This window comes from Triticum urartu, chromosome 3A (assembly GCF_056163025.1).
Source record: "Triticum urartu cultivar PI428250 chromosome 3A, HENAU_Tu73, whole genome shotgun sequence".
Classification (NCBI taxonomy): Eukaryota; Viridiplantae; Streptophyta; class Magnoliopsida; order Poales; family Poaceae; genus Triticum; species Triticum urartu.
The window spans coordinates 663,413,732-663,485,820 of record NC_141875.1 but is presented as its reverse complement, the minus strand read 5'-3'; the positions used below and the strand labels follow the sequence as shown (position 1 = coordinate 663,485,820).

Here is a 72,089-nt window from a genome sequence, read left to right as displayed (position 1 = left end):
CAAACTTTTTCAATCTTCACGCAATACATGAGCGTGAGCCATGGACATAGCACTATATGTGGAATAGAATGGTGGTTGTGGAGAAGACAAAAAGGAGAAGATAGTCTCACATCAACTAGGCGTATCAATAGGCTATGGAGATGCCCATCAATAATATCAATGTGAGTGAGTAGGGATTGCCTTGCAACGGATGCACTAGAGCTATAAGTGTATGAAAGCTCAAAAAGAAACTAAGTGGGTGTGCATCCAACTTGCTTGCTCACGAAGACCTAGGGCATTTTGAGGAAGCCCATCATTGGAATTTACAAGCCAAGTTCTATAATGAAAGATTCCCACTAGTATATGAAAGTGACAACATAGGAGACTCTCTATCGCGAAGATTATGGTGCTACTTTGAAGCACAAGTGTGGTAAAAGGATAGTAGCATTGTCCCTTCTCTCTTTTTCTCTCATTTTCATTTTTTTTATTTGGGCCTTCTCTTTTTTTATGGCCTCTTTTTTTTGGGCTTCTTTGGCCTCTTTTTTCGTCGGAGTCTCATCCCGACTTGTGGGGGAATCATAGTCTCCATCATCCTTTCCTCACTGGGACAATGCTCTAATAATGATGATCATCACACTTCTATTTTCTTACAACTCAAGAATTACAACTCGATACTTAGTACAAGATATGACTCTATATGAATGCCTCTGACAGTGTACCAGGATGTGCAATGACTCATGAGTGACATGTATGAAAGAATTATGAATGGTGGCTTTGCCACAAATACGGTGTCAACTACATGATCATGCAAAGCAACATGACAATGATGGAGCGTGTCATAGTAAATGGAATGGTGGAAAGTTGCATGGCAATATATCTCGAAATGGCTATGGAAATGCCATAATAGGTAGGTATGGTGGCTGTTTTGAGGAAGATATATGGTGGGTTTAAGGTACCGGCGAAAGTTGTGCGGTACTAGAGAGGCTAGCAATGGTGGAAGGGTGAGAGTGCGTATAATCCATGGACTCAACATTAGTCATAAAGAACTCACATACTTATTGCAAAAATTTATTAGTTATCGAAACAAAGTATTGCGCGCATGCTCCTAGGGGGATAGATTGGTAGGAAAATACCATCGCTCGTCCCCGACCGCCACTCATAAGGAAGACAATCAATAAATAAATCATGCTCCGACTTCATCACATAACTGTTCGCCATACGTGCATGCTACGGGAATCACAAACTTTAACACAAGTATCTCTCAAATTCACAACTACTCACTAACATGACTCTAATATTACCATCCTCATATCTCAAAACAATCATCAAGTATCAAACTTGTCATAGTATTCAATGCACTTTATATGAAAGTTTTTATTATATCCCTCTTGGATGCCCATCATATTAGGACTAAATTCATAACCAAAGCACATTACCATGATGTTCTAAAAGACTCTCAAAATAATATAAGTGAAGCATGAGAGATCATATATTTCTTCAAAATAAAACCACCGCCGTGCTCTAAAAAGATATAAGTGAAGCACTAGAGCAAATGACAAACTACTCCGAAAGATATAAGCGAAGATCAATGAGTAGTCGAATAATTATGCAACTATATGAAGACCCTATAACATTTAATAATTTAAGATCTTGGTATTTTATTCAAACAGCAAGCAAAACAAAAGAAAATAAAATGACGCTCCAAGCAAAACACATATCATGTGGTGAATAAAAATATAGCTCCAAGTAAAGTTACCGATGAACGAAGACGAAGGAGAGGATGCCTTCCCAGGCATCCCCAAGCTTAGGCTCTTGGTTGTCCTTGAATATTTCCTTGGGGTGCCTTGGGCATCCCCAAGCTTAGGCTCTTGCCACTCCTTATTCCATAATCCATCGAATCTTTACCCAAAACTTGAAAACTTCACAACACAAAACTTAACAGAAAACTCGTAAGCTCCGTTAGTATAAGAAAATAAATCACCACTTAGGTACTATTGTGAACTCATTATAAATTCATATTGGTGTAATATCTACTTCATTCCAACTTATCTATGGTTCATACCCTCCGATACTACTCATAGATTCATCAAAATAAGCAAACAACACATAGAAAACAGAATCTGTCAAAAACAGAACAGTCTGTAGTAATCTGGATCAAACGTATACTTATGAACTCATAAAATTCTCAAATAAACTGGTGGACCTGAGGAATTTATCTATTAATCATATGAAAAAATAATTAACTAAATATCACTCTCCAATAAAAAATGGTATCAAATCTCGTGAGCGCTAAAGTTTCTGTTTTTTACAGCATGATCGCAAAGACTTCACCCAAGTCTTCCCAAAGGTTCTACTTGGCACAAACACTAATTAAAACATAAAACCACATCTAAACAGAGGCTAGATGAATTATTTATTACTAAACAAGAGCAAAAAGTAAATAAAAAGAATATGATTGGGTTGCCTCCCAACAAGCGCTATCGTTTAACGCCCCTAGCTAGGCATGATGATTTCAATGATGCTCACATAAAGGATAAGAATTGAAACATAAAGAGAGCATCATGAAGAATATGACTAGCACATTTAAGTCTAACCCACTTCCTATGCATAGGGATTTTGTGAGCAAACAACTTATGGAAACAAGAATCAACTTGCATAGGAAGGTAAAACAAGCATAACTTCAAAACTTTAAGCACATAGAGAGGAAACTTGATATTATTGCAATTCCTACAAGCATATATTAATCCCTCATAATAATTTTCAGTAGCATCATGAATGAATTCAACAATATAAACAGCACCTAAAGCATTCTTTTCATGATCTACAAGCATAGAATTTTTATTACTCTCCACATAAGCAAAATTCTTCTCATTCGGAATAGTGGGAGTATCATAAGAGACTCGAATACTATAAATTGTTTCCACATTAAAAGAGTAATGTTCAAAAAAGGGGTAATCATAATCATGACAAGTTTTATAAATATAATCACTAAATTTTATAGCATAAGTATCATCACAATAATCATCATAGGTAGGAGGCATGCTATCATCATTATAAATTTGCATATCAAAACTTGGGAGACTAAAAATATCATCTTCATTAAACGTAGCATCCCCAAGCTTGGGACAAACATTAATTGCAGTAAATATATTCTCAAAAACATCATCTTCATCAAACATAGCATCGCCAAGCTTGGGCCTTTTATATCATAAGCATAATCACCCTCATCATTAATAGTATAGATAGCACCAATAGTATAGAAATTATCATATTCTTTCAAGCAAGTGCTAAAAAGATTTTCAGGATCATAAGAAGTATCATTATCTTCCCAATCATAATCATCACAACAAGCAATAGACATAATGAGATCATCATCAAGTGCATCATCTTCCACAATTATATTTTCATGAGGCACAACAATAATAGGAGCAGCATTATTTGGGAGAGATATATTTTTACCTCTCTTCCTTTTTTTTCTTTTCTTCTTCTTCACCACATCATGTGTGGGTTCAATCCTCTTTTTGGAGCTCCTTATTAATGAGATTGGTTGAATAGGAGGCTCCTCCTTGTTACCTGATTCATCATAAGAAATAATAGGAGGGTATTGGGAAGTCTCTTCCCTTTCATTAGTATTCTCTTCATCTTCTATTTGTTTTCTTTTCTTTATGTAGTTGGCAATATAAGGATTTTCAATACAATTCACCGCACAATACATATAAATTTCCTCTAGATCAAAGCCAAGAAGTTTATCACGGGAAAATACTGGAAGCTAGTTAGTTATACGTTTCATTTCTTCGTAACCCATAAGCAACCTAAGTTCATTATGATGTGCAAGAGAAATCAAGTCATCACAATTTTTGGAAACGATTAGATCATGAAACAATTTGCATCGGATGGTTAAATGACCACGTTCATTGCAAAGCTCACAAGTATGGCCAAGAAAATTTAAATTTTCAGCACAAACATCTAGCCTTTCTTGCAACAATTTAGTTTCTAAGTACTTATGCCTCTTGCAAAATCTATCTTCCCTAATTGGTGTGTGCTTGCAAACCCAATGCACTCCACAAAAATTGACATGTTTATAGGAGACAGTTTCATCATAACTAGTGCAATCATCATTAGTACTATGGATATTCAAGGAGTTCGTACTAACAACATTGCAATCATGCTCATTATTCAAAGATTTAGTGCCAAACATTTTAATGCATTCTTCTTCTAACACTTTGGCACAATTTTCCTTTCCATCATACTCACAAAAGATATTAAAAAGATGAAGCGTATGAGGCAAACTTAATTCCATTTTTTTGTAATTTTCTTTTATAAACTAAACTAGTGATAAAACAAGAAACTAAAAGACTCGATTGCAAGATCTAAAGATATACCTTCAAGCACTCACCTCCCCGGCAACGGCGCCAGAAAAGAGCTTGATGTCTACTACACAACCTTCTTCTTGTAGACGTTGTTGGGCCTCAAAGTGCAGAGGTTTGTAGGACAGTAGCAAATTTCCCTCAAGTGGATGACCTAAGGTTTATCAATACGTAGGAGGCGTAGGATGAAGATGGTCTCTCTCAAACAACCCTGCAACCAAATAACAAAGAGTCTCTTGTGTCCCCAACACACCCAATACAATGGTAAATTGTATAGGTGCACTAGTTCGGTGAAGAGATGGTGATACAAGTGCAATATGGATGATAGATAAAGGTTTTTGTAATCTAAAAATATAAAAACAGCAAGGTAACTAATGGTAAAAGTGAGCGTAAATGGTATTGCAATGCGTTGAAACAAGGCCTAGGGTTCATACTTTCACCAGTGCAAGTTCTCTCAACAATATAATATAATTGGATCACATAACTATCCATCAACATGCAACAAAAAGTCACTCCAAAGTCACTAATAGCGGAGAACATACGAAGAGATTATGGTAGGGTACGAAACCACCTCAAAGTTATTCTTTCCAATCAATCCATTTGGCTATTCCTATAAGTGTCACAAACAGCCCTAGACTTCGTACTAGAATAACACCTTAGGACACAAATCAACCAAAACCCTAGTGTCACCTAGATACTCCAATGTCACCTCAAGTATCGGTGGGTATGATTATACGATATGCATCACACAATCTCAGATTCATCTATTCAACCAACACATAGGACCTCAAAGAGTGCCCCAAAGATTCTACCGGAGAGTTAAGACGAAAACGTGTGCCAACCCCTATGCATAGGTTCATGGGCGGAACCCGCAAGTTGATCACCGAAACATACATCAAGTGGATCATAGAATACCCCATTGTCACCACAGGTATCCCACGCAAGACATACACCAAGTGTTCTCAAACCCTTAAAGACTCAATCCGATAAGATAACTTAAAAGGGAAAACTCAATCCATTACAAGAGAGTAGAGGGGGGAGAAAACATCATAAGATCCAACTATAATAGCAAAGCTCGCGATACATCAAGATCGTATCACCTCAAGAACACGAGAGAGAGAGAGAGAGATCAAACACATAGCTACTGGTACATACCCTCAGCCCGAGGGTGAACTACTCCCTCCTTGTCATGGAGAGCGCCGGGATGATGAAGATGGCCACCGGAGAGGGATTGCCCCCTCCGGCAGGGTGCCGGAACGGGTCTAGATTAGTTTTCGGTGGCTACGGAGGCTTCTGGCGGCGGAACTCCTGATCTATTGTGTTCCCCGAAGTTTTTAGGGTATATGGGTATATATGGGAGGAACAAGTACGTCGGTGGACCTCCGGGCTGTCCACGAGGCAGGGGGCGCGCCCAGGGGGTGGGCGCGCCCCCCACCCTCATGGGCAGCCCGGGACTCTCCTAGTCCATCTCCGATACTCCGTGGGCTTCTTCTGGTCCAAAAATAAGTTCTGTGAAGTTTCAGGTCAATTGGACTCCGTTTGATTTTCCTTTTCTGCGATACTCTAAAACAAAGAAAAAACAGAAACTGGCACTGGGCTCTAGGTTAATAGGTTAGTCCCAAAAATCATATAAAATAGCATATAAATGCATATAAAACATCCAAGGTTGATAATATAATAGCATGGAACAATCAAAAATTATAGATACGTTGGAGACGTATCAGGGTCCGGCTGGACCGGCTGGCCGGTCAAAGGTTGACCAGTCAACTGTTGCGTCAGCAGTTGACTGGCCCCACCTGTCGGCCACTGGTGCATCTCTGGGTGCACCGCACCGGGTGCACCCAGCCCCTTTCAGTTTTATTGAATTAAAATAATTTCAGAAAAGTGTATAAACTTTAATAATTCATAGAAAATTAACCGTAGCTCGGATCGAAAAACTTTATATATGAAAGTTGCTCAGAACGACGAGACGAATCGAAATACGCGCTCCGTTCGTCCACCACATGCCCCTATCATAGCGAACGTGCAGCATTTCCCCTCCGTTTCATCTGTCCGAAAATGCCTAACTCAGGGAAAACTTTCCCGGATATTTTCCCCCTTCACCGGTATCGCCTAGTACTGTGTTAGGTCACCCCTGGCACCGCGTTTTGCCATGTTATATTTTTGTGAGCTTGTTTGCCCCGTATTTACTGTTTCTCCCCCCTCTTCTTCTCCGGTAGATCCCGAGACCGACGTTGATGCGACTGAGTACGACTACATCCCTGACGACCGCTCCTTGCCAGAGCAACCAGGCAAGCAAACCCCCCTTGAGCATTCCGATATCGCCCATTTCTTTCCCTCTCATGCTTGCATTAGAACTGCTACTGATTTATGTATGATCCTACTCTGATGCATAGCCTGTTTTTGTTACCTGCTTTCATACCTTACCTGCTTATCCTAAACTGCTTAGTATAGGTTGGTTAGAGATCCATCAGTGACCCCCACCTTGTCCCAGTTGCCCCGCTTTATGTTCGATGACTCAATCAACGTGATCGACGTCCAGGCCCCGACACCGCACATCACTTCCCCTTTTGTTTCTCGACTCTGCAGAGTTACCATCGAGTGCCGAGGGTGGAACCTCTTACATCACTCCTGATGAGATCTCCGTAGTGTAGCTATCCGGTCGTGGTCATCGAGGGTGATTTCCTCCTTAACCACTTCCGTTACGGCTCTGTCATGCAACCCCTCAAGTGTGAACCTCGAGGGTGGATCCTCTTACGTTCACCCTTATGATAACATCGAGTGGAATTCATCGGGGGTGATTCCTCGGGTTTTCCCCTTGGTGTTAGACGCACAGTTACTATGGTTACTATGACTTACACTGAACCATGTTACTAAAGACGGGTCGGCCCTGAGGGGTACCCGCGCAAGCTTAATAGCGAGTGATGTGGAGTCGGGTTGACCTGGAAGGTGCCCGCGAGATACTTACGAGGCATGGCCGGGCATTCTTAGCCCTTGCCGCAAGTACTCGAGATGGGGCGACGGGGTCACATCTTTCGTGAGTCTCTGCTTGTTACCGCGTGTTCCTAATCCACTAAGATTTGGATATTTGATCCGAGGGGCCTCTAGCCTGATAGCACTAACCATCACGTGGGCATAGTATGGGCGTTTGATACGTCTCCAACGTATCTATAATTTTTTATTGCTCCATGCTATATTATCTACTGTTTTGGGCATTATTGGGCTTTATTATCCACTTTTATATTACTTTCGGGACTAACCTATTAACCGGAGGCCCAGCCCAGATTTGCTGTTTTATGCCTATTTCAGTGTTTTGAAGAAAAGGAATATCAGACGGAGTCGAAACGGAACGTAATCAACTAGAGAAGTTATTTTTGGAACGAAAGCCACCCGACGGACTTGGACCCCACGTCAAGGAAGGAAGGAGGAGCTCAAGTGGGTAGGGGGCGCGCCCACCCCCCTGGGACGCGCCCCCTGCCTCGTGGGGCCCTCGTGGCTCCCCTGACGTGCTTCTTCTGCCTATATAACTCCACATACCCTAAAACTTCCAGAGCACACAATAGATCGGGAGTTCCGCTGCTAGAAGCCTCCATAGCCACCGAAAGCCAATCTAGACTCGTTCCAGCACCCTGCCGGAGGGGGAAATCCTTCTCCGGTGGCCATCTTCATCATCCTGGTGCTCTCCATGACGAGGAGGGAGTAGTTCTCCCTCGGGGCTGAGGGTATGTACCAGTAGCTATGTGTTTGATCTCTCTCTCTCTCGTGTTCTTGATTTGGCATGATCTTGATGTATCGCGAGCTTTGCTATTATAGTTGGATCTTATGTTTCTCCTCCCCCTCTTCTCTCTTGTAATGAATTGAGTTTTCCCCTTGAAGTAATCTTATCGGATTGAGTCTTTAAAGACTTGAGAACACTTGATGTATGTCTTGCCATGGATATCTATGGTGACAATGGGATATCACGTGATACACTTGATGTATGTTTTGGTGATCAACTTGCGGGTTCCGCCCATGAACCTATGCATAGGGGTTGGCACACGTTTTCGTCGTGATTCTCCGGTAGAAACTTTGGGGCACTCTTTGAGGTCCTTTGTGTTGGTTGAATAGATGAATCTGAGATTGTGTGATGCATACCGTATAATCATACCCACGGATACTTGAGGTGACATTGGAGTATCTAGGTGACATTATGGTTTTGGTTGATTTGTGTCTTAAGGTGTTATTCTAGTACGAACTCTAGGGCTGTTTGTGACACTTATAGGAATAGCCCAACGGATTGATTGGAAAGAATAACTTTGAGGTGGTTTCGTACCCTACCATAATCTCTTCGTTCGTTCTCCGCTATTAGTGACTTTGGAGTGACTCTTTGTTGCATGTTGAGGGATAGTTTTATGATCCAATTATGTTAGTATTGTTGAGGGAACTTACACTGGCGAAAGTATGAACCCTAGGCCTTGTTTGAACACATTGCAATACCGTTTACGCTCACTTTTATCACTTGCTACCTTGCTGTTTTTATTATTTCAGATTACGAATACCTTTATATACTATCCATATACCACTTGTTTCACCATCTCTTCGCCGAACTAGTGCACCTATACAATTTACCATTGTATTGGGTGTGTTGGGGACACAAGAACTCTTTGTTATTTGGTTGCAGGGTTGCTTGAGACAGACCATCTTCATCCTACGCCTCCTACGGATTGATAAACCTTAGGTCATCCACTTGAGGGAAATTTTCTACTGTCCTACAAACCTCTGCACTTGGAGGCCCAACAACGTCTACAAGAAGAAGGTTGTGTAGTAGACATCAAGCTCTTTTCTGGCGCCGTTGCCGGGGAGGTTAGCGCTTGAAGGTATATCTTTAGATCTTGCAATCGAGTCTTTTAGTTTCTTGTTTTATCACTAGTTTAGTTTATAAAAGAAAACTATAAAAATAGAATTGAGTTTTTCTCATACGCTTCACCTTTTTAATATCTTTCGTAAGTATGATGGAAAGGAAAATTGTGCTCAAGTGCTAGAAGAAGAAATCTATAAAGTGTTTGGCACTAAATATTTGAATGATGAGCATGATTGCAATGTTGTTAGTACGAATTCTTTGAATATCCATGATGCTAATGATGATTGCAGTAGTTATGATGAAAATGCCTCCTATAAACATGTCAATTTTTGTGGAGTAGACTGGGTTTGCAAGTACACACCAAATAGGGAAGATAGATATTGCAAGAGGCATAAGTACTTAGAAACCAAATTGTTGCAAGAAGAGCTAGATGAATGTGCTGAAAGATTCAATATTTTTCGTGCCCCTTGTGAACTTTGCGATGAACATGGTCATTTAAAGCTCCAATGCAAATTGTTTCATGACCGAATCGTATCCAAAAATTGTGATAATTTGATTACCCTTGAGCATCATAAAGAGCTTAGTCTTCTTTTGGGGTATGAGGAAATGAAATGTATAACTGAGGGTATTCCAAAGTTTAATCTTGATAAATTTCTTGATTTTGATCTAGAGAAGATTTATATGTATTGTGCGGTGAATTGCATTGAAAATCCTTATATTGCCAATTACATAAAGAAAAGAAAAGAAATAGAAGATGAAGAGAATACTAATGAAAGGGAAGAGACTTCCCAATATCCTCCTATTATTTCTTATGATGAATCAGGTAACGAGGAGGAGCCTCCTATTCAACCAATCTCATTAATAAGGAGCTCCAAAAAGAGGATTGAACCCACGCATGATGTGGTGAAGAAGAAGAAAAGAAAAAGGAAGAGAGGTAAAAAGATATCTCTCCCAAATAATGCTGCTCCTATTGTGCCTCATGAAAATATAATTGAGGAATATAATGATACTTCTTATGATCTTGAAAATCTTTTTGGCACTTGCTTGGAAGAATATAATAATTGCTATACTATCGGTGCTATCCATACTATTAATGATGAGAGTGATTATGCTTATAATACGAAAAAGGCCCAAGCTTGGGGATGCTATGTTTGATGAAGATGATGTTTTTGAGAATATATTTGCTGCAATTAATGTTTGTCCCAATCTTGGGGATGCTACGCTTAATGAAGATGATATTTTTAGTCTCCCAAGTTTTGATATGCAAGTTTATAATGATGATAGCATGCCTCCTACTTATGATGATTATTGTGATGATACTTATGCTATAAAAAGTAGTGATTATATTTATAAAACTTTTCATGATTATGATTACCCCTTCTCTGAACATTACTCTTTTAATATGGAAGCAATTTATAGTATTCGAGTCTCTTATGATACTCCCACTATTATTCATGAGAAGAATCTTGCTTATGTGGAGAGTAGTAAATTTTCTATGCTTGTAGATCATGAAAAGAATGCTTTAGGTGCTGGTTATATTGTTGAATTCATTCATGATGCTACTGAAAATTATTATGAGGGAGGAATATATGCTTGTAGGAGTTGCAATAATATCAAGTTTCCTCTCTATGTGCTTAAAGTTTTGAAGTTGTGCTTGTTTTACCTTCCTATGCAAGTTGATTATTGTTCCCACAAGTTGTTTGCTCACAAAATCCCTATGCATAGGAAGTGGGTTAGACTTAAATTTGCTAGTCATATTCTTCATGATGCTCTCTTTATATTTCAATTCTTATCTTTTATGTGAGCATCATTGAAATCATCATGCCTAGCTAGGGGCATTAAACGATGGCGCTTGTTGGGAGGCAACCCAACTTTATTTCTATTCCTTGATTTTTGTTCCTGTTTAGTAATAAATAATTCATCTAGACTCTGCTTAGATGTGGTCTTATGCTTTTAATTAGTGTTTGTGCCAAGTAGAACCTTTGGGAAGACTTGGGAAAGTCTTTGCGATCATGCTGTAAAAAACAGAAACTTTGGCGCTCACGAGAATTGCTGCCATTTTTATTTGGAGAGTGCTATTTAGTTAATTCTTTTTTAAAATGATTCATAGATAAATTACTCAGGTCCAGCAGTTTATTTGAGAATTTTATGAGTTCCATAAGTATACGTTTGATCCAGATTACTACAGACTGTTCTGTTTTTGACAGATTCTGTTTTTCGTGTGTTGTTTGCTTATTTTGATGAATCTATGGCTAGTAAAATAGTTTATAAACCATAGAGAAGTTGGAATACAGTAGGTTTAACACCAATATAAATAAAGAATAAGTTGATTACAGTACCTTGAAGTAGTGATTTATTTTCTTATACTAACGGAGCTTACGAGTTTTCTGTTAAGTTTTGTGTTGTGAAGTTTTCAAGTTTTGGGTAAGGATTCGAGGGACTATGGAATAAGGAGTGGCAAGAGACTAAGCTTGGGGATGCCCGAGGCACCCCAAGGTAATACTCAACGATATCCAAGAGCCTAAGCTTGGGGATGCCCCGGAAGGCATCCCCACTTTCGTCTTCGTTCATCGGTAAATTTACTTGGAGCTATATTTTTATTCGCCACATGATATGTGTTTTTCTTGGAGCGTCAATTTATTTTGTTAGGATTTTCTTGTTGTTTGAATAAAATACCAAGATCTGAAATTCTTAAATGTTAGAGTCTTCACATAGTTGCATAATTATTCGACTACTCATTGATCTTCATTTATTCTTATGCTAGGTATTCAAGAATAATAAAATTCTCTTATGAGTGTGTTGAATACTATGAGAAGTTTGATACTTGATAATTGTTTTGAGATATGGATATGGTGATATTAGAGTCATGCTAGTTGAGTGGTTATGAATTTGAGAAATACTTGTGTTGAAGTTTGTGATTCCCGTAGCATGCACGTATGGTGAACCGTTATGTGATGAAGTCGGAGCATGACTTATTTATTGATTGTCTTCCTTATGAGTGGCGGTCGGGGAAGAGCGATGGTCTTTTCCTACCAATCTATCCCCTAGGAGCATGCATGTAATACTTTGCTTCGATAACTAATAGATTTTTGCAATAAGTATGTGAGTTCTTTATGACTAATGTTGAGTCCATGGATTATATGCACTCTCACCCTTCCACCATTTTTAGCCTCTCTAGTACCGCGCAACTTTCGCCGGTACCATAAACCCACCACTTACCTTCCTCAAAACAGCCACCATACCTACCTATCATGGCATTTCCATAGCCATTCCGAGATATATTGCCATGCAACTTTCCACCATTCCGTTTATTATGACACGCTTCATCATTGTCATATTGCTTAGCATGATCATGTAGTTGACATTGTATTTGTGGCAAAGCCACCGTTCATAATTATTTCATACATGTCACTCATGCATCATTGCACATCCCGGTACACCGCCGGAGGCATCCATATAGAGTCATACTTTGTTCTAGTATCGAGTTGTAATCATTGAGTTGTAAATAAATAGAAGTGTGATGATCATCATTCAATAGAGCATTGTCCCAAAAAAGAGAAAGGCCAAATAAAAAAAGAAAGGCCAAATAAAAAATAAATAAAAAATAAAAGGGGCAATGTTACTATCCTTTTACCACACTTGTGCTTCAAAGTAGCACCATGATCTTCATAGTAGAGAGTCTCTCATGTTGTCACTTTCATATACTAGTGGGAATCTTCCATTATAAAACTTGGCTTGTATATTCCAATGATGGGCTTCCTCAAAATGCCCTAGGTCTTCATGAGCAAGCGAGTTGGATGCACACCCACTAGTTTCTTTTATTGAGCTTTCATACATTTATAGTTCTAGTGCATCCGTTGCATGGCAATCCCTACTCGCTCACATTGATATCTATTGATGGGCATCTCCATATCCCATTGATACACCTAGTTGATGTGAGACTATCTTCTTCATTTTTGTCTTCTCCACAACCATCATTCTATTCTACCTATAGTGTTATGTCCATGGCTCACGCTCATGTATTGCGTGAAGATTGAAAAAGTTTGAGAACATCAAAAGTATGAAACAATTGCTTGGCTTGTCATCGGGGTTGTGCATGATTTAAATACTTTGTGTGGTGAAGATAGAGCATAGCCAGACCATATGATTTTGTAGGGATAGCTTTCTTTGGCCATGTTATTTTGAGAAGATATAATTGCTTAGTTAGTATGCTTGAAGTATTATTATTTTTATGTCAATATTAAACTTTTGTCTTGAATCTTATGGATCTGAATATTGTTTTTATGTCAATCCTTTCTTCTTCTTTCTGGTTGATGCAACCAGATGTCAATCCTTTCTTCTTCTTTCTGGTTGATGCAACCAGATGTCGGAGCCCAGGAGCCAGATGCCACCGCTGATGCCTACTACTACGTGGAGACCGCCGACGACCAGGAGTAGTTAGGAGGCTCCCAAGCAGGAGGCCTTGCCTTTTCGATCGATGTTGCTTTTGTGCTAGCCTTCTTAAGGCAAACTTGTCTATACCTACTAATAAAGCAAGGTGCGTTTCTCCGATTTTTTCATCTGTTCACCGCCGAAAGATTATTATTTTTCTATCTGAGGTGGTACTAAACTTTTTATGACGTCTATTAGCAAAGAAAAATAATTTGTGCAGAATTTCGTACATGGGCCACGTACACTATGGCCCAGTAAAAGTCAGCCCATTTTTGCTGCCCATGTAGCAATTAAAAAATACTATTTCCCGCACAAGGCGGTATATAGTTTCAGGTACGCACAGGCCGCACAAAACTCAGCGGCCCATTTTTGCTTGTGTTCTATTACAATTTTTCTTTTTCTGTTTCATTCTCTTTTTGTTTCCTTTTTATTTTTTATTTTTCCCATTCTAAGTATATTTTTTAAAAAAATTCCTGAAATTCAAAATTTTGAAAAAATGTTCGCAATTTCATTTTTTATCAAAGATTTATAAAAGTTACGAATTACATAAATGTGTTCATATTCTAAAATATGTTAGGATTTTTTTGTTGTGCCAAAATTTGTTAAAAATTTAAAAATATTACCATTTGTTAAAAAATGACTGTATTTTTCAAAAAAATCAATATTGAGAAAAATGCATTTTAAAAATGTTACAAACTAGAAAAATAGTTTTGTTCTCGCGATTTGTTCAAAAATTGAAAATATTGTTTGCATTAAAGAAACAAGTTACTAAAACTCTTCTGAATCTTCAAAACATGTTCCTATTTTTAATGTTCCAAAAATATTTTTTTTATATCGGAGGAGGTACTAAAATTTTCTGGTCCATCTGCTAGAAAAGAAAAAAAATTGTCCAGAATTTCGCACGTGGCCGGACGCGCTAAGACCCAGACAAGCCGGCCCATTTACATTCTAACTGAGAAACCTTATTTGTCGCACAGAGCGGCAAATAGTTGGATCTTCGCATACGTGGCCCGTTTTCGTTTCACTATGTTATTTTTCTATTATTCTTTTTTTTCTTCCAAGTTTATTTCCTTTTTCCCCTAAATTTTCTTTATTATTTTTTTCAATTTTTTTTACTAATTTTCATTTAATCTTCAGAATTTAAAAAAAATGTTTTTAAGAATATTTGGAACTTTAAATTTTCACTCTCGTTCCAAATTTGTTCAAAATTCAAAAAATGTTCACATGTTTTCAAAATGTTTACCAAAATTGTTCGAGATATTTAAAATAAATTGCATTTTGAAAAATAATAGAAATTCGAAAAGTATTCCTTTTTATTGAATTTTTCACAAATTCAAAATAATGTTCATGATTAAAAACACATATTTTTAGATGGTTTTCAACGTTGAAAATAAGTTGCCATTTTAAATGGTTCCTGTTTTGATTAAATGTTTGTGAATTCCAAAAAATCTTCCTATTTCAAGTTTTGGTTGCCTTAAAAAAACAAAGTTTCACAAAAAAATCTTGCATTTTTATTTAAAAAAATCAGGAGGTCACCACAACCTGACACGGAGGCGGACCTGAAGGAAAAAAAGGCACGGGTTGGGTAGTGGCCGCCACTCCAACCAACCGCGCTACTATAAAGATCACGTGGGCCAAACATGACCCGCGAGAACACCACAGCTCTCCGCTCTGTCGCCCCACTGTTGTGGAGACCGTTTTGATGGACATATCAATTATCTCTCTCAATGCTTCTCGCAAAAAATTTCTCCCGTTGCAACGCACGGGCATATGTGCTATCTAACTTATGTCTGTACTCAGATATTGTTGCTTCTGTTGACTCTTGTGTATTCGAGCTTATGTATTCAAGCCCTCGAGGCCCCTAGCTTGTAATATAAAGCTTGTATTATTTTATTTGTGTCTAGAGTTGTGTTGTGATATCTTTGAAAGTGCAACTATCCCTGGGTGGTTTTGGTAATTCCTAACAACATATAGCTCATTGAGCTAATGCTATTCCAAGATTAATATTTCAGGAAAAGCTTAATGAATGGCATGGCATGGATGAGGAAAGTGGACCCCTCAAAATACTAAGGACAAAAAGATTGGCTCAAGCTCAAAGCTCAAGACTCTACATTTTATATTTTAGTGATTCAAGATCACATTCAGTCTATAGAAAAAGCCAATACTATCAAGGAGGGATGAGGTGTTGCTTGATGAGGTTCTTGCTTCATAGTGCTTAGTGATATGCTCCAAAACCCTCAACTACCTTCCCACATCCACATATGACCTAAACCAAAAGTCAAACTCGGCCCCACCGATTCTTTATATCCGGCGCCACCGAGTTTAGATGTCATAGCCACTGCCACAAACCCTAGGCAAATCGGTCTCCACCGATAGGGATCTCGGTCACACCGAGATGGGGTTGTAATCTCTCTGTTTCCCTTCGTAACGTTTCGGTCCTACCGAGATGAGCGATGGTCCCACCGAGATTGCAATGTAAACTCTCTGTTTCCCTTTTGTAACATTTCGGTCCCACCGAAATGAGCAAATCGGTCCCACCGAGTTTACCTGACCAACTCTCTGGTTAGCTTATTACCAAAATCGGTCCCACCGAGTTTGTGTAATCGGTCGCACCGAGATTACATTATGCCCTAACCCTAACCATATCGGTCCCACCAAGTTGCATCTCAGTCCCACCGAAAATCCTAATGGTCACTAGGTTTGCTAAATCGGTCCGACCGAGTTTCTCAATTCGGTCTCACCGAGATTGGTAAATTGTGTGTAACGGTTAGTTTTTGTGTGGAGGCTATATATACCCCTCCACCCACTCTTCATTTGTGGAGAGAGCCATCAGAACATACCTACACTTCCAATACACATTTTTTGAGAGAGAACCATCTACTCATGTGTTGAGGCCAAGATATTCCATTCTCACCATATGAATCTTGATCTCTAGCCATTCCCAAGTTGCTTTCCACTCAAATCTTCTTTCCACCAAATCCATATCCTATGAGAGAGAGTTGAGTGTTGGGGAGACTATCATTTGAAGCACAAGAGCAAGGAGTTCATCATCAACACACCATTTGTTACTTCTTGGAGAGTGGTGTCTCCTAGATTGGCTAGGTGTCACTTGGGAGCCTCCGACAAGATTGTGGAGTTGAACCAAGGAGTTTGTAAGGGCAAGGAGATCGCCTACTTCGTGAAGATCTACCGCTAGTGAGGCAAGTCCTTCGTGGGCGATGGCCATGATGGGATAGACAAGGTTGCTTCTTCGTGGACCCTTCATGGGTGGAGCCCTCTGTGGACTCGCGCAACCGTTACCCTTCGTGGGTTGAAGTCTCCATCAACGTGGATGTACAATAGCACCACCTATCGGAACCACGACAAAAACATCCGTGTCTCCAATTGCGTTTGAATTCTCCAAACCCTTCCCTTTACATTCTTGCAAGTTGCATGCTTTACTTTCCGCTGCTCATAGACTCTTTGCATGCTTGCTTGAATTGTGTTAAGATTGCTCGACCTGTGCTAAGATAGCTAAAATCTGCCAAAGACTAAAATTGGGAAAAGGATAGATTTTTAATTGGTCAAGTAGTCTAATCACCCCCCCTCTAGACATACTTTCGATCCTACAAGTGGTATCAGAGCTTTGGTCTCCATTTGCCTTGATTTTCATAGCTTTTGGAAGTCATAGCCTTGGTTTCACAACCTAGGAGAGTATGGCGTCTAGATAGGGAAATTACCACCGTAGAGGTCCTTACTTTGATGGTACTAATTTTGCTAGTTGGAAGCATAAGATGAAAATGCATATTCTTGGACATAACCCCGCCGTTTGGGCTATTGTGTGTGTTGGCTTGCAAGGTGAATTCTTTGATGGGAGAGAACCGAATCGTGAAGCTACCGCGGAAGAGTTGAAGATGCTACAATACGACGCTCAAGCTTGTGATATCCTCTTCAACGGATTGTGCCCTGAAGAATTCAACAAAATCAGCCGTCTTGAGAATGCAAAGGAAATTTGGGATACTTTGATTGATATGCACGAAGGTACCGACTCCGTCAAGGAATCCAAGTTGGATGTGCTTCAAAGTCAACTTGACAAGTTTAAAATGAAGGATGGTGAAGGTGTCGCTGAAATGTACTCTAGGCTTGCTCTTATCACAAATGAGATTGTCGGCTTAGGAAGTGAAGAGATGACCGACAAATTCATCATCAAGAAGATCCTAAGAGCCTTGGATGGAAAATACGATACTGTATGCACATTGATCCAAATTATGCCAAATTACAAAGATCTCAAGCCAACGGAAGTCATTGGAAGAATTGTTGCTCATGAGATGTCACTCAAGGATAAGGAGGAGCTCCATAACAAGTCAAGTGGTGCTTACAAAGCCTCATGTGAAGCTCCCACATCATCAAGTGAGAAACAAACCTTCAATGAAGAATTGAGCCTAATGGTGAAGAACTTCAACAAGTTCTACAAGAATAGAATCAAAGAGAGAAGTTCCAAGTCAAGGTCCTATAATGACAAAAGATCTTCTAGTCGAGAGCGAAACTGCTACAATTGTGGAAGACCCGGACACTACTCCAATGAGTGTACGGCTCCCCATAAGAGAAGAGAAGATTCTCCCAAAAGAAGAAGTAGAAGAGAAGAATCACCATCAAGGGAGAGAAGGAGTAGGGATGATCGATATGAACGAAGACCCTCTCGGAGAAGCGAGGATTCGGAAAGGAAGGACAAGTAATCAAGAAGCTACACAAAATGAAGGCATCAAGCTCATGTTGGTGAATGGGTATCCGACTCCGACTCCGACAATGACTCCGAGAGAAGCTATCACTCCGACTCGGAATATACTCAAGATGAAGGTGTTGCCGGTCTAGCACTTGTGTCAACTAACTCCTACGACATATTTGATTCACCAAATGAAGGAATTGGAATATGCTTCATGGCCAAAGGTCCAAAGGTATCACACCCCAAGTATATTGATTTCAATAGTGATGAAGATGACTTGTTAGGTGATGATGATTTACTTGTTGACAACTATAGTGATGAATACTATGATGAAACGTCAATTAATCATGCTAATAAAGATGAAACGAATGACAATGATAAGGAGAAGGTTGAGTCTCTAACTAAAGAACTAAACACTCTTAAGTTAGCTCATGAAACTATCTTAGGAGATCATAGAGAACTTTTAAGGACTCATGAGAAATTACGTTTTGAGAAGCTCAATCTTGAGCGAGAGCATGAGTTCTTAAAGGCAATCAATGATGATCTTCGTAAGAAAAGTTCTTACATTGCCAAGCGTTTACTCTTATCCACTTACATGCCTCAAGTCAAGTCTAGTAACAAGAACAAGAAAGATTCTTCCTCTAGTAGTAACAATAATCATGCTAAATCCAATGTTGTTGCTTCTAGTAGTTCTCTTGATTCCACTAATGATTCTCTTAGCCAAGTTACACTTGAGCAAGAAAATAGCTTATTGAAGGGAATCATAGAGAAAGGTGTTTACAAGAGCCTTGCTGGGAGTAAGCAATTCGAGGAAATTGTACGCAAGCAAGGAAGGCACCGGAAGAATCAAGGTATTGGTTTTGAACGAAAGTTCAATGCCAATGGAGTTGAGTGGGAAGAAGATCAATACCCCAAGACGAGGTTTGTTCCTCAACAAGAGAAGTATGATCCTACTTCTTCCAAAGGGACACAAGCTCAAGATAATCTTCCACCACAAGACCACAAGCAAAAAGGCAAGGACAAGCTTCAAGAGGAAATTGATGCATTTAAAGAAGCTCCTAAGGCCTTGGTCAAGTGGGTTCCCAAGACTACATCAAGTTCCACTTCATCAAGTACAACTATAACTCCGAGGATTCCCATCAAGATGGTGTGGATCCCAAAGAAGAAGAACTAGAGAGTTCTTGAGGGTGACTCCGCCAACATACTTCATTCTTATCATTTTGGCAAGAACAAGTGCAATCAACTTCCACATCTTGCACTAGTTCAAGGAGTCACAAACCCTCTTGTTGGTAAGACAAGGCACAAGGTAACCTAATGCTCTCATAGACATCATCTTGTGTGTGCATCACTCTATGTCTATGGATATCCTTGTTTGTTCTTTGTGGGACTAACCCGTGTAGGTATTGAAAGTGCAACTCACTCCAAAGGATAGCCCTGAATGATCTACATCAACTTAGAGCATCCACATCTTCAACACCTACATGAAGTCATCATCGACAAAACCCAAGGTTAGTTCATCCCTCTTAGGGGGGATCTCACATCTAGGGGGAGCTTTACTCTAACAATTGAGTTAAAGCAACTCTAATGGTGTGAACACAACAAAGCTTTATGTAAAAGTGGTAACCCCACTTGTACTTAAACGATGAGTATGACCTATGATCAAATGTTCTCATTTGACTCCTAAGTTAATATACTCATATATAGATGACCTAGTCATCGCCAATTGCTTGATAGATGCTAGAATTGTTTGCGCATGCTTTGCCACATATTTCATTTGTCATTTTATTGTGTGAGCATATTGGTTGCATAATTTACTCATTGGAGGACATCCACTTGTTGTTTTGATTGATTGGTTTCCTTTTCTTTTGGCCAAATGGATGGACAAGAATGCCTAAGAACCTTCTCTAGCTATCTATGCTTTTCTCGTCTCAAACTCTATTCATGCTGCATCACAAAGTTTGATCAAGTCAGATTCGAACCACTCTGTGTGAGGAGCACTCGGAGTCCCCGATTCGTCATAGACTTAAACTTCCAAAACTTCTTTGTGTGTTTCGGTCTGACCGATTCATCCATTTCGGTCATACCGAGATCACTAAGTCGATCTAGGTTTTCAATCTTGGTGCAACCGATTTGAACTTTTCAGTCACACCGAGTTTCAGTAACTGCTTGCAGTTATGAATCTCGGTGCCACCGAGTTGTTCCACTCGGTCACACCGACAGGATTAGGCTATATATATCCACGGGTCAAATTTTGGAAAACTTTTCGAACCTCCTCGCTCGCGCTTAGCATGCTCTGCCTCCCTGGGTCTCTGGATCATCCTCCTTGTCACCAGCCGCCTCCTGTCGCTGGTCTCCGCCGCCGTCAACGAGATCATCTCCGCCGTTGCCGTCGTAGCAAGTTCATCGCCGAACTAGGGTATGGACTTGAACTTTGTGATGTTCTAACTCCGATTCCCCAGCACATTGCTTTGCCATGTATCTTGCCATGATTGAGATCATTCTATCCATCGAAAACACTCCGTAGTTTAGTCGTGAATTGAAAATTTAGGGTTAGGTTTCTGCCGAAACCATCTCGGACCGACCGAGTTGATGAAATCGGTTCCACCGATTTGGCTCAGGCCATTGCACATGTGATTCTCGGTCTGACCGAGAATTGCAAATCGGTGTGACCGAGTTCAGCACTTTGTGAAACCCTAGCAGTCTCGGTGCCACCGAACTGTGACTCGGTCTGACCGAGTTCACTAGTTTAGGTTCCAAAAGCTGCTTCGGTATCACCGAGTTTGCAAATCGGTAGATCCGAAATGCTTTCTGTGGAAAACTAAAACTAAGTTTTTAATTCATTCTTTTGCAAAAACCTTTGTACTTTGTGATGCTCATCCACTCTACCTCATCTATAATCTATTCACAGGGTCTGCTGTCAGTGTTTGCATCATGTCAGATCAGAGTGACAGTTAGAACAAGTCAGAGGAGCAGGTTCACTTGAGTGAGGGCACTAGTCCCTCTAGCAGCTCAGATGATGGCAGCAGGAGCACACCAAGCAATCTACCAAAGGCTGCCACCAGGGCCAACAAGAAAAGAACCTCAGAGTCAGAGAATGAGGACTATGTGGCTGAGGAAGAAGAAACCACCTCAAAGAGGAAAGTCCTGAAGAAGGAATATGGCACAGCTGCTGCCACCAAACCAGGAATGAAGCAAAAGGTTCCTGCCAAGAGAGCTCCAATGTCTAAAGCCAGAGCATCCACTCAAGAGACTTTGGGATCTGCACCCAAAGAGCAGGTTGTGGCAGAAAATAAAAGGAAGGAAAGGGTCAAAAAGACCACTGCCAGAGTTCTTGGAAGATCTTCAGTCATGAAAGACTCTGAAGAAGAGGAAGAGGAAGAGGATGCTGCACCAGCACCTAAGGCACAGAAACTTATGGGAGATGCCATAAGATCAGGGGCTGCTCCATCTAAGCCCAAAGAAACTTCCAAGCCAGCTGCTCCAAAACCCAAAACTGCACCAAAGAGGAGTACCAGGAACATTCCAGCTGCTGAGAAAAACAAGGCCCAGTGCCTGAAACTGTTGCTGAAGAAGAAGATGATGAGTCACATGTTTTGAGGAAGTTAAAGCCAAAAATTCTAGATCATAATGATGCTCATCCTATAGCAGAAAACATGAAGATCAGGAAGGACTCAGGATTGAGGCTATGGAGAGAGTCAGATCCATATGCCACCAGAAGAAGAACTGCTGTGGACTACAGGTTCCATACCAAAGAACAACATGATTTTTATGAGACAGTGTTGCTTGACAAGAAACCAATAGTATGTGACATGAGATGGGTCAACTGGGAGTACATCAAGGAGAATGAAGAACACTATCCAGGAGTATATGACAGTTTCAAGGCTTGTGGAGTTGATGAGTTTGTGGCTCAGAAGCTCACAAAGTGGAATGATGAGCTTATCATGCAGTTCTACTCCACGGCTCACTTCTACCCAGATGGGAAGATAGTCTGGATGTCTGAAGGCACTAGATACCAGTCAACAGTAGCAGAATGGGCTCAATTGATCAATGCTCCTGAGGAGAATGAAGATGACTTGGATGTCTATGCCAAGAAGAAGAAGGATCACAACTCCATGGCTAGCATGTACAAGGAGATTCCTGATGCAGATCTTGAGACTCACCAATTTGGATCAGTGAAACACCTGCTATCAGGATTGCCTACTATCAATTGGATCCTCAGGCACACTCTTCTGCCCAAGTCTGGTGATCACAGAATGATCAGAGGCCACTCCATCAATCTGCTACATATATTTGATGTGCCACAAAAGTTCAAGGTCATGAGTCTTATAGTTGAAACTATCAAGAGGACAGCTGCTGACCAAAAGAGAAGCTGTGGGTATGCACCACAGATCTAGGAGTTGATTAACTCCAAGATGGGCACTGGCACATACTTGTTGGACAAGGAGCACATGCCTATCTATCCAGACTTTGAGGAAAACCAAGTGGTTATGAATGAGGATGAACCATCTTCTGTGCATGTTCAAGCAAAGAGGGAGAAGGCAAAGGCTGAGAAAGCTGCAAAGATGCCAACCATGGAAGAGGCATCTCATTATCTTCTGAAGAGCAAGCAAGATCAGCTCGGCTACTTGATTGCATCCACTCTAAGGATTGAGAAAGGGCTGGCCACCCTAACTCAAAACCAGGAGAGCTTGGAGAGGATCATGGAGCATAAGTTCTATGACATGGATGTGAAGGTAACTGAGATCCAGTCTGTTGTGGAGCAACTTCAGGATGATATGCATGAGAGGAAGGGCAAGACAACCACTGATGCATTGCCAGAGTGCCTACAGCTCAGAGATCTGCTGCAGTGCCTGTTCCAGACACCAGAGCAACTTCATCTGCACCAGCTACAACTTCAGTGCCACCAGCTCCAGCACCTACTCCATCAGCTCCGTCTACATCGACTGAAGCCTTCGTTCTTGGAGTTATCCGGACACCACCACCTGAAGACCAAGCCCGAGAGACGATTTAGTGCTATGCATTTTCTAGGAACTTTTTGGTAACTTGTTGCCAAAGGGGGGGGGAATGTATAGATCATAGGCTTCGAGAGAGAGAGAGCATTGCTGCTTTTTTATTCTCTCCTGCTTTGGTGGTTGAACTTTATTTGCTTGTTTGAGATACTTTCTGTCTGTGTGATACTTGGATGATCATGTGTGTTTGATCATATGCTACATTAATGCTTGTTGGATGACATTATTATTTTATCCCTATATGATCATTCACTTTGCTTGGTGATGAGTGCATGCATTTAATTATTATCATTTTGAGCGCTCCACCAAGATGTACGTGACATAGAAGAGTAACCCATGAGCCTAACTCTCTGTGCATTTGCAGTCCAAAGCAAATCATAAACTATGCACAAATTTAGGGGGAGCTCTTGCTTTTCACATACTTCTCAAAGCGACAATATTTTTCACTCTTATTATCATTCGTCGAAGCTTTGATCTATATGTTGTCATCAATTACCAAAAAGGGGGAGATTGAAAGTGCAACTATCCCTGGGTGGTTTTGGTAATTCCTAACAACATATAGCTCATTGAGCTAATGCTATTCCAAGATTAATATTTCAGGAAAAGCTCAATGAATGGCATGGCATGGATGAGGAAAGTGGACCCCTCAAAATACTAAGGACAAAAAGATTGGCTCAAGCTCAAAGCTCAAGACTCTACATTTTATATTTTAGTGATCCAAGATCACATTGAGTCTATAGAAAAAGCCAATACTATCAAGGAGGGATGAGGTGTTGCTTGATGAGGTTCTTGCTTCATAGTGCTTAGCGATATGCTCCAAAACCCTCAACTACCTTCCCACATCCACATATGACCTAAACCAAAATTCAAACTCGGCCCCATCGATTCTTTATATCCGGCGCCACCGAGTTCAGATGTCATAGCCACTGCCACAAACCCTAGGCAAATCGGTCTCACCGATAGGGCTCTCGGTCACACCGAGATGGGGTTGTAATCTCTTTGTTTCCCTTCGTAACATTTCGGTCCTACCGAGATGAGCGATCGGTCCCACCGAGATTGCAACGTAAACTCTCTGTTTCCCTTTTGTAACATTTCGGTCCCACCGAAATGAGCAAATCGGTCCCACCGAGTTTACCTGACCAACTCTCTGGTTAGCTTATTACCAAAATCGGTCCCACCGAGTTTGTGTAATCAGTTGCACCGAGATTACGTTATGCCCTAACCCTAACCATATCGGTCCCACCAAGTTGCATCTCAGTCCCACCGAAAGTCCTAACGGTCACTAGGTTTGCTAACTCGGTCCGACCGAGTTTCTCAATTCGGTCTCACCGAGATTGGTAAATTGTGTGTAACGGTTAGTTTTTGTGTGGAGGCTATATATACCCCTCCACCCACTCTTCATTTATGGAGAGAGCCATCAGAACATACCTCCACTTCCAATACACATTTTCTGAGAGAGAACCACCTACTCATGTGTTGAGGCCAAGATATTCCATTCTCACCATATGAATCTTGATCTCTAGCCTTCCCCAAGTTTCTTTCCACTCAAATCTTCTTTCCACCAAATCCATATCCTGTGAGAGAGAGTTGAGTGTTGGGGAGACTATCATTTGAAGTACAAGAGCAAGGAGTTCATCATCAACACACCATTTGTTACTTCTTGGAGAGTGGTATCTCCTAGATTGGCTAGGTGTCACTTGGGAGCCTCCGACAAGATTGTGCAGTTGAACCAAGGAGTTTGTAAGGGCAAGGAGATCACCTACTTCGTGAAGATCTACCGCTAGTGAGGCAAGTCCTTCGTGGGCGATGGCCATGATGGGATAGACAAGGTTGTTTCTTCGTGGACCCTTCGTGGGTGGAGCCCTCCGTGGACTCGCGCAACCGTTACCCTTCGTGGGTTGAAGTCTCCATCAACGTGGATGTACGATAGCACCACCTATCGGAACCACGACAAAAACATCCGTGTCTCCAATTGCATTTGAATTCTCCAAACCCTTCCCTTTACATTCTTGCAAGTTACATGCTTTACTTTCCGCTGCTCATAGACTCTTTGCGTGCTTGCTTGAATTGTGTTAAGATTGCTCGACTTGTGCTAAGATAGCTAAAATCTGCCAAAGACTAAAATTGGGAAAAGGATAGATTTTTAATTGGTCAAGTAGTCTAATCACCCCCCCCCCTCTAGACATACTTCCGATCCTACAATCTTCCCGTGAGTCCCTGATCTTGATCATACACATTTGCGTGTATGATTAGTGTACGATCGAATCGGGGGCGTCACAAGTTGGTATCTGAGCCGACTGCCTATAGGAATCCCCCTTCCACACCCCTTGGCCGAAGTTGAGTCTAGCCGATGAAAATTGTTTTACTAACTTGCCTGTGCGGCCCATCGGCCCTCGTCATCATTGGGTGGTATTAGGATCTTTTATTCCTGGTCTATACTCTGTGTAGGATCGAAAGTATGTCTAGAGGGGGGGTGATTAGACTACTTGACCAAATAAAAACTTAACCTTTTCCCAATTTTAGTTCTTGGCAGATTTTAGCTATTTTAGGACAAGTCAAGCAATCATCACATAATTCAAGCAAGCATGCAAAGAGTATATTGGCAGCGGAAAGTAAAGCATGCAACTTGCAAGAATATAAAGGGAAGGGTTTGGAGATTTCAAACGCTATTGGAGACACGGATGTTTTTCCCGTGGTTCGGATAGGTGGTGCTATCCTATATCCACGTTGATGGAGACTTCAACCCACGAAGGGTAACGGTTGCGCGAGTCCACACAGGGCTCCACCCAAGGGCAACGGTTGCGCGAGTCCATGAAGGGCTCCACCCACGAAGGGTCCACGAAGAAGCAACCACCCACAAAGGGTCCACGAAGAAGCAACCTTCTCTATCCCACCATGGCCAACGCCCACGAAGGACTTGCCTCACTAGCGGTAGATCTTCACGAAGTAGGCGATCTCCTTGCCCTTGCAAACTCCTTGGTTCAACTCCACAATCTTGTCGGAGGCTCCCAAGTGACACCTAGCCAATCTAGGAGACACCACTCTCCAAGAAGTAACAAATGGTGTGTAGGTAATGAACTCCTTGCTCTTGTGCTTCAAATGATAGTCTCCCCAACACTCAACTCTCTCTCATAGGATTTGGATTTGGTGGAAAGAAGATTTGAGTGGAAAGCAACTTGGGAAGGCTAGAAATCAAGATTCAAATGGTAGGAATGGAATGTCTTGATCTCAACACATGAGTAGGTGGTTTTCTTTCAGAACATATGAGTAGGAATGATGTGTGTGTTCTGATGGCTCTCTCATCGAGTGAGAATGAGGTGGAGGGGTATATATAGCCTCCACTCAAAATCCAACCGTTACACAGATTTCCAATCTCGGTGGGACCGAATAAATAAACTCGGTCTGACCGAAGTAGTAAACCTAGTGACCGTTAGGAATTTCGGTGGGACTGACATGCAACTCGATAGGACCGATTCGGTTAGGGTTTGGGCATAACGTAATCTCGGTGAGACCGATTACACAAACTCGGTGGGACCGAGTTTGGTAATAAGCTAACCAGAGAGTTGGTCAGGCAAACTCGGTGGGACCGATTTGCTCTTTCGGTGGGACCGAGTGAAACTCGGTGAGACCGAAAAGTTATAAAGGGGAAACACTGAGTTTACATTGCAATCTCGGTGGGACCGATTCGCTCTTTCGGTGGGACCGAAAAGTTACGAAAGGGAAATAGAGAGTTTGCAACCCCATCTCGGTGGGACCAAGATCCTTATCGGTAGGACCGAATTGCTAGGGTTTGGCAGTGGCTAATGACATTTGAAACTCGGTGGCGCCGGATAGGAAAAATCGGTAGGACCGAGTTTGGCTTAGAGTTTAGGTCATATGTGGATATGGGAAAGTAGTTGAGGGTTTTGGAGCATATGATTAAGCACATGAAGCAAGAGGCTCATTAAGCAACACCTCATCCCTCCTTGATAGTATTGGCTTTTCCTATGGACTCAATGTGATCTTGGATCACTAAAATATAAAATGAAGAGTCTTGAGCTTTTGAGCTTGAGCCAATCCTTTGTCCTTAGCATTTTGAGGGTTCCACTTTCATATCCATGCCATGCCAATCATTGAGCTTTCCTGAAATAATCATCTTGGAATAGCATTAGCTCAATGAGCTATATGTTGTTATGAATTACCAAAACCACCTAGGGATAGTTGCACTTTCAATCTCCCCCTTTTTGGTAATTGATGACAACATATAGATCAAAGCTTCGACAAATGATAATAAGCATGAAGTATATCGTCGCTTTGAGAAGTATGTGATAAGTAAGAGCTCCCCCTAAATTTGTGCATATTTAAAATTTGCTTTGGACTGCAAATGCACAAAGAGTTAAAGTCATGGGTTACTCTTCCATGTCACATACATCTTGGTGGAGCGCTCAAAGTGATAAGAATGAAATACATGCACTCATCACCAAGAATAGTGAATGATCACAACGATAGATAGCATGATAATATTTAAGCAAGCATTAAGCAAACATTAAGTGTAGCTTATGATCAAACACATGATCATCGATGTCTCACAAATAATGACATAGTATCAAGCACTCAAAAGCAGAAAAAGTTTCAAAAAGACCACCAAATAAAACAAGAGAGAAAAGAAACACTCTCTCTCTCGAAGCCTATGATCTATACATCTTCTCCCCCTTTGGCAACAAGTTACCAAAAAGTTCCTAGAAAATGCATAGTGCTAAGTCATCGCTCAGGCTTGATCTTCAGGTGGTGGTGGAGTCCGGATCACTCCAAGGACGAAGGCTTTGGTGGATGCTGAAGTAGTTGCTGGAGTTGGAGCTGAGGTAGACGCTGGAGCTGAGGCTGTGGCCGGTGCAGACGTTGTAGCTCTGGTGTCAGCAACTGGCAGTGGAGACGACCTCGGACCTTGTGGCACTCTAGAAAAGGCATGAGTTGTGGTCCTGCCTCTCCTCTCATTCATGTCCTCCTGGAGCTGCTCCACTACAGACTGGACTTCTGTTACCTTGACATCCAAGTCACAGAACTTCTGTTCCATGATCCTCTCTAGGCTCTGCTGATTTTTAGTGAGGTTGGCTAGACTTTTCTCAATTCTCAGCGAGGATGCAATCAAGTAACTGAGCTGCTCTTGTTTCGTCTTCAAGAAGTACTCAGATGCCTCCTCTTGAGTAGGCATCCTGGCAGCTTTCTCCTTCTTCGCCTTCTCCTTCTTTGCAAAAGCTTCTGCAGATGATGGCTCATTTTCTGTTATCACAACTTCATTGTTCTCAAAATCTGGACGGATGGGCAGGTGTTCCTTATCCAAAAGATATATGCCCGTGCCCATCTTGGAGTTGATGAGTTCCTGAATCTGAGGGGCATATCCACAGCTCCTCTTCTGATCTGCAGTTGTCCTCTTAATGGTTTCCACAATGAGACTCATGACCTTGAATTTCTGAGGCACGTCAAAGACATGAAGCAGGTTGATCGCGTGACCTCTGATCATCTTGTGATCTCCAGACTTAGGCAGCAGAGTGTGCCTTAGTATCCAATTGATAGTAGGCAATCCTGAAAGCAGATAATGTACTGAGCCAAACTTGAATGAGTCAAGAGCTTCATTGGGAATTTCCTTGCACATGTTGGACATGGAGTTATGGTCCATCTTCTTCTTGGCATAGATGTCCAAGTCTTCATCTTGCTCTTCTGGGGCATTGATGATCTGTGCCCACTCAGCCACTGTAGATTGGTACCTTGTATCCTCTGACATCCATGTAATCCTTCCATCCGGATAAAAGTGAGCTGTGGAGTAGAACTGCATGATGAGTTCCTCGTTCCACTTTGTGAGCTTCTGCCCAACAAAGTCCTCTACTCCACACGCTCTGAAGCTGTCCTGAACTCCTGGATAGTGCTCTTCATTCTCCTTGATATAGGTCCAGTCGACCCATCTCATGTCACAAACGATTGGCTTCTTGTCAAGCAAAACAGTCTCATAAAAATCTTGTTGCTCCTTTGTGTGAAATCTGTAGTCCACGGCAGTCCTTCTCCTAGAAGCATATGGATCTGCTTCCCTCCATTTTCTGAGCCCTGAGTCTCTCCTGAGCTTCATGTCCTCAGCCACAGGATGAGCATCGTTGTGGTCTGGGATCTTGGGCTTGAGCTTCCGAAGGACACTCTCTTCCTCTTCTTCAATAGCTTCAGGCACTGGGGCCTTGTTCTTTTCTGCAGCGGGTATACTCCTTGTGTTTCTCTTTGGAGTTGTCTTAGGCTTAGGTGCAGCCTTAGGAGCTTCCTTGGGCTTGGATGCAGCTCTCCCTGACCTTATGGCATCACCCATAAGTTTGGCTGCCTTGGGTGCTGGTGTATCAACCTCTTCTTCCTCCTCCTCCTCTACCATGATGGAGGCTCTCCCAAGCACTTTGGCTACAGTCTTCTTTACCCTCTCTTTCCTCTTCTTACCCTCAGCAGCAATGGGCTCAATGGGAGCAGGTGCAGGCTTCTCAGTTGATGCTCTAGCCTTAGACATGGGCTGCCTGCCTGCTGGCCTCTTGATTTTCAGGCCTGGCCTTGAGCCTTGAGCTGGCTCAACCCTCTTGGAAGTGGCCTCTTCCTCTGCCACATAGTCTTCATCCTCAGAATCAGACGTTCTCTTCTTCCTTTGACGTGTGGCAGCCTTAGGCAGATTGCTGGGTGTGCTCCTGCTGCCATCATCAGAAGAACTTGAGGGGCTAGTGCCCTCACTCATCACAACTTGCTGCTCCGAGAGGTTTTGGCTGTCACTTTGATCAGACATGCTGCACGCTGACTGTTGACCCTGTGAATAGATTATAGAAGAGATAGAGTGGATGAGCATCACAAAAAGCAGAGATTTTTGCAAAAGATTAATCCAAAAACTTAGTTTTAGTTTTCCACAGAAAGCATCTCGGATCTACCGATTTTCAAACTCGGTGACACCGAAGCAGTTTTGGCACCAGAACTGGTGAACTCGGTCAGACCAAGTCACAGTTCGGTGGCACCGAGACTGCTAGGGTTTTACAGAATTCCAAAATCGGTCGCACCGATAAGTTATTCTCGGTCAGACCGAGTTAAACTTGTGCAATGGCAAAGCCAGATCGGTGGGACCGAGTTTTTCAACTCGGTGGGTCCGAGATGGTTTCGGCGGAAACCTAACCCTAAAATTTTCGAATTAAACCTATTCTACAAGCGTTTTGACTGGATAGAAGTTTATCAATCGTGGCAAGATACATGGTAATCACAATGTGCTAGGAATCATATTGAGGAATAGCACAATGATCAAGTCCATACCCTAGTTCGGCGTGGACTTGCTACGGCGGCAACGGCGGGGCGGAAATTCGTTGACGGCGGCGAAGACCAGCGACAGGAGGCTGCTGGCGGCGAGGAGACGATCCGGAGACCTCGAGGGCAGAGCAGGCTATCGTGCGGGCGAGGAGGTTTCGGAGAAATTTCCAAAATTCTGCCCGTCACTATATATAGCCCGACCCTGTCGGTGTGACCGAGTGGAACAACTCGGTGGCACCGAGATGCAAAACTGTGTGCAGTTGTTGCAACTCGGTGTGACCGAAAAGTTCAAATCGGTTGCACCGAGATCAAAAACCTAGATCAACTTAATGAACTCGGTAGGACCGAAAATGGAGTATCGGTCGGACCGAGATTCATAAAGAGGTTTTGGAAGTTTAAGTCTATGACGAATCGGGGACTCCGAGCGCTCCTCACACAGAGTGGTTCGAATCTGACTTGATCAAATTTTGTGATGCAGCATGAATAGAGTTTGAGACGAGAAAAGCATAGATAGCTAGAGGAGGTTCTTAGGCATTCTTGTCCATCCACTTGGCAAAAGAAGAAAGCCAAACAATCAAAACAACAAGTGGATGTCCTTGAATGAGTAAAATATGCAACCAACATGCTCACACAATAAGATAGCAAATGAAATATGTGGCAAAGCATGAACAACCAATTCTAGCATCTATCAAGCAATTTGCGATGACTAGGTCATCTATATATGAGTATATTGACTTAGGAGTCAAGTGAGAACACTTGATCGTAGGTTATACTCATCGTTTAGGCTCAAGTGGGGTTACCACTTTTACATAAAGCATTGTTTTGTTCACATCTTTAGAGTTGCTTTAGCTCAAGTCTTAGAGTAAAGCTCCCCCTAGATGTGATATCCCCCCTAAGAGGGATGAACTAACCTTGGGTTTTGTCGATGATGACTTCATGTAGATATTGAAGATGTGGATGCTCAATGTTGATGCAGATCTCTTGGAGCTATCCTTTTGAGTGAATTGCACTTTCAATACCTACATGGGTTAGTCCCACAAGGAACAAACAAGGATATCCATAGACATAGAGTGATGCACACAAAAGATGATGTCCATGAAAACTTTAGGTTACCTTGTCCCTTGTCTTACCAACACGAAGGTTTGTGACTCCTTGAACTAGTGCAAGATGTGGAAGTTTATTGCACTTGTTCTTGCCAAAATGATAAGAGTGAAGTATGTTGGCGGAGTCACCCTCAAGAACTCTCTAGTTCTTCTTCTTTTGGATCCACATCATCTTGATGGGAATCCTTGGAGTTGTAGTCGTACTTGATGAAGTGGAACTTGAAGTAGTCTTGGGAATCCACTTGACTAAGGTCTTAGGAGCTTCTTCAAATGCATCAATTTCCTCTTGAAGCTTGTCCTTGCCTTTTTGCTCGTAGTCTTGTGGTGGAAGATCATCTTGAGCTTGTGTCCCCTTGAAAGAAGTATACTTCTCTTGTTGAGGGACAAACTTCGTCTTGGGGTATTGATCTTCTTCCCATTCAACTCCATTGGCATTGAACTTTCGTTCAAAACCAACACCTTGATTCTTCCGGTGCATTCCTTGCTTGCGCACAATTTCCTCGAATTGCTTACTCCCGGCAAGGCTCTTGTACACTCCTTTCTCTATAATTCCCTTCAATAAGCTATTTTCTTGCTCAAGTGTAACTTGGCTAAGAGAATCATTAGTGGTATCAAGAGAACTACTAGAAGCAACAATATTGGATTTGGCATGATCATTGTTACTACTAGAGGAGGAATCTTTCTTGTTAGATTTGACTTGAGGCATGTAAGTGGATAAGAGTAAACGCTTGGCAATGTAAGAAGAACTTTTCTTGCGGAGATCATCATTGATTGCCTTTAAGAACTCATGCTCTTGCTCAAGATTGAGCTTTTCAAAGCGTAGCTTCTCATGAGCCCTTAAAAGTTCTCGATGATCTTCGAAGATAGTGTTATGAGCTAACTTAAGAGTTTTTAGTTCTTTAGTTAGAGCCTCAATCTTCTCCTTATCATTATCATTCGTTTTATCTTGATTAGCATGATTAATTGGTCTTTCATCATAGTATTCATCACTAGAGTTGTCACCAATCAAATCATCACCTAACAAGTCATCTTCATCACTATTGAAATCAACATACTCGGGGTGTGTTACCTTAGGACCTTTGGCCATGAAGCATCTTCCAATTCCTTCATTTGGTGAGTCAAATATGTCGTAGGAGTTGGATGACACAAGTGCTAGACCGGCAACACCTTCATCTTGAGTATCTTCGGAGTCGGAGTGATAACTTCTCTCGGAGTGGCTGTCGGAGTCGGAGCCGGATACCCATTCACCAACATGAGCTTGATGTCTTCGTCTTGTGTAGCTCCTTGATGATTTTTCCTTCCTTTCCGAGTCCTTGCTTCTCCGTGAGCATCTTTGTTCATAACGATCATCTCTACTCCTTCTCTCTCTTGGTGGTGATCCTTTGCTTCTTCTTTTTGGAGAATCTTCTCTTCTCTTGTAGGGAGCCGTACACTCATTGGAATAGTGTCCGGGTCTTCCACAATTGTAGCAGTTTCGCTCTCGACTAGAAGATCTTTTGTCATTGTAGGACCTTGATTTGGAGCTTCTATCTTTGCTTCTACTCTTGTAGAACTTGTTGAAGTTTTTCACCATTAAGTTCAATTCTTCATTGAAGTCTTGTTTCTCACTTGATGATGTAGGGGCTTCACATGAGGCTTTATAGGCACCACTTGATTTGTTGTGAAGTTCCTCTTTATCCTTAAGTGACATCTCATGAGCAACAATCCTTCCAATCACCTCCGTTGGCTTGAGATCTTTGTAATTTGGCATCATTTGGATCAATGTGCACACGGTATCATATTTTCCATCCAAGGCTCTTAGGATCTTCTTGATGATGAATTTATCGGTCATCTCTTCACTTCCTAAGCCGGCAATCTCATTTGTGATGAGAGCAAGCCTAGAGTACATTTCGGCGACACCTTCACCATCCTTCATCTTGAACTTGTCAAGTTGGCTTTGAAGCACATCCAACTTGGATTCCTTGACGGAGTCGGTACCTTCGTGCATATCAATCAAAGTGTCCCAAATTTCCTTTGCATTCTCAAGGCGGCTGATTTTGTTGAATTCTTCGGGGCACAATCCGTTGAAGAGAATATCACAAGCTTGAGCATTGTATTGCAACATCTTCAACTCATCCGCGGTAGCTTCACGGTTTGGTTCTTTCCCATCAAAGAAGTCACCTTGCAAGCCAACACACACAATAGCCCAAACGGCGGGGTTATGTCCAAGAATATGCATTTTCATTTTATGCTTCCAACTAGCAAAATTAGTACCATCAAAGTAAGGACCTCTACGGTGATAATTTACCTCGCTAGACGTCATACTCTCCTAGGTTGTGAAACCAAGGCTATGACCACCAAAAGCTATGGAGATCAAGCAAATGGAGACCAAAGCTCTGATACCACTTGTAGGATCGAAAGTATGTCTAGAGGGGGGTGATTAGACTACTTGACCAAATAAAAACTTAACCTTTTCCCAATTTTAGTTCTTGGCAGATTTTAGCTATTTTAGGACAAGTCAAGCAATCATCACATAATTCAAGCAAGCATGCAAAGAGTATATTGGCAGCGGAAAGTAAAGCATGCAACTTGCAAGAATATAAAGGGAAGGGTTTGGAGATTTCAAACGCTATTGGAGACACGGATGTTTTTCCCGTGGTTCGGATAGGTGGTGCTATCCTACATCCACGTTGATGGAGACTTCAACCCACGAAGGGTAACGGTTGCGCGAGTCCACACAGGGCTCCACCCAAGGGCAACGGTTGCGCGAGTCCACGAAGGGCTCCACCCACGAAGGGTCCACAAAGAAGCAACCACCCACAAAGGGTCCACGAAGAAGCAACCTTGTCTATCCCACCATGGTCAACGCCCACGAAGGACTTGCCTCACTAGCGGTAGATCTTCACGAAGTAGGCGATCTCCTTGCCCTTGCAAACTCCTTGGTTCAACTCCACAATCTTGTCGGAGGCTCCCAAGTGACACCTAGCCAATCTAGGAGACACCACTCTCCAAGAAGTAACAAATGGTGTGTAGGTAATGAACTCCTTGCTCTTGTGCTTCAAATGATAGTCTCCCCAACACTCAACTCTCTCTCATAGGATTTGGATTTGGTGGAAAGAAGATTTGAGTGGAAAGAAACTTGGGAAGGCTAGAAATCAAGATTCAAATGGTAGGAATGGAATGTCTTGATCTCAACACATGAGTAGGTGGTTTTCTTTTAGAACATATGAGTAGGAATGATGTGTGTGTTCTGATGGCTCTCTCATCGAGTGAGAATGAGGTGGAGGGGTATATATAGCCTCCACTCAAAATCCAACCGTTACACAGATTTCCAATCTCGGTGGGACCGAATAAATAAACTCGGTCTGACCGAAGTAGTAAACCTAGTGACCGTTAGGAATTTCGGTGGGACTGACATGCAACTCGGTAGGACCGATTCGGTTAGGGTTTGGGCATAACGTAATCTCGGTGAGACCGATTACACAAACTCGGTGGGACCGAGTTTGGTAATAAGCTAACCAGAGAGTTGGTCAGGCAAACTCGGTGGGACCGATTTGCTCTTTCGGTGGGACCGAGTGAAACTCGGTGAGACCGAAAAGTTATAAAGGGGAAACACTGAGTTTACATTGCAATCTCGGTGGGACCGATTCGCTCTTTCGGTGGGACCGAAAAGTTACGAAAGGGAAACAGAGAGTTTGCAACCCCATCTCGGTGGGACCGAGATCCTTATCGGTAGGACCGAATTGCTAGGGTTTGGCAGTGGCTAATGACATTTGAAACTCGGTGGCGCCGGATAGGAAAAATCGATAGGACCGAGTTTGGCTTAGAGTTTAGGTCATATGTGGATATGGGAAAGTAGTTGAGGGTTTTGGAGCATATGATTAAGCACATGAAGCAAGAGGCTCATTAAGCAACACCTCATCCCTCCTTGATAGTATTGGCTTTTCCTATGGACTCAATGTGATCTTGGATCACTAAAATATAAAATGAAGAGTCTTGAGCTTTTGAGCTTGAGCCAATCCTTTGTCCTTAGCATTTTGAGGGTTCCACTTTCATATCCATGCCATGCCAATCATTGAGCTTTCCTGAAACAATCATCTTGGAATAGAATTAGCTCAATGAGCTATATGTTGTTATGAATTACCAAAACCACCTAGGGATAGTTGCACTTTCACTCTGGGGCTCTGATCTCTCTTCTATTCGGGTTAAAAGGTTTTACTAACTCGAATATTAGGATCTCATGATCACATCCGCCCGGAGAGCCCCCTTATTTCAGATGATCGCCTGCTGCATCAGAAGATTCCGAAGATACTCTACGATATTCTCTCGAGACTTTGTGCCTGTTGCCTTTGCAATTCCCTACCAGTGAAATATCCTTATGGATAACTACACACACTTGCCAATCTTACATTCTATCCCATTGATCTTGTTATTACAAGATGCCCTGAACTGCTCTCCATTTTCCGAGAATCCTTTGAGCTTACTGCCTTGCAGTTCCTTGTCATCTGAATACCCCTACGGATAACTTTGTGCACCTATCGAGTATCCTCTCATCCTCAGTTGATTCTTGTACTTCAAAAAAGTCTTCGTAATACCATTCGTTCTTGTGAAAATCCTCAATAGCCTATTGTTCTTGAATTTCTTGCTTGCTTGCATTATGGTTAATACCATAAGTGTAAGAATCTTATTGTCATCCATTGTCATTATCATTTTGAGTCCGTTGATACAATATGTTGCGAATGCTCGCAATCCTCAATCAGATCCTAGAATTCATCTTTCCGACTCAAACGTCATTTTAACATGAGTTGGATCTCGACCAATCTAATCGCCATTGATTGTAACCCTAAGGCTATTCTACCTATCCATCCCTAATCAGAGCATTACTTCTGATCCCTTGTCATGGAATTCATAATTCCTTTGCAATTGAGCTTTGAGTTAGTCAGTTGTTTCTATAATCTGATGTCCTTGCATTCTTTCTTCCTCTGGTTGAGTACTGATGCTCACATCAGATCCCTTGTGGACCACCAGACCCCCTTTTTCGGATTTTATCCGACAACGTCCTTCATATTCAATAAGCTTGTGAGCTTTCCCTCGGATACATAATGCTTTTGGTAAATTGTATCCTCCACTTTCTCAAGCATGCTCTACTACCGAGCTTGTGTTATTTATTCTTGGAATTTATGATATATGTTCCTAAGATGCCCCGATGGGTTGAACCTATGCCTTCCCTAATCTGTGTGAACTTGGAAGTTATGCGGGTTATACTCTACTGGCTTTTCGTCAGATAAAATTTCAATACTACAACTTCATCAAGAGCGAGAAATAAAATGAAAGGTTATGCATTGTAGAAGTGGGAGTCGACCTTGAACTTTATGTTCATGCCCATGGAAACTATGTAGATCTTATCATGGAAGCTTCTCCTAAAATTAATTGTCCCCTTGGTATAAGTTCTTATATCTGGGATTTGGTCTTTTGCAAACGTGGTTCCGACCATATTGTTCTTCTTTGATCTCATTTCTCGGACAAGTTAAAGTACTGGTCTTCTGTAGATGAATACACATGTCCAAAACTCTATTATGCCCTATCTTTGAGTATTACCCTCTAGTATCTCGAGAATATCACAAGACTACATAACTTCTTATGAGTTCTACCTCAACTATTATTTCTCGCTGATTCCAATTTTCCACGGGTTCTGGGTTATTAGTCACTTGAGAACACTGATAAGTGAATCGATTCTGCACTATGATTCTATAACTCTCAAGTAATTTTCGTTGCTTACGAGTTCAATAATCCTTCAAGTCATTCCTAGCATGATCAGTTATATCATTATCGTACTAAAAAATTTAATTGTGCTACCTGGTCCTTCTTCCCGGAGCACCATTTTCGATGATGAGCTAAGCTTACATCGATCTTCCTCGTCATATCATTTCTCCTTGAACAGCAAGCTTGATTTCGAGTTTGTGTCGTACCCGTTGTTCCACTAACCTTTCGCTTCATCATTTTTTTGACTCGATTCCATTGCCGATTGATTACATCTTCTTGAAACCTCTCGACAATTGTGTCGAGATCATCATCAACATTCTGAGCTCCTCTAGGATATCAATCGAATTCATTATGAGAAATACCATCCTTGCCATTCGATGGTTTGTTTTATCATCGACAACCTTCTTGCCTTCCCCCAACACAAACTTGTTCATATAATTTTGGAAATACATCCTTTTTGACATGTCGATGGATTGCTGCTGAACCCATCGGCCACATCCTCATATTTTTTCTAATAAAATTTCATGAGATGTTCTAGAAATTCTCATTGGATCCTTGTGTTTCTAAAATCCGACCTTTACATGATGGCCATGTCAATGCTATCCAAAAGCATGACTTTGTTACTCCGAACATCATTAAGAACATTGGAGGCGCAATGCTAAATGTTTCTTGATCACTTATCCAAACACTGTTGTATGGGTAACATCATGCATTTCCTCTCTCCTTTACCTAAAAGGTAATCCACTACCTTGTCATGGATGTCATCCTTTGCTTGTCCTTGGGAACAATATACTCCTGATATTTGTGTTTAAACACATTTTCCTTTCCATTGTTCTGATTAAATTAATAATCACATTTTCATTTCCCTTGTTTCACTTAAACCTTTCTTGTGATATATATGATCTAAGCAATAATATTCTTCTGCTTAAATAAACATCTAGGTGTACAACTCTTACAGTAAAACCCTGTTACTATTGTTGTTGACATTCTGGAAACCATCGATGGACGAGAACTGTGCCTAATGGCCTGCCTCGTTCCAACGAGCAGGAAGATGGTTCTCTTCGTCCCTCGCCCTTGGTACCAACGTTGATGCCAACATAACTGACATGCTATCCTATGACATGCCTTGTCATCATATCCGTGCAAGATGTCGCCGCTTTTCCTACTCTGAACACACAAGGTGGGCCCATAACCCATAGTTCCACAGGATCGAAACCTGACTCTCCTATACAACCTTGATTCCGAAATATTCTTGGCACTCAGCTTCGTATGTAATACACGAGCTAACTTTCTCACCATGTTTCACTTCAATATCAGAGGTAACATTAGTCTTCTTTGCTCTAAACTCCTTCATCACCTATTTTGGGCATCAGATGGATGCCTACCTGGTTGAAACTTGTTGAATATCCGTTTAGCACTCTGATACGTCCTGGTGCTTCTAAAATCTCCTTCCTTGAGATAACTACCAGATGCTGATCCTTTCAGACATTCGTCCTTATAGCTTCCCCCTTACTCCACCTCTTAAATCTCGGGACGAGATTTCTTATAGTGGAGGAGTTTTGCAACGCCCGGATAATCAAGCTATAGTAATCCCCTACTAATATGCCTAGTCATCACTGTTACTGTTGCTAATCTCACTTTGATTCAAAACCAATTCAAATTCAATTTTAAAATAAAGTCAAATAAATTATTTCTCCAAACAGTAAAAAAAATGTTCGCTGGGTTGCAAATATTAACTAACTAAATGTAATGAGTGATTCAACATCATTTGAGATAGCTACTTTCCCCTGGGAATTAAAGCAGTTCCAAATCAGCATTTTTAAATGCTTTTCCATTTGTGAAAAATCCAAATCAATTCAAACTCCTCCCAAACTTTTTGTGGAAGGTGCCAAATATTGTAATGTGTTTATTTGTCCAAGTCCAACTTTTTACAGAACCACTTTTGGCAGCTCAAATATTGCAAAGCATTTTCTGTAAAAAGAAAAGAGCATTAGAAATAAAAGAAAAAGAAAAAGGGGGAACGAGAGAGAGGCCCCCTGCCCCCATGGGCCTCGGTCCACTCGTCCAGGCCCATCCCATCTTCTCCCCCGGTCTTCTTCTTCTGTTCACCACTGCGCCCGAATAGGAGCTTGCTCCCGTCGAACCGCCTCACCGACGCCGTCCCGGAGGGGATAAGGCCCCGATGCCTCGGGCTTCCCCGTCTCCCCTCCCCACTTGCCTCCTCGCCCTCAGATCCCCCTCTCCACCTCGCTCACTCTCCCCTCGCTCCCTCTCTGCTTTCCCCTCGCCCGAGCGCCGCCATGGCACCGCCGTCGTAACGCACGCGGCCCCCGCCACCGCCTCGCATCGCCTCCGCGCCAAGAAGGACTGCCTCGACCTTCTCTTCCTCCCCGATGAATCACCCGAGCAGGAGCGCCTCTGCATCGTCCCCTACGTCGCCGCCTCCCCAACAGCTTCGGCCTCCGCTGCGCTCCTAAGTTCCCGCGCGGCCACTGTGTGCCTCTACGTGAGCCTCCTCGCTCCTCCCCTTCTCCCCCTCCTTCCCGCCTCAAATCCCCGCCGTAGGTCGCCGTAAGCCGCCGTCCGCTACCTCTAGTGGCCGCGCCCGAAGCTCGCTGTGTGCGCGCGCTCGCCTTTCCCCTATCGTGCTCCGGCCGCATCCAACTGCGTCGCCCCAGCCGCGCGCGCCATCCCTGCTCGCGGCCATCCCGCTCCCTGCTGAACGCCTTCGTGGCGACCGCGCCACGCCGCTGCACTCTGCCTGCCCGCTGCTGCTGCCGCCACTGCGCGTCACCGCGTCTGGCCCCGACCGGCCTCGTCCACTCCGCTGCTGCTGCTGCTCGTCGGCGCCCCCAACCCCGCCTCTTCCCGCACGCGCTCGCCCGCTTAATCCCGCCGCCGCCGCGCCCGCCATCATCTGCAGCCGCCCCGGCGCGCCCGGCGCCCGCTGAACCACGCCCGACCATGCCCCGCGTCGCCCGCGGCTGCTGCCCTCCCGCGCGACGCTCGCCGCTCGTCGCCGTTCCAGCCCCGTCGAAGCCCGCCGCTGCCTCCTCGAACGGCGACGCCGTCGTCCACCTGCCGGCCACCCGGCGGCCTCCCGTTCGCCCCTCCAGACGCGCGCGAGCGCCGGCCACCCTTGGGACCAAGCGGCGCGCCCAGCCGTCTCCTACAGCGCCGTCACCGGTGTGCTCTGCCGCGCCATGGATAGTCGCTGACGTGGCGTCATTAGCCACGTGATTAACACCCTGCTAACCCCCACTGACAGCTGGCCCCATGCCACTAATTAAATCTGTTAGTTTTAAATAAAAACTGTTCTTAGGCCCAGAGTCACTGACATGGGGGTCCGGCTGGACCGGCAGACCGGTCAAAGGTTGACCAGTCAACAGTTGCATCAGCAGTTGACTAGCCCACCTGTCGGCCACTGCTGCATCTCTGGGTGCACCGCACCGGGTGCACCCAGCCCCTTTCAGTTTTATTGAATTAAAATAATTTCAGAAAATTTTATAAACTTTAATAATTCATAAAAAATTAACCGTAGCTCGGATCGAAAAACTTTATATATGAAAGTTGCTCAGAACGACGAGATGGATCCAAATACGCGCTCCGTTCGTCCACCACATGCCCCTATCATAGCGAACGTGCAACCTTTCCCCTTTGTTTCATTTGTCCAAAAATGCCTAACTCCGGGAAAAATTTCCCGGATGTTTTCCCCCTTTGCCAGTATCGCCTAGTACTGCGTTAGGTCACCCCTGGCACCGCGTTTTGCCTTGTTATATTTTTGTGATGCTTGTTTGCCCCGTATTTACTGTTTCTCCCCCCTCTTCTTCTCCGGCAGACTCCGAGACCGGCGTTGATGCGACTGAGTACGACTACATTCCCGACGACCGCTCCTTGCCAAAGCAACCAGGCAAGCAAACCCCCCTTGAGCATTCTGATATCGCCCATTTCTTTCCCTCTCATGCTTGCATTAGAACTGCTACTGCTTTATGTATGATCCTACTCTAATGCATAGCCTGTTTTTGTTACCTGCTTTCATACCTTACCTGCTTATCCTAAACTGCTTAGTATAGGTTGGTTAGAGATCCATCAGTGACCCCCACCTTGTCCCAGTTGCCCCGCTTTATGTTCGATGACTTGATCAACGTGATCGACGTCCAGGCCCCGACACCGCACATCACTTCCCCTTTTGTTGCTCGACTCTACAGAGTTACCATCGAGTGTCGAGGCTGGAACCTCTTACATCACTCCTGATGAGATCTCTGTAGTGTAGCTATCCGGTCGTGGTCATCGAGGGTGATTTCCTCCTTAACCACTTCCATTACGGCTCTGTCGTGCAACCCCTCAAGTGTGAACCTCGAGGGTGGATCCTCTTACATTCACCTTGATGATAACATCGAGTGGAATTCATCGGGGGTGATTCCTCGGGTTTTCCCCTTGGTGTTAGACGCATAGTTACTATGGTTACTATGACTTACACTGAACCATGTTACTAAAGAAGGGTCGGCCCTGAGGGGTACCCGCGCGAGCTTAATAGCGAGTGATGTGGAGTCGGGTTGACCTGGAAGGTGCCCACGAGATACTTACGAGGCGTGGACGGGCATTCTTAGCCCTTGCTGCAAGTACTCGAGACGGGGCGGTTGTTGGGCAACGTAGTAATTTCAAAAAAAATCCTACGCACACGCAAGATCATGGTGATGCATCGCAACGAGAGGGAAGAGTGTAATCTACGTACCCTTGTAGACCGATAGCGGAAGCGTTAGCACAACGCGGTTGATGTAGTCGTACGTCTTCACGGCCCGACCGATCAAGCACTGAAACTACGACACCTCCGAGTTCTAGCACACGTTCAGCTCGATGACGATCCCCGGACTCCGATCCAGCAAAGTGTCGGGAAGAGTTCCGTCAGCACGACGGCGTGGTGACGATCTTGATGCTCTACCGTCGCAGGGCTTCGCCTAAGCACCGCTACAATATTATCAAGGATTATGGTGGAAGGGGGCACCGCACACGGCTAAGAATATGATCACGTGGATCAACTTGTGTCTCTAGGGGTGCCCCCTGCCCCCGTATATAAAGGTTCAAAGGGGGGGTGCGGCCGGCCAGGAGGAGGGCGCGCCAGGAGGAGTCCTACTCCCACCGGGAGTAGGATCCCCCCTTTCCTAGTTGGAATAGGATTCGGGAGCAGGAAAGAGGAGAGAGAGAAGGAAGGGGGGCGCCGCCCCCTCTCCTTGTCCTACTCGGACTAGGGGGGAGGGGCGCGCGGCCCAGCCCTGGCCACCTCTCCTCTCTTCCACTAAAGCCCACTAAGGCCCATATACCTCCCGGGGGGTTCCGGTAACCTCCCGGTACTCCGGTAAAATCCCGATTTCACCCGGAACACTTCCGATATCCAAATTTAGGCTTCCAATATATCAATCTTTATGTCTCGACCATTTCGAGACTCCTCGTCATGTCCGTGATCACATCCGGGACTCCGAACAAACTTCGGTACATCAAAATGCATAAACTCATAATATAACTGTCATCGAAACCTTAAGCATGCGGACCCTACGGGTTCGAGAACAATGTAGACATGACTGAGACACGTCTCCGGTCAATAACCAATAGCGGAACCTGGATGCTCATATTGGCTCCCACATATTCTACGAAGATCTTTATCGGTCAGACCGCATAACAACATACGTTGTTCCCTTTGTCATCGGTATGTTACTTGCCCGAGATTCGATCGTCGGTATCTCAATACCTAGTTCAATCTCGTTACCGGCAAGTCTCTTTACTCGTTTCGTAATACATCATCTCGCAACTAACTCATTAGTTGCAATGCTTGCAAGGCTTATGTGATGTGCATTACCGAGAGGGCTCAGAGATACCTCTCCGACAATCGGAGTGACAAATCCTAATCTCGAAATACGCCAACCCAACATTTACCTTTGGAGACACCTGTAGAGCTCCTTTATAATCACCCAGTTACGTTGTGACGTTTGGTAGCACACAAAGTGTTCCTCCGGCAAACGGGAGTTGCATAATCTCATAGTCATAGGAACATGTATAAGTCATGAAGAAAGCAATAGCAACATACTAAACGATCGGGTGCTAAGCTAATGGAATGGGTCATGTCAATCACATCATTCTCCTAATAATGTGATCTCGTTAATCAAATGACATCACATGTCTATGGTTAGGAAACATAACCATCTTTGATTAACGAGCTAGTCAAGTAGAGGCATACTAGTGACGTTTGGTTTGTCTATGTATTCACACAAGTATTATGTTTCCGGATAATACAATTCTAGCATGAATAATAAACATTTATCATGAAATAAGGAAATAAATAATAACTTTATTATTGCCTCTAGGGCATATTTCCTTCAGTCTCCCACTTGCACTAGAGTCAATAATCTAGATTACACAGTAATGATTTTAACACCCATGGAGCTTTGGTGCTGATCATGTTTTGCTCGTGGAAGAGGCTTAGTCAACGGGTCTGCTATATTCAGATCCGTATGTATCTTGCAAATCTCTATGTCTCCCACCTGGACTAGATCCCGGATGGAATTGAAGCGTCTCTTGATGTGCTTGGTTCTCTTGTGAAATCTGAATTCCTTTGCCAAGGCAATTGCACCAGTATTGTCACAAAAGATTTTCATTGGACCCGATGCACTAGGTATGACACCTAGATCGGATATGAACTCCTTCATCCAAACTCCTTCGTTTGTTGCTTCCGAAGCAGCTATGTACTCCGCTTCACATGTAGATCCCGCCACAACGCTTTGTTTAGAACTGCACCAACTGACAGCTCCACCGTTTAATGTAAACACGTATCCGGTTTGCGATTTAGAATCGTCCGGATCAGTGTCAAAGCTTGCATCAACGTAACCATTTACGATGAGCTCTTTGTCACCTCCATATATGAGAAACATATCCTTAGTCCTTTTCAGGTATTTCAGGATGTTCTTGACCGCTGTCCAGTGATCCACTCCTGGATTACTTTGGTACCTCCCTGCTAGACTTATAGCAAGACACACATCAGGTCTGGTACACAGCATTGCATACATGATAGAGCCTATGGCTGAAGCATAGGGAACATCTTTCATTTTCTCTCTATCTTCTGCATTGGTCGGGGATTGAGTCTTACTCAATTTCACACCTTGTAACACAGGCAAGAATCCTTTCTTTGCTTGATCCATTTTGAACTTCTTCAAAACTTTGTCAAGGTATGTGCTTTGTGAAAGTCCAATTAAGCGTCTTGATCTATCTCTATAGATCTTAATGCCCAATATGTAAGCAGCTTCACCGAGGTCTTTCATTGAAAAACTCTTATTCAAGTATCCTTTTATGCTATCCAGAAATTTTATATCATTTCCGATTAGCAATATGTCATCTACATATAATATCAGAAATGCTACAGAGCTCCCACTCACTTTCTTGTAAATACAGGCTTCTCCAAAAGTCTGTACAAAACCAAATGCTTTGATCATACTATCAAAGCGTTTATTCCAACTCCGAGAGGCTTGCACCAGTCCATAAATGGATCGCTGGAGCTTGCACACTTTGTTAGCCCCCTTTGGATCGACAAAACCTTCCGGCTGCATCATATACAACTCTTCTTGCAGAAATCCATTCAGGAATGCAGTTTTGACATCCATTTGCCAAATTTCATAATCATAAAATGCGGCAATTGCTAACATGATTCGGACAGACTTAAGCATCGCTACGGGTGAGAAGGTCTCATCGTAGTCAATCCCTTGAACTTGCTGAAAACCTTTTGCGACAAGTCGAGCTTTGTAGACAGTAATATTACCGTCAGTGTCAGTCTTCTTCTTGAAGATCCATTTATTCTCAATTGCTTGCCGATCATTGGGCAAGTCAACCAAAGTCCATACTTTGTTCTCATACATGGATCCCATCTCAGATTTCATGACTTCAAGCCATTTTGCGGAATCTGGGCTCGCCATCGCTTCTTCATAGTTCGTAGGTTCATCATGATCTAGTAGCATGACTTCCAGAACAGGATTACCGTACCACTCTGGTACGGATCTTACTCTGGTTGATCTATGAGGTTCAGTAGTATCTTGTTCTGAAGTTTCATGATCATTATCATTAGCTTCCTCACTAATTGGTGTAGGTGTCACAGAAACAGGTTTCTGTGATGTACTACTTTCCAATAAGGGAGAAGGTACTGTTACCTCGTCAAGTTCTACTTTCCTCCCACTCACTTCTTTCGAGAGAAACTCCTTCTCCAGAAAATTTCCGAATTTAGCAACAAAAGTCTTGCCTTCGGATCTGTGATAGAAGGTGTATCCAATAGTTTCCTTTGGATATCCTATGAAGACACATTTCTCCGATTTGGGTTCGAGCTTATCAGGTTGAAGCTTTTTCACATAAGCATCGCAGCCCCAAACTTTCAGAAACGACAACTTTGGTTTCTTGCCAAACCACGGTTCATAAGGCGTCGTTTCAATGGATTTTGATGGTGCCCTATTTAACGTGAATGCGGCCGTCTCTAGAGCATATCCCCAAAACGATAGCGGTAAATCAGTAAGAGACATCATAGATCGCACCATATCTAGTAAAGTACGATTACGACGTTCGGACACACCATTACGCTGTGGTGTTCCGGGTGGCGTGAGTTGCGAAACTATTCCACATTGTTTCAAATGTACACCAAACTCGTAACTCAAATATTCTCCTCCACGATTAGATCGTAGGAATTTTATTTTCTTGTTACGATGATTTTCAACTTCACTCTGAAATTCTTTGAACTTTTCAAACGTTTCAGACTTATGTTTCATTAAGTAGATATACCCATATCTGCTTAAGTCATCTGTGAAGGTGAGAAAATAACGATATCCGCCACGAGCCTCAACATTCATCGGACCACATACATCTGTATGTATGATTTCCAATAAATCTGTTGCTCTCTCCATAGTACCGGAGAACGGTGTTTTTGTCATCTTACCCATAAGGCACGGTTCGCAAGTACCAAGTGATTCATAATCAAGTGGTTCCAAAAGCCCATCAGTATGGAGTTTCTTCATGCGCTTTATACCGATATGACCCAAACGGCAGTGCCACAAATAAGTTGCACTATCATTATCAACTCTGCATCTTTTGGCTTCAACACTATGAATATGTGTGTCACTACTATCGAGATTTAATAAGAATAGACCACTCTTTAAGGGTGCATGACCATAAAAGATATTACTCATATAAATAGAACAACCATTATTCTCTGATTTAAATGAATAACCGTCTCGCATCAAACAAGATCCAGATATAATGTTCATGCTTAACGCTGGCACCAAATAACAATTATTTAGGTCTAATACTAATCCCAAAGGTAGATGTAGAGGTAGCGTGCCGACTGCGATCACATCGACTTTGGAACCATTTCCTACGCGCATCGTCACCTCGTCCTTAGCCAATCTTCGCTTAATCTGTAGTCCCTATTTCGAGTTGCAAATATTAGCAACAGAACCAGTATCAAATACCCAGGTGCTACTGCGAGCATTAGTAAGGTACACATCAATAACATGTATATCATATATACCTTTGTTCACCTTGCCATCCTTCTTATCCGCCAAATACTTGGGGTAGTTCCGCTTCCAGTGACCAGTCTGCTTGCAGTAGAAGCACTCAGTTTCAGGCTTAGGTCCAGGTTTGGGTTTTTTCTCTTGAGTAGCAACTTGCTTGCTATTCTTTTTGAAGTTCCCCTTCTTCTTTCCTTTGCCCTTTTTCTTGAAACTAGTGGTCTTGTTGACCATCAACACTTGATGCTCCTTCTTGATTTCTACCTCCGCAGCTTTCAGCATTGCGAAGAGCTCGGAAATAGTCTTATTCATCCCTTGCATATTATAGTTCATCACGAAGCTCTTGTAGCTTGGTGACAGTGATTGGAGAATTCTGTCAATGACGCAATCATCTGGAAGATTAACTCCCAATTGAATCAAGTGATTATTATATCCAGACATTTTGAGTATATGCTCACTGACAGAACTGTTCTTCTCCATCTTGCAGCTATAGAACTTATTGGAGACTTCATATCTCTCAATCCGGGCATTTGCTTGAAATATTAACTTCAACTCCTGGAACATCTCATATGCTCCATGACGTTCAAAACGTCGTTGAAGTCCCGATTCTAAGCCATAAAGCATGGCACACTGAACTATCGAGTAGTCATCAGCTTTGCTCTGCCAGACGTTCATAACATCTGGTGTTGCTCCAGCAGCAGGCCTGGCACCCAGCGGTGCTTCGAGGACGTAATTCTTCTGTGCAGCAATGAGGATAATCCTCAAGTTACGGACCCAGTCCGTGTAATTGCTACCATCATCTTTCAACTTTGCTTTCTCGAGGAACACATTAAAATTCAACGGAACAACAGCACGGGCCATCTATCTACAATCAAACATAAACAAGCAAGATACTACCAGGTACTAAGTTCATGATAAATTTAGGTTCAATTAATCATATTACTTAAGAACTCCCACTTAGATAAACATCCCTCTAATCCTCTAAGTGATTACGTGATCCAAATCAACTAAACCATGTCCGATCATCACGTGAGATGGAGTAGTTTCATTGGTGAACATCACTATGTTGATCATATCTGCTATAAGATTCACGCTCGACCTTTCGGTCTCCGTGTTCCGAGGCCATATCTGTATATGCTTGGCTCGTCAAGTATAACCTGAGTATTCTGCGTGTGCAACTGTTTTGCACCCGTTGTATTTGAACGTAGAGCCTATCACACCCGACCATCACGTGGTGTCTCAGCATGAAGAACTTTCGCAACGGTGCATACTCAGGGAGAACACTTCTTGATATTAGTGAGAGATCATCTTATAATGCTACCGTCAATCAAAGCAAGATAAGATGCATAAAAGATAAACATCACATGCAATCAATATAAGTGATATGATATGGCCATCATCATCTTGTGCTTGTGATCTCCATCTTCGAAGCACCGTCGTGATCACCATCGTCACCGGGGCGACACCTTGATCTCCATCGTAGCATCGTTGTCGTCTCGCCAATCTTATGCTCCCATGACTATCGCTACCGCTTAGTGATAAAGTAAAGCATTACAGCGCAATTGCATTGCATACAATAAAGCGACAACCATATGGCTCCTGCCAGTTGCCGATAACTCGGTTACAAAACATGATCATCTCATACAATAAAATTTAGCATCATGCCTTGACCATATCACATCACAACATGCCCTGCAAAAACAAGTTAGACGTCCTCTACTTTGTTGTTGCAAGTTTTACGTGGCTGCTACGGGCTTAAGCAAGAACCAATCTTACCTACGCATCAAAACCACAACGATAGTTTGTTAAGTTGGTGCTGTTTTAACCTTCGCAAGGACCGGGCGTAGCCACACTCGGTTCAACTAAAGTTGGAGAAACTGTCACCCGCAAGCCACCTATGTGCAAAGCACGTCGGGAGAACCGGTCTCGCGTAAGCGTACGCGTAATGTCGGTCCGGGCCGCTTCGTCCAACAATACCGCCGAACCAAAGTATGACATGTTGGTAAGCAGTATGACTTATATCGCCCACAACCCACTTGTGTTCTACTCGTGCATATAACATCAACACATAAAACCTAGGCTCGGATTCCACTGTTGGGCAACATAGTAATTTCAAAAAAATTCCTACGCACACGCAAGATCATGGTGATGCATCGCAACGAGAGGGAAGAGTGTGATCTACGTACCCTTGTAGACCGATAGCGGAAGCGTTAGCACAACGCGGTTGATGTAGTCGTACGTCTTCACGGCCCGACCGATCAAGCACCGAAACTACGGCACCTCCGAGTTCTAGCACACGTTCAGCTCGATGACGATCCCCGGACTCCGATCCAGCAAAGTGTCGGGGAAGAGTTCCGTCAACACGACGGCGTGGTGACGATCTTGATGCTCTACCATCGCAGGGCTTCGCCTAAGCACCGCTACAATATTATCAAGGATTATGGTGGAAGGGGGCACCGCACACGGCTAAGAATATGATCACGTGGATCAACTTGTGTCTCTAGGGGTGCCCCCTGCCCCCGTATATAAAGGTTCAAAGGGGGGGGGGGTGCGGCCGGCCAGGAGGAGGGCGCGCCAGGAGGAGTCCTACTCCCACCGGGAGTAGGATCCCCCCCTTTCCTAGTTGGAATAGGATTCGGGAGTGGGAAAGAGGAGAGAGAGAAGGAAGGGGGGGGCGCCGCCCCCTCTCTCCTTGTCCTACTCGGACTAGGGGGGGAGGGGCGCGCGGCCCAGCCCTGGCCACCTCTCCTCTCTTCCACTAAAGCCCACTAAGGCCCATATACCTCCCGGGGGGTTCCGGTAACCTCCCGGTACTCCGGTAAAATCCCGATTTCACCCGGAACACTTCCGATATCCAAATTTAGGCTTCCAATATATCAATCTTTATGTCTCGACCATTTCGAGACTCCTCATCATGTCCGTGATCACATCCGGGATTCCGAACAAACTTCGGTACATCAAAATGCATAAACTCATAATATAACTGTCATCGAAACCTTAAGCGTGCGGACCCTACGGGTTCGAGAACAATGTAGACATGACCGAGACACGTCTCCGGTCAATAACCAATAGCGGAACCTGGATGCTCATATTGGCTCCCACATATTCTACGAAGATCTTTATCGGTCAGACCGCATAACAACATACGTTGTTCCCTTTGTCATCGGTATGTTACTTGCCCGAGATTCGATCGTCGGTATCTCAATACCTAGTTCAATCTCGTTACCGGCAAGTCTCTTTACTCGTTTCGTAATACATCATCTCGCAACTAACTCATTAGTTGCAATGCTTGCAAGGCTTATGTGATGTGCATTACCGAGAGGGCTCAGAGATACCTCTCCGACAATCGGAGTGACAAATCCTAATCTCGAAATACGCCAACCCAACATTTACCTTTGGAGACACCTGTAGAGCTCCTTTATAATCACCCAGTTACGTTGTGACGTTTGGTAGCACACAAAGTGTTCCTCCGGCAAACGGGAGTTGCATAATCTCATAGTCATAGGAACATGTATAAGTCATGAAGAAAGCAATAGCAACATACTAAATGATCGGGTGCTAAGCTAATTGGAATGGGTCATGTCAATCAGATCATTCAACTAATGATGTAATCCTGTTAATCAGATGACAACTCTTTGTCCATGGTTAGGAAACATAACCATCTTTGATTAACAAGCTAGTCTAGTAGAGGCATACTAGTGACGTTTGGTTTGTCTATGTATTCACACAAGTATTATGTTTCCGGATAATACAATTCTAGCATGAATAATAAACATTTATCATGAAATAAGGAAATAAATAATAACTTTATTATTGCCTCTAGGGCATATTTCCTTCAGCGACGGGGTCGCATCTTTCGTGAGTCTCTGCTTGTTACCGCGCGTTCCTAATCCACTACGATTTGGATATTTGATCCGAGGGGCCTCTGGCCTGATAGCACTAACCATCACGTGGGCATAGTATGGGCGTTCTGCGTCGTATGCATCGGCCGAAGCTTAATAGACGTCAGCGACTGAGCGGCGCGCGCCGGGTTGGACTGCGTAAGCACCTGCCTTTTTGAAGGAGGTAGCTAGGTTTGCTCACCGGCCGCCCACGCAACGTGCAGGAGTTCCCGGGGCGATGGCCCATGACCCCTGGGGGCATAGGTTTAGTCCGGCGTGCTTGACCTCTCTATTAAGCCTAGGTCAGGTTGCGGCGTATTGTTTGGCCAAGGCCGGGCATGACCCATGAAAGTGTGTCCGGCCGGAGTTAATCGAGCGTGGTGGGTAAGTTGGTGCACCCCTGCAGGGAAGAAAACATCTATCGATAGCCCGTCCTACGGTAACGGACACTTGGAGTTGTATCCCGATCGATACAACTAGAACTGGATACTTGTGATGAGAAATGGATTGTGATGAGAAATGGATAGTATGGCTCTGGGATTGCTTTCTCGCAGGGAGTCGAGAAAGGATCTCTGGCCGAGGTTGATAACACTACTACTTTACATTATGTTGATCTGTACCCTTCTATATGCTGCAAGATGCTTGAAGATGCTAGTTTTCGATAGGCTAGGCTTTCCCCTTCTTTCTGGCATTCTGCAGTTTAGTCCATAGATACTAACCATTTCATTGATACTGATGCATATGTAGTGTAGATCCTTACTTGCGAGTACTTTGGATGAGTACTTACGGTTGCTTTGCTACCCCCTTTCCCCCTTTCTTCTTCTTTCTGGTTGATGCAACCAGATGTCGAAGCCCAGGAGCCAGATGCCACCGCTGATGCCTACTACTACGTGGAGACCGCCGACGACCAGGAGTAGTTAGGAGGCTCCCAGGCAGGAGGCCTTGCCTTTTCGATCGATATTGCTTTTGTGCTAGCCTTCTTAAGGCAAACTTGTCTAACTTATGTCTGTACTCAGATATTGTTGCTTCCGCTGACTCTTGTGTATTCGAGCCCTCGAGACCCCTGGCTTGTAATATAAAGCTTGTATTATTTTATTTGTGTCTAGAGTTGTATTGTGATATCTTCTCGTGAGTCTCTGATCTTGATCGTACACATTTACGTGTATGATTAGTATACGGTCGAATCGGGGGCGTCACATGTAACCAGAATGACATAAAGTTGTGTCCATGTATGGCCAATCAAGGATGGACAAGGACACAATCAAAATACGATGGTGCCTCCCCAAAGAACGTTGCGATGATGGATGATGGCCTCGACGTTTAAGCCGCAACACTTGCATATGTTGTTCGAGGATTTATAATTTAAAACGGGGGCAATGCCTTCGCTTAAAGAATTTATGGATTGCTCGAAACCAAATTTTAGGGGATCCTATTACAGTCTTTTTCTAGATTTTTTTCTTGTATCTTGTAATATATAAAAGCTGATAAACCTATTATGTTAGCAGTTAATACTCCCTCCGTAATAAAGAAATATAAGAGTTTTAGTACTACTAATCGCCTCTCTGGAAGTAGGACTCGATTCTCCTGAAAAATATTTTGCAAGAATTGAAGAATTTTCTCCTCAAACGAAATTACCTCGAAATCAACGGAGGTGAGGCGCGGTGCGGTGCTCCGCAGGTGAGCTGGAGCCGGACCCCCCCACCGTGTCCGTGACGCGCAGCGCCCGTCGTTGCCGTCCACGTTCAAACGCGCGTCGCCACCGCCCCGTTAGCCTCACCCCCCACCCTAATCCCAAAGATTCCAATTTTCCAATCTAGCCAGTCGCCATCGGAAACCATTGGCCGGTCGCCACCCCACGCCGCCGTTGACGACCCCGTCGCGCGCCCAGGCGGCCAATAAACACCGCTCCCGCCCCCCCGCCCCCCGCCGCGTGCCGCGTCGAAGGGAGCGAGGAGGAGGAGCGAGGAGGATGGTGAGGCTCCCGTACCTGACCGCGCTCACCACGCTCTTCAGCTACGGCCTCCTCTTCGCCTTCGGCCACTTCCGCGACTTCTTCCGCCGGATCCTCGACGCCGGCAAATCCAGCAACCTCAAGGTCCGTCCGTTACTTCAGATTCGCCGTCTTCTTCTCCCCCCGGTGCTGACGCCGCTCCTGCTGCTGACTCCGCAGGGTTACGCGCCCATTTGCCTGGGGTACGAGGATTTCTACACGCGCCGCCTCTACCTCCGCATCCAGGTGAGATCTCCTCCCCACTTCGACGATTCGCAGAATTAGAACTTTTTTTTTCCCTCTAAAGGTGGGCTTGGATCATGTGATTCCGAGTTAGTTGACTTGAGTTGCTAGTGGTGGTGGGCGTGGTAAATTTAGTGCCTGCTTAGGTAGATCACATGATGGAGACTTGGAAACTGTCCCAACTGAAAATTCATTTGATCTGTTGTTGTACTTGCTAGCTTTTTTCAGCCTTTTTTTCTTTGCCTTTTATGTACATACATAAACCCCAATTTTTATGCCAGAACCATGAGATCTCAACTGAAACTTTGGTCCATTCGTCTTATTAATAGTTGAATGAAGTGAAAAGGTTGCTTGTTTTGAGCCATCCTGAATGTGTCATTCATTCTTCAGCATTTTTCTGTGCTATTCCAGTCCCAAGGAACAGAGTAAATAATTATCAGAAAGAACCAATCTTTAGTCTGGGTAGATGTGTGTGAAACCATATCTCTACAATGCAACCAATCTTTAGTCTGGCAATATGCACCCTCTGGAATGACATGTTGATCACTTTTTTTGTTTACCTTTCCTTGTTGGGTGGGCAGGACTGTTTTGGCCGACCTATTGCCAGTGCGCCCGATGCTTGGTTTGATGTAGTTGAGCGTCACTCAAATGACGGCAACAAGACACTCCAGTATGTTTTCCTCACATTTGACTCCACACCTAATTAGCATAAGCAAGTGTTATCCCAGGGTGAATGCTAGTCTCTAATTCAGTGCATCTTTAACGCAGACGTACCACAAAAACATCCAAGTGTCTTAACTTGGGTTCCTACAACTACCTTGGTTTTGCTGCAGCAGATGAGTACTGCACTCCTCGTGTTATTGAGTCACTCAAGAAATACTCTGCCAGTACTTGCAGTGCCAGAGTTGATGGAGGTAGGTGCTTATATGTCCATGCCATAGTTTGCCTCAATTTAATACTTCAATAATATGGTGAAACTAACGCTAATTGATCTCTGTATAATCTTAGGAAATACTAAGCTGCACACAGAGCTCGAGGAACTAGTTGCACGATTTGTTGGCAAGCCTGCAGCTATTCTTTTTGGCATGGGTTATGTGACAAACTCTGCGATCATTCCTATTTTGATTGGGAAGGTCTGTGGTGAGCAGAGTATTTTATTTGTCTTCTCTTTTTCTGTTACATGCTGGACTAATGTATTTTAATGATACCAGGGGGGGCTGATAGTTAGTGATTCACTGAACCATATTTCTATAGTGAATGGAGCCAGGGGTTCAGGGGCTACTGTCCGGGTTTTTCAACATAACAGTAAGCTCACTAACAGCTGCATCTCATGATGTGCACTTAACGATGAGGCAGGAAGTTTAATGTTTCCCTTATTTTCTTCCAGACCCTGCACATCTGGAAGACGTACTGAGGGAGCAGATTGCAGGGGGGCAACCTCGTACACACAGGCCATGGAAGAAGATAATTGTGATTGTTGAGGGAATTTATAGCATGGAAGGGGAGTTATGCAACCTTCCTGAGATTATGGCTGTCTGCAAGAAATACAAGGTGTGAGAATTGCGCATACTGACTCCTTGTTCTGTTATCAGTAATGAAAAACTGTAGTTCCTTTGCACGCTATAAGTGTTACTTATGTCATACATAGTATTCCCTCCGATCCATAATACATGTCGCAGTTTTGAACTAAGGTTGAACTAACCTTAGTTCAAAGTTGACACTTATTTTGGATCGGAGGGAGTACTGCAGTTCACAAGCTGTTCAAAAATTTCAAACTGGTAGTGATGTGTCAGTGTATTGACTTGGAGTTCTTATAAACATCTTAATAGGCCTACACATATTTAGATGAGGCACACAGTATTGGAGCTGTTGGAAAGACTGGAAGAGGTGTATGTGAACTACTAGGAGTGGATCCAGCTGATGTCGACATCATGATGGGAACATTTACAAAATCGTTTGGATCGTGCGGAGGTTATATTGCAGCATCAAAAGTATGAAAGATCCACCTACCAATTCTTGACTGAATGATATATATATTTGATAAATCTGACCCATATGCCATTCTATATTCTTAGGAGATCATTCAACATCTCAAGCATGCATGCCCAGCCCATATTTATGCAACATCCATGTCGCCTCCAGCAGTCCAGCAGGTCATCTCTGCGATAAAGGTCGTCCTTGGGGAAGATGGATCTAACAGAGGTATATCAGGAAGGATTTAATGCTTTTATGGCTTCCATGTGTCTCTTGTCTTGGGGAAATTCCTAACGCAGTCGTTGCTGTAAATAGGGGCCAAGAAACTTGCTCAGATTCGGGAGAACAGCAATTTTTTCCGTTCAGAGCTTCAGAAAATGGGTTTTGAGGTGCTGGGAGATAATGACTCACCTGTCATGCCTATCATGCTTTACAATCCTGCTAAAATTCCTGCATTCTCAAGGGAGTGCTTGAGACAAAATGTGAGTTTTCATATCTAGCGACCATCCATTAGATGCACGTCGTCATCTGTTTTTGCATGAGAATTTCTCAAGCAGTTCATGTTTATGTTTTTATTTGGCGAAGTTCTGATTTTCTTTTCGCTAATGTGGCATGTTCTGTAATTCTAGGTTGCTGTTGTGACTGTTGCATTTCCTGCAACGCCACTACTACTTGCCAGAGCTAGGATATGTATCTCAGCTTCTCAATCAAGGGAGGATCTAATTAAAGGGTTGGAGGTAAAGTCAACACTCTTGTCAATGCCCGTACATGCTTTGTTGCGATATTTTCACTTTAATTCCAAATACAGAGTACAATTGATCTGAATCCATGGAATGTGAATGCATTTGTAGATTATGCGTTGTGTACACAATACATCCCCTGATCATAATTTCATGCAAATTGTTCAGGTTATCAGCAAAGTTGGTGATCTCATCGGAATCAAGTACTTCCCCGTTGAGCAAGAGAAGGTTGCATCTGTTGACAAACTTAAGAAGCTTGAGTGAATAGTGACAATGGACAATTGGAAGAATTCTGCTGCTGTTATGCTAGATCTACTGGGTCATCTTGGTAGTGCACCATGCCTCGGTTTTGCTCTTTTGTGCACCTCAGGACCCTTCATTTTCCTTTGTCTGAAGTGGTTTTGATTTTGTACAGACTGTATTATCATCCATCATAGTTTGAAACTTAACACGGCTCTATACACTGTTTTGTCGAATTCAAGAAAAAAGAAATCCCTGTACAACCTTGTAAGTGACTGAAATCATGTAGATACTAATTTCCTTCTTATTACTGACTTCCTTTCAAGGCGCAAGATCAGCTGCATCGACCATGTCTGAAACCAGCTTGACAAAAAATATTGTATCAGTATCTGTCAAATCTAGTTTGTGACTTGATACTGGTGGGTCTAGTTTCATAAACCTAGTGTCAGAACAGTTGAAACAAAATTGGATCTTAAAATCTCCCAAGTGCTCCACATGAGTGGCTAAGCACCCTTCTAGTGATCAGTGTGTAGGATAATACTGTTGTTTGATCATATTGAATTATCTCAACATGGCTCCCCATCAGGTGCAGCTGTGTAGGTTTTACAGCTGTGCTTTTTTTTTTCTTTTCTTTTGAGACCTCTCCTTTGAAGTACAGCTGTAGACTGCTAGACTGTAGTATGGTTTTACAGTTGTGCTGCAAGGACATGAAGATATTATGGTGAACTGGTATGGCAAGTCAAAAGAGGAACTTGGCCTTTTGCCAATGAGAAGAAACTAGTTGGGCCTTGGGCCCTTGGTTAATTTATGGATGTGAGCAATGTGCATATCAAGGGAGGACAGTCACTCAAGTGAGCATCATCAGGAGGCAGGTAAGGGAAATGCTGTGCCATGCTGCTGGGACTGCACAAGCATGTGATTCAATTCAACTGGAGCAACACTGTCTTTCTGGTCCAATGTGCCTCTGCTTGTCCTGTTATGTTTTGGCTGCTAGCAAGATCAAGGAAGAGAAGAGAAAAGAGATATTGCTGAGGGGGTGAGGCTGTAGCGTGCATGTCTAGGGGCTGGAGCATGCAGGAGAGGAGAGGAGGGCTTGGTCACGCCTGTCATGATTCAAATGCCTGGTGCATTGTGTGCTACTGCTCCTGTGGTCTGATTGCCTTGCATGGCACAAAAGGGCTATGTAGTACTCTACATGTCTGGTCAAACAGCAAGCCTGCAGCAGTAGGAAACAATATGCAGGTGCATATTTGCAACTTTGCCTTGACAGGGAGGGATGAGAGAGAGGACTATGCGATGTTGGTTCTTTTAATAAAGCTTACTGGATTCTCTTTTTTCTCTTTGAAGGAAAAAGAGCCTACTGGATGATTCTCTTTTTGGGTGATTCAGACTATATGCTGTACCATCTGCTGAGGCTGATATGATATGGTGTACTATGGGCAGTATGTGGGAAACTAAATTGAGAGGCAAAATTGCTTGCAGCATGGCAACAGTGAGAGGTATGTATGGCATGAGACAAAAAGAAGGCTTCTACCTGGCTGCTGCTGCCAATCCATCATCCAGTGTACATCGAATAATAACTGTTAAATGCTGGAGTATTTTGAGCAGCCAGATTTTGGAGATTTGACAAGATGGGCTAGGCATCTCTGTTGGAGCCAGCAGAGGTGATTATTCCTGGTCCCTGATACTCCCAATCTCTGCTTCTATCTCTGTTGGAGCCAGCACAGGTGATTATTCCTGGTCACTGATACTCTCAATCTCTGCTTCTGTATCTCTGTTTGGAGCCAGCACAGGTGATTATTCATTCCTGGTCACTGATACTCACAATCTCTGCTTCTTTTCTTCTACTCATATTCTTTAGGTTTGTGCTGGACTCAAAGCCTGCACTGTCAAGGCTACTAACTGCATTTTCTGCTTGGAGTGGAGTAGCTTAATTAAGATTATCTTCCTAGCCTGCAAACCAGAAAGCATGACACTGTCTAGGAGCAGCCCTTGAAAGAGAAAACTGTCTAGGAGCAGGCATTAGTGAGTGCATTGCATTGCATAGAGCTAGGTGCTGTGCACATACGTGTGCGTGCATGCATGACTGCATAGTACTGCTTGCTTTCTACATGCATGCCGGTTTAATGCATGGCTCTTTTCAGAGGCTTGCATGCATAGATTTGTACCGCCAATTTGTACTGGCTAAGCTTTTTTGTGAGTAGGAGTAACACATCTACCCCCACCCCCACCCCCACAGCCATAGGCCATCAAACAAGGATACAAAAACAGTAAAAGGAGACAGCACATGAACAGGGAGGAAAGATGCCCTAAGCCTGAGGCAGGCCTGTTCCTGCAATTATGTAATGTGCTGGCAAGTGAGTGAAGCAGCCAGCCATCCAGCCTGCCTGCAGTGAGAGCACTAGCTAGCCACACCCACAAGGCTTTTTTCAGAGACAGCTAGAGACAAAAACAAAGCAGAGAACAAGCTAGCTAGCTTGCTTGCCTGCCTGCCTGCCCCTGTGTGTGGTTTTGAGCTGGCTCACAAAGATTCAGTGATGTGTCTTTCCATGGCATGATCAGTGTGCATGGCTGTGTGCTGCCCTGCTGCAGCAAGGCAAAGGTTGCAGCATGCAGCCAACCTTGCATGCATGCATGTGTGCATGGTCCACAAGATCTTCCTCCTTGACACATCACAGGAGACCATGATCAAAACCCTGACCTCCTCCAATCCAAACATCTTGTCATGCTCAATCTTTTCCTCCTCCCCCTCCCCTGCCACATTGGAGATATGAGAGAGAGAAATGGGGAAAAGACACAGAGCTTTAAGTCTCTCTCTCCCCCTTGTGTGCTTGTGTGTGTGTGTGCACACTTTATAGGCATGCAGAAGTGTGGGCAGGCCAAGACGCTGCGGCAGCCTGCAGCACAAGGCAAAGTGAAATCCAATATCTATGTGTATATCTACTACCTATGCAAGTGCCAATATGCAGATGCAGTCAGCCAAACAGTGCTTTGCTATCAAGTGCCTCAATGCTCAAGTGCCCCCTGCCCTGGCTGCCATCACGAGTTTTATGTGCGTTTGTTTCAATAAGGTGAGCCTAATAAAGGAAATCTATCAGAGAAGAAGAGAGAGGAGGTGCATGTGTCCCATGGGATTGATGGATTGATTGATCACACAGAGATTGAGCAAAGCAGCAAGGACATGTCACTCCTATCATTCCCATCTTTACAGATTAGAATCCAGATTTGTTTGCATCTACATGCACATACCTTTGTGCTGATGTATATCTGTTTTTCTGCTGACATTAGATTGGGGTAAAGAATGAAGTTATGGACTACTAAAATTAAAGAAAATATAACTACTTACTGTGTCTGGAACAGATGGGCATCTGTACTGACATTTTAACTGCCTTCTCAACATGTGTCTGGTGAGCAGTGCCATCTTGTGAGCATTCTATGGCTGCTCAGAATGTGCATATCTGTCAATTTCCTGTAGATACCATGCCATTCACCATCTGCTCAGTTAGCCGACCCTGTGCTCGGGCTCAAATTCAACCATCTCAGAGAGCAAACTGTGGCACCTGAATAGTTTTTCATTCATTAATCCTCTATAACACTAGGCCCCCTAATATAAAAGGGCTCACGATCAATTGAACTCTCCACTTGAAATTGGGTCACCCGATTTTGACCGGGTCAATAATTTCTCAAAGCACTCACATTCCATTCTTTTGTGCTATACATTATGCTTCCTAATTCTTAAAACCTCACAATTAATTGGTATTCAATTTAATGTCGAGTCACTCAATTTTGACCGGGTCAATAATTTCTCAAGGTACTCTCATTTAATTATTTTTAGTTTACTATGTTCCCTAATTTTCAAACTCTTTCATTCGATCGAGGTATTCAATTTTGTATTTGGTTTACGATTTTGGTCGGGCCAATGATTTTTCAAATCAATTAGCAGCAACCGGACTAAAAAAACATATAAATCCTGCGAACCTTCCCACCATCTAGAAAAAAGAAACACGACTATGTGATACTATAGCATCAATATAGTACATGCAATTACCGATGCAGAAAGTTCCCCACATAAATACGAGTTTATTAGCAGATAACACAAAATCACATCGAGAAAGGCCCACAATCATCATATTATAAAAATAAAATAAAACACATTCCATCATCTCCCCGCTCCGCCAAACTAAATATTCCTCAATTCCAAAATATAAGGGGTATTAGTCTTTGAAAAATCAAATTCTATTAGCTTTGACCAAGTTCAGAGCAAAAATATCAACACCCACAATATTAAACAAAAAAAAAGAAAATTCATTTCATAATGAATCTAATTACCAATTTGATATTATGGATTTGGGTATATTTTTTTAATAAATTTAAACAAATATAAAAGGCTTTATCTTTTAAAAAATAATGCACCATATATTTTAAAATAGAGTGAGTTACTTTCTAAAAACAACAACACCAACAACGCAGCAAAGCGTGCACAACCCTTCTAGTAAATGATAATTTCTGAAGGACAAGCTATTGATCTCTTCAGCTGCGTGAAGGTTCACTTCTACTCCATCCATTCCTAAATATGTCTTTTTAGAGATTTTAATATGGACTACATATAAAGCAAAATGAGTGAATCTACACTCTAAAGTACGCCTATATACATTCCTATGTAGTCCCAATTGCAATATCTAAAAAGACTTATATTTAGAAACAGAGGGAGTAGCTTATACTACCTCCGTTCTAAAATATATGACGTTTTGGTAGGCTGTTTATTTGTTAACACAACGTGGGAAAGCAGGTTGTTAATTCTACGACAGCTTTCTGTCATATATATGCTCCTAACGTAAACTAGCTATTAGCATGTTCATAAACTATTTCTCCTTCATCATGATTTTTTTTCTTCTAAAAAAAGTCAATCAACATGTACATTTGGATTATAAGACATTGATTTGGTGCTGTTAGGGAGTAGTGACCGGCACGTATCCAGCCTATGTTTTTGTGTGTACCATTTAATCTAGTAAATGAATAATTTGCGCGATAAAACATCCATATGATATGATGGCCATGCATGTCAATGGAGACAATCAACTTGCTAGTAATATACACTGCAAATGTGCAGTTACAAACCGTGTGTGCGCAACGTGGAGGCACTATCCGTTTGCTGCATCTTCTAATTTAATTTTGATAAAACTGTCAAACGCGCTGCATGATTGCATAATGATCTCGCAATCTTTCATTTGCCATAACCAATTGGTGAAATTTAAAGCATGTATGTATGCGGCTGTGCTTGTGCTTGATTGTTTTGTGTTCATGTGCTAAATAAACTAATGCCCTTGCGCAGCTGTGTTAGCTCATAGGTGTAGGCTAATTAGTTGTATATTACAGAGTCAGAGAGTGCTCATGCATGGAGTCCCTTAATTAATCTCTGTTACGTGATGGCCTCACCTGCACATAACTGACAACGGCTAACCAAGTATGTATGATACATCCAGCTGCTCTGGATAATTATGACACTGAGAATCTGTATATACACACTATACTAAGCTCAAGTGGATACATGTCAATTGTACACAAGCAAATAGTATAATGCTCAATTATCATCACCATCATAGTTCTCACTGTATACATGTAATGTACTGATTGATCCATGTTACATGCATGCATGCATGGCCCTTGACTTGGGATATGCTGGACCAAGAAACAGAGTAACATGATCTAGCTAACCGACAAATTACTCTCATGAACATAACAATTCTCAGTATAATAAAATGACCAATGGTGGGATATGTTCCAGTTTATTTTGGTTAACATTTGTTGTACAAATAGTTGTCTGCTCATCTTTACAGTATCCATTACCACCACATCTCTAACTACCCTTGATGAGATGTACTATAATAAAAATAACCAATGACATTTAATTGGTTAATACTAGAACAAATAGTTGTCTGCTCATCTTTACAGGATCCCACCCCATCTCTAACTACCCTTGAACATTTATCTATTTTGACAGCTAACTGCTCTTTATCATATCTCATCAGACACAATATCGCAACTCCTGGACTAACCAACCCTCCATATCTACATCTACTCAAATTAAGACTTCAATCAAATAAATATTGTATATACATCTAATTTAATTTACCAAAAAAACATCTGTACATATGCTTCCTAGAAAGTGGCATCCCTTAACTAGAAGCTCAATCCGTAAATTTGTTTATTTTTCTAATCATTTTGCTAATTGATGCATGCACCATCGATTGTCTAGCGCTCAACGTGTCATTAACAACTTGTTTCTCTAATGTTGCAAACAAGTAGGTGATAACCATATCATATCTGTCATGATCCATGACTTAGCAACAGAAAAAACTAAGCTTTTGGCGACTAAGGAATATTGCCGGCCGAATGACCCTGCAACAGGAACAGAGACATGGCATCTACAACTTAAATGCCCCAAAAAGCAGCGTCCTAACTGAACAGGACCATAACAAGATATCCCCCAAAGAAAGGTACATGGTGCCTCATCCAACAGTGGCATTCCTCCTGAGCTGACCGACTGATTATTCAGCATTTCAGCATGTATGTTATGTGTTTGGTGACATTGCGGTATAGTACGTTAACCGCGTTTAGTCGAGCCGACTTACGAACCCTGTTTTGCTATTTGATAAAAGGACATAAAAATAGATATTAGAACCAACCAACTCAAAAAAATAGATATTAGAACCAACTAAAAATAAGATATTCGAAATTTAGAATAGGGCCATAGCCAAGAATAATGAACAGTGTGGTTGGTCTGTGGTATGTGTTTTTATTGTTGGTATATGAATTGGGAATTGTGAGTTTGCTTTTTTTTTCTATGACAGTTTACAAATATGAATATAGTGTTCTTTTTCTTGAACACGACAGTTGTATAGAGTGTTTTTTTTCTCGAACACACAACAGTTACATTTTAGCAACCCGAGAGTAGCATAAACGTGCACACGAAGAAAACAGAGGAAAAAGAGGAGTGGCGCAAAATGGCTACTAAGTAACTTTAGGGTGGTCAAAAGCTAACACCACTTAGACCAAATATAGTAACCTTGATGGAAACATCTGTGTTTTATGGACTACTATTAGTCATGTTTTAGGATTAGTGATAAGGTGAGTGCGTTGCCATGCTGCAGTCACTTCAACGTAGAACATACTTCACACTTACCTCCATCCATCCGTACGTCTCTCTCTAGCCTTCTCTTTCCCTCTATCTCTCTCTAACCTCTCTCTTTTTTTTGCTCTCTCTCTCTCTACCCTTGTCTCTCTCTAGCATTCTCTTTCTTTCTGTACCCTATGTCCTACCTGAGTTTTTGCTGTTGGCGTAGGTAGTTTTCGTGTCCAGTGCCATGTCTGGGCCTTGCCCTTAGATTCTACAGCAAGAAGGCATGCATCCTAGCTTATGTTAGTACTGTTTATTATGGACTCACTTCCATCACAAATCACACATATAATTGTAAATTAATTAACTCTACTGACATGACAGCCCTCTCCACATCCTGTTTTTTATCCTTAAAATTCTTCATTTTCTCTCTCTCCTGTGGCTGTCCCCCCTCTCTCTCTTCAGCAACTTTTATTTATTTATTTAAGCTTCTCTCTCTAGCAAAGACTGGTATTAAGTTTCAGACCAAGGGGAAAGAAACATCTCTCGCCTCTCCTCTCCTCTCCCTCCTCATCTCCTTTGCTCCCCGGCCCATACCATAGGAAAGAAGTTAGAAGAGGATGGAGATGAGGCGGCCATGGACGCGCCTTGCCGTCTGATCAGCCACCGACATGAGACGTGCCTCCCGGCGGACGAGGTCAGCAACCGCAGGAGCAGCACATCCACGGCGCCGCCATGGTCCCAACCACTAGGAATCACCTGGCGCAGCACCATGAACCCAGCGGCAAGAACAGCAAACCGCCGCCGTCGTACTACTCCGGATACTACATCGCCTCCCAGCTGGAGGCTGCCTCGGCGGCCGCTCACGGCGTCGACGCCCTCAAGCTGCAGCCGTCCAGGCTCCCTCGTCGGCTAGCCATGGCCGGCGACGACAACGACAACGCCGAGGAGGAGGCAGCGGCCGGCACGAGCTCCCGGGGCGGCGGAGGGGACTACGAGGACGGCGGCAACAAGGACTGGCTCCGGCTTGGTCTCGGTGCCGTGGCGTCGTCCTCGTCGACCACCACGTCCTCCTCCTCCGCTGGAGGCGACAACGACGGCGCCAGGGCTGCTCCGATGGAGCTGGACCTGCTCGCCGGCGGCGACGGTAGAGAAAGCTCGAGGGTGACGAGCCGGCCGCCGCTGTTCCCGCTGCCCATCAGGAGCTATCACCACCAGTACGGCCACGGCCGGTATCGGCCGACGACGGCGGCGAGCGGGTCCATGACGCCGGCGCCGCCGTTCTTGCAGTTCGCGCGGCCGCTGAGGAGCTGCTCCGCCGATCTCTTGAGAGTCGTCAGCCCACCGACAAGAACGGAGGCCGCCGGCTTGTGGCTAACTCTTCAGGCAGCTCCCAACCAGTAAGCATATTAATCTCTACATACACAACAACTCTACATATATGTACACACATATTCAATTTGATTCTCTTCTGATTTTTTGTTTTGAATTTCATCATATTCAGTTAATTACTCATAGCAATGTCTCTATATATATGCACATCACGAATATGCATCTGATAACAATGCAAACCCCCTTGCATGCCCTTTTCGGAAAAAGAAAATCCCCCTGCATGCTGCATATACTATTTTTTATGATAAATTACATAGTTTTGCAAGTGCACATATGCCAACAAAGCTGCCTTAGATTGGATTTAATTTATATTTTTCAAGCTGCAGTGTGAAGCTCTAGTACTTAACTACTCTTCTTGCCATGCTCTTGCAGAGTTAGAGAGCCCATTTTGCCTCAGATACCAAAGAGCTACCTAAGAATCAGGTATAATTTGATTGCATTTTTTATTTCTTTTGCACTCCTCCGTAGAGTACAAATAATATTAATGTACAACAGTGTTATCGGTGCAGTATGCGTATGTATATGTAGCTCTCCTTGTTTAGTTAGTTTCTAGCTACAACGGCCTATGTAGAACGTAGCTAGCTAGTACTACTACCTATACCTTGCTAGTCTCAAAAGTTTCTAGGTAGTTCATCCGGCAGCTGGCTAGCTAATTAGCTATACATGTAGGATTTGTACCTATCGAATACAACTTTTGTTTTTTGTAATGATTTGGTATATATATGAATTGTTTAGTAAAAAACAATGACACATCAGTACGTGAATTGAAAGGTCATCCTTGCTTTTTCATACACACATATATCTCAAAATGCATGCGCATATTATTTTCCACAGGGATACCAGCATGAAGGTGGAAGTGGTGCTGAAGTACTTGGCGGAGAAGCTAGGACTCTCACAATCTCATCAGGTACATCTCGAAGTCGACCTTTAAATATTGCCAACTTTATGGCGGCATGGCTATATTTATATGCAATTTTAGGATTGCTGCATATAAACAATTTTATCCTCGGCAGATTGGTATATAGCACCCACTTCTTTTTTTTTTTACAAAAAACAAGCGTCTTTCATCTGTTCTGAATTGCTCTATGTGTCTTTCTCCATCACGTTAGTAACATCAAATTTAGCTGGGAAGCGCCAATCAAGTGATTAACTGCGAATAGTCGCGCGATTGTTGAATTTACACTGCAAGGTATAGAGAGCATTGGTTTCTTGTTGTGTGGCCGCATGTATGGTACACTATTGGCACTTGGAATAATCATGAAAGAAACACTATACCTAATTAAACGTACCACATAGCTAAGCTATGTCAGCATCGCATATATTGTTGGATATAGACAAAGCAATAGGTCAGGGGGCCACATCATATATGCATCAAGTTCTCTTAAACTTAAATAGTTCAAGATGTATAGCTAGGGATTTAATACAATTCACTTGAATAACATTTCTTACATCTATACAAAAAACTCTTCAGTACTACCCCGCAAAAAATAAAAAACTCGTCAGAACTAGAGTTAACTTAATAACAGAAACTCTATCTGTCTAGATGCATCGGTATAATCAACGGTGGGCAATTATCATAAAATTAAAGTCAATACGGATATAATAACTTTTGCCCTCTGCACCTAAATATGCACCGTCCAACATATTCTCACGGAAATTAATTAGCAACTAATGGAGCAGGTGCATAACTATCAGCATGCACGCATGCATGCTGCAAAATAAGTTATACAGTATCACGTCAGCATCTTGTACGAATTTATGGATCGATCATATAGCTTGATGCACGCAAGAATATTGAGTTGCTTATGCTGTTTTTCTGTTGATACATAATGAAGTAGCTAACACACGATGCATGAGAGGGCCGGCTGACTGTTGAGGCGTCGATGCATGCCATACTGTGTTTCGACATGGCCATCCCAACTCATCCGTTAAGAGTGCACCAGCTGCCAACTTCGTTTTCATCAGACTTAATACAGTTCGTGTATGTATATCATTGTCAATAATTAATCATCTGAACTATACTAATCACGGTCAACTTGATTGTCTGATCTCGACGTGCTCTGCTTAACTTCGGCACGTTTTGTAGCATCCTTTGTGAATACAAAACTAACAATATTGCACATATTCAATAATATGATTGCGTATAGAAAGTTCACGACTGCAACCGTGGATGATTTGTTTTTTCTTATTTAGTACTGCACTAAGATAGTACTCCCTTGGATTGCTAAAACAAAGACGATCAATCATTTAATTGCACGGTCTCTTGATTTTATTTCAACATTAACACAACCGCTGATGCTTATATACACTCATCTCTATAAATGCACGCACGAAACACCCTACTGCTATGAGCACTTCCAAGATACTGAGCCTGCACAACATCTTAAGATTGATAAAATCACCACAGACGCCTCATATTTGACGGGAACGTCTCCTCTAGCTGAACGAACATCGTCGGAAAGGCTGAAATAATTCCAAGAAAATGCGATCACCAATGCAAGTCTAGCTAGGACTTGAACTAATTAATTATACGGTCTCTTGTTGATATGAAACTCTGATCGTTACTTTCTGTATGGATACGTACACGCATAGCATAGCAAACTAATTAATTCCATCAAGTACAATAATATCATTGGCCTAACAAACCTCTACAAATCAATTATAGGTACATGCATACGTATTTTTTCTTTCAAAAATGATCAGATCTATTATAAAAGTTCACCTAATTTATAAAGCATCTCAAACATAACAAAAATTACATCAAGATTCCGAGACCACCCAACGACTAGTACTGCCGCAAGAACAAGCCGCCAACGCGCCGCTGTCGCCGCTCCCCTACCGGATGACATGCATATGTTTTTCTGACAATATGTTTGGTGCAGTTTAAGTGTACTCATTATTAACCCATGCATAGCCCCGCAAAAAAAAACATGCATAGAACTCACTTCAAAACACACACACACACATAACTGGTTCTTTTTAACTTTGTTGATGGTGGTCTGCATGCTTACATTACATGCGTGGGTCACGTGCGAATAATACTGGCACATATCGTATAAAATTGGGTCATCTATTTTGAAATGGAGGGAGTATTTTTGTTTCTGCTTCATATATGTCCGTTCATCATCTCGTCGTCACGCATGCGTGCGTACATGTACTCCAGTTTTTCTGGTCATCGATCGGAGTTTGTTTGGACTGCGAGCACTCGTTCGTCCGTATATATGAAGTTACTCTGTGCACCACCCAGCCGAGTGACAGCTGGTATACGGTCGAGTACGTGGACGCCACACGTACGATACGGATCGGTACATTCGGATGAGAGAAGAAACGTGGTGGATTGATGAGTGTGCGACCGGCGTGGCCCGGCCGGTCGGTGGGTCGCTTTATGTACTGTAGTAGAGCACGTACGTAGCTAGGAGGTACGAGAGGTACGTGACATGGCCATCTGACGCCGGCCGGCCGGCCACTGGCGGCACGCGTGCGCGGGTAGGACCACTCGCTCGAGGTGCACGTACGTGCCTGGTCGTACGACCAGTAGCGACGGCCAGCGTGTAAGTACGCACGCGCACACATTCTTCTGGGTAAGTAGCTCATCTCTAGCACATGATTTTATTTCTCCCTGGCGTCGTACGCCAACGAGTAAATATGCATGGCAGTGCAAGAGATTCCACTCCATCTGATCGATAACAGTGCATGCATACACGCATAAGGTCTTGCGTGCGCAATCAATTTTTCAAAAACTTTTTAGGTTCACTCCAATCCCTCCGTCCAGAAATATTTGTCGGATAAATGAATAAAAAATAGATGTATCCAGAACCTAAATACGTAAGTCTAGATACATCTATTTCTCCGACAAGTATTTTCGGACTGAGCTATTTCTCCGACAAGTATTTTCGGACTGAGGAAGTACTTAATTTATTCCGCTTTTCATGAAAGGGAAGGCATATATATACATTCTTATAATGACAATTAAGGAGAGGAGCTAACTAGCTTCTTGGCTTATTGCAATGGAGGAGTAGTTTGTACTGTAAGTGTAAGGTCGGCGGAGTGCGGTGTAGCGAGCTGGCATGGAAGGAGTGTTGAGGAGGGGGAGAGGTTATGTACGTGGCTCCACAGCAAAGCCAACGTACGTACGTGAAAGCGATCGATATGCTAGGCTACAACCAATCCCAAAATCCCAGATTCATGGCGGTCGTTCTGTATGCGTGCGTGCACGCGCGTATGCATGCCATCATGCCCGCGTATGCTAGGCTAGGCGGATCGTAGCCAATGTGGCAACGTGCATGCACGTACACACGATTATGAGTCCCTGAGAACACACGATTTAACAATGTGTGATAGTTTTTAGCAATTTTTTAGCACAAAAGTGGTACTAGGTTTTAGGGAGATAAAAAAAAAGTGATAGTCCTCACGGACACATACATGTATTGTGGCAGTTTTTGATTAAATACTCATTTGAAAGCACATGCATGTGTTACGCGTAACTTAATTTCTTCGTTGATAAAAGGCATTTTATTATTAATAATAAGTATGTGACTAGGTCTCAGTTAATTAAGACTTAACCAAATTTTAGTCAAGTGACATAACGTGTAAAAAAGAACAAAACTAAAAGGAAAAATTTGCACATGTCTCCATCTAAGATCCAACACATATAGCATCGATTGATACTTGGTGAAATCTCGGTCAATTGAGACTTAGCAATCCCGTAATAATAATTCATAATGTAGCATCAAAGAGATACAAAATATTCCCTAAAAAGAGAGATAAAAAAACATATTGAGGCGGTATCCGGACTCTACATACTAACTAAGATGCATATATCCATCACAATCTAACATAAAGGAAACAATAAAGTTGAATATAACCGAAACTATGCCTATGTCAGTGCGGGTGGAAGATCTATCCAAAGACTTCTTGATGAGACTGCATTAGATGATCTTTGTACTCGTGCTTCTGTATGAGCCTGCAGTGAGAGTATCACTGTTTGTCACTTACGAGGCGCCCTAAATGTCTTACGTGCGTGTGGTAATAGTAAGAAAACTACATTGAGTTTAAAATATGATAGTACATCCCGTCATGGCATCTGGCATTCTTAATGCATTAGTCATGTGCATCCCTCGTGCCAGCGACATCATTCCTTTTTTGAACATTTTTTTAAAACCAGGCACCGTTTTTTCTTTCTTTTTTTGCGCAGAAGACACCATTTCTTGTTGTTAGCCAGTGTGCAACATTGGATTAACCAGTGTATATGTCTGCTGTTCCCCGCACGCAGGTGGAGCTGACATGCCGAGGGCATCTCCTTCCTCCCTTCTTGCAGATGAGATACGTGAGGGACAGCATCTGGCGCGGCTCACCGGCGCCGAGCCAAGAGGAGGAGGCCGGGCTGCCATGTCGGCACTCACCGGCCACAACTACCACTGACCATGTCATGATACTCTTTTACAGCATAAGTGTAGGGAACCACTAGTTAGCCGATCAACCAAATCCCTCCCTTGTGATTATAATTAATCAAACAAGTTATTTGATTCATTTTTCCTGGTACTTCCTGCTTGTCTCTAATCTGCCGCTGATCTCGCTAACTTATGCTTAATTGGTCCCAGAATAACCAACCAATTAGCCATGAATCGTTCCTATCTGTTAATCCCACTTTACTTTTGCAAACTTTTGGAGTGAAGCATATTTAGTGGAGTCATATGTTTGGTACGGTTGTAAGTAGTTTTCATTCTAAAGCATCATGTGTTCAAGTGTATGCTCGCACTTGCCAGTTTATGTCCACTAGCTGTGTGCATGTGTGTTGCTGCAATTAAGCGAGCATACACGAGCATTACTGAGCTCAGTTTGGCATCTGATAAGGTGATCGAAGCAGCAATCACGCTTACAAATTGTACACATGCATCGAACCGTCCAATTCATGATCAAAGTTTGAGGTGCCATTGGCTTTGTTGTGTTCCTTTTTTTTTTGCAAAATGTCAGCGCCAGACGCTCGCCATTTTGCCAGAATCTGTTTACTGAACTGAATTTGGACGAATTCGATCCTGTGGTGTGAATTTATGGACTAGTCCACTCCAATTTGCAAATTTGTGGACTAGACTGAACCTGGGGGTGCAACTTTATGGATCTCTTGTGCATTGACTATTCAAAAAGTTTAGGTTATGGTGAACTAGTGTAGCTGAGATGGTTAGATTTTTTGTGATGGAACTAGCCCACCAGGGTAAGTCCTGGTGCTTGCATTTTTCTAGATTTATTTTAGTCTTTCTGGTGATGTTCGTTTAGTAGGAGGAGACGTTCTCATCGACTACGATAAATCTCAAGATGTGACGCTGGCTCAGTGTCTCAAAGGTGCTTATAGAGGTAGAGTGTGAGCGTATGTGTCTGTTGTGGACATCTAAGATTGTACTATGTTTAAAAAATGTTTGGTTATGATGTTGTTGTTTTCTTGTTTGTATTATTCCTTTTTCCACGATGATGTGTATTTGTTGCTAACTCTATTTGTTGCTAACTCTCTTTGGAATTGTGGTGGACAATTTTTTGTGGTAACCTCTTATCGTGCGAGGCTTTCTCTTGTTGGACAGAACTCTGAAATACTAGATGATATCCCACTCGTTATTTTTTTATTGGTGAAAATGATGATTCGCCGGAAGTATAAACCATCTCAAACATAATAAACATTACATCGAGGACTGTGGACTGTTGAACCGCAACTGCGCTATCACCGCTCGCATACCAGAGCCGTCCGCAGTCATTGCCCTTGAATTCTTGAATCGAAATACTAGATGATACCCCACACATTTGTTGCAAAAATGTATTGCCATATATTTCAGTAGATTTGGTTGTATGAAACTTGATATTTGAAGTAATAATATGAGAACTAAAAGTGAAAATACATAGTATGAATTATTCTGTTTGATTATACTATAGTTGTAAAACTTTTATTCTACAAACAGAATTACAAAAATTCTCGTGCATGTTCGCATGATGAGGTTGGTTTTCTCACATGCATAATTGCTTATTGAGGTGAGTCTTTTCTATGCATGTTGCATGATGAGGTGGTACGCTGGCATTTTTTGGACAAATAGGTTAATGCGGGCTAACTATTTTGATACAAAATATTTTAATATTATTTTGGTTTATACCTTCTATCTATTTTGTTGCGGGTCAATAGCCTGAATTTAGTTTGAGCTATCCACTTAGGACCTGTACAAGATCTTTGGGCTTTCCCGGATGGTTCCACATATAAAGATGTCACGCAAAAGTATAGAGCCCTAACTCGGGGGCGGTTAGGCCTTGTACAATGCAAGATGCTTAGAAGAGGTGACTGGAGAAATAAATTAAACTTTCCTTAAGCACCGGTGCTTATTTGTACAAGGCAGACGCTTAATTAGGCGTTTCTCCTGTAGAAATAAGCACTGGCACTTCATAAAAATTCGGTTTATTTTCCTAAGCATCACCCTAAGCACCTAGCATTGTACAATGCCTTATGTGTAACCCGCATCGATTTCTATCGTAGGGTCGTTTT

The 72,089-nt window shown here is 42.8% G+C and overlaps 2 protein-coding genes and 1 long non-coding RNA gene across 3 annotated transcripts; all 3 read left to right on the top strand.

The window, feature by feature from the left end:
- The first annotated feature begins 39,592 nt into the window (after nt 1-39,592).
- Nucleotides 39,593-51,972, top strand: LOC125549053 (uncharacterized). Its single transcript, XR_015599879.1, has 3 exons — nt 39,593-39,969; nt 41,302-41,373; nt 51,721-51,972. It is a non-coding gene; the product is annotated as an uncharacterized LOC125549053 (long non-coding RNA).
- Nucleotides 51,973-52,661: 689 nt separating this feature from the next.
- On the top strand, nt 52,662-56,374 carry LOC125545837 (long chain base biosynthesis protein 2d). Its single transcript, XM_048709879.2, has 12 exons — nt 52,662-52,972; nt 53,048-53,113; nt 53,692-53,780; nt 53,879-54,024; nt 54,119-54,243; nt 54,322-54,415; nt 54,498-54,661; nt 54,940-55,101; nt 55,186-55,312; nt 55,400-55,566; nt 55,714-55,821; nt 55,993-56,374. Exons 1-12 carry the CDS (start codon nt 52,847-52,849, stop codon nt 56,086-56,088), a joined length of 1,470 nt encoding a protein of 489 aa, XP_048565836.1. The 5' UTR covers nt 52,662-52,846; the 3' UTR covers nt 56,089-56,374.
- A 7,331-nt stretch (nt 56,375-63,705) lies between these two features.
- Nucleotides 63,706-70,102, top strand: LOC125545836 (uncharacterized). The gene is made up of 4 exons (XM_048709877.2): nt 63,706-64,581; nt 64,946-64,996; nt 65,408-65,480; nt 69,846-70,102. The coding sequence occupies exons 1-4, from the start codon at nt 63,917-63,919 to the stop codon at nt 70,038-70,040; spliced, it is 984 nt and encodes a 327-aa protein (XP_048565834.1). The 5' UTR covers nt 63,706-63,916; the 3' UTR covers nt 70,041-70,102.
- The last annotated feature ends 1,987 nt before the right edge of the window (nt 70,103-72,089 follow it).

Coding starts and splice junctions, on each gene's coding strand:
- LOC125545837 (XM_048709879.2), top strand. CDS start 52,847: ATGGTGAGGCTCCCGTACCTGACCGCGCTCACCACGCTCTTCAGCTAC. Junction 54,244..54,321: donor TTCCTATTTTGATTGGGAAG/GTCTGTGGTGAG, acceptor TAATGATACCAG/GGGGGGCTGATAGTTAGTGA. Junction 55,102..55,185: donor GTTATATTGCAGCATCAAAA/GTATGAAAGATC, acceptor CTATATTCTTAG/GAGATCATTCAACATCTCAA.
- LOC125545836 (XM_048709877.2), top strand. CDS start 63,917: ATGGTCCCAACCACTAGGAATCACCTGGCGCAGCACCATGAACCCAGC. Junction 64,582..64,945: donor CTTCAGGCAGCTCCCAACCA/GTAAGCATATTA, acceptor ATGCTCTTGCAG/AGTTAGAGAGCCCATTTTGC. Junction 64,997..65,407: donor AAGAGCTACCTAAGAATCAG/GTATAATTTGAT, acceptor TATTTTCCACAG/GGATACCAGCATGAAGGTGG.